We start from the raw sequence: 70,051 nt of genomic DNA, 5'->3' as shown, positions 1-70,051 counted from the left end.
TTGTTGTTGTTGTTTTGTTTTTGTGGGTTTTTTTTATTTCTGGCCACCTTCTCTACACTCTTCAGTGCAGCTGAATCCTTTCTCTATTGTAGTGAGTTTATAAGTTTGGAGATTTTTTCTTCCAGAGTGTAGAGGGCCAAAAAGATTTCTGCTGTGGAAAAAAAAGGATATTCACTATGCTTCAAGTGGCTGAGACTCCTGCTCATGGTTGTGAACAACTGTAAGAGCTGACATAAAAGAGGTATGGGGCATCCTGGATGGTCCTATGAGTCAGACCAAGGAAATTTGGGGGCAGGACTTTGCCTTTATTCTCCAGGAGCATTCATAGTTCCACAGTCCCTACTTGGCCTGGTGGTGTCCTCAGCTGCTGGTGACAGCCTGGAGCCCTCCAGCTCTGATCAGTCCTGCAGCTCCTTCCATGCACAGCTGGAAACCCTCTTAGAAAACTTGTTAATTTAAGTGAAAGCCAGGCTACCCTGGAGCAAAGAGAGCTCCCTCAGAAACAACATTTGATTTGCAACCCCTCCCTCCCCTGAGCGCCTCTCAAAGCAGCCCTGTGTTATATAGGTAAGGATGTGGCTGAGCAGCTATTGAAAAAATGTAAAGCTGCAGAAAATAAATGGGCTGGACCTGCAATAACTCTCAGTGCTGCCTCTGGCCTCTTGAAACAGCCATTTCATCACCATCCGCTGCTGGGTGTCTGCTCGCACTCACAGACGGAACGCGTCTCCTCGTGGCACGCGGGGAGAGGCTGGGGTGGAAAAGGAGCCCTGGCCGGGCAGGATGTGAGATGCAGACGGCCTGGGGTGAAAGTCAAGGGTGTGAAATGGGAGGAAAAATTGTTTCCCAAGCAAACCTTGCCTTGCAGGCACGGGCAGGGTGCTCAAGCTGGTTATGGTAGCAGGGACAGAGTGTCCCATGCCCACCACAGCTCTGTCCCCTCCTGTGTAGGGATCCTTTTGGTGCTGGTGACTTGTCTCTACCTGGCTTCACAATACCACCTCCTTACACCTCTTGCTTTCCCCACGAGGAGTTAGGAAGTTCAGGTTTTTCCTTCCAGCTTCCCTCCTCCCCTCCCTTTTGCACTCTGCAGCATTTCCATACATCTCCGGGTTCTGAGCTGCTCAGCTTGGCCCACAGGCAGAAGAGTTTCCCATCATGTGAGCTGCAGACTTGCATGGTGACTCTCAAACAATGATGTGTGGAGGAAACAATCCTCCAGCCTCTGTCCTCCCTGCTCAGGGGGATCTGGAGGGGGCAGAGGCTGAACAAGCAACAGGCTGCTGGCCAACCTACTCTTGACCCTGAAAAGCAAGGCAAATACCATGATGGATCAAGATTCTGGCTTTGTGAAGGCACCAGTGTTTGCAGAATGATGCTGTCTCCTGCTGGATAGTGGAAAATAATCTTGTTTGGCAGAACATGTCCCCTAGGTCCACCCCATTGTGGCCTGTGGTGGTTTTGTTCCTACTGAGCAAGGAAAGTCGGGGCAGGTTACAGAGCAGAAGAGTCATTGCCTGGAAAACAGGGAAAAGTCCACATGGCAGGACCTGGGTAGGGAACTGTGGAATAGCCATTGGCCTCCACTCTTCCACAGACACCCTGGAAATGTCCTAAACTCCTTGGGGATGTGTATGAGGAGTCTCTGTCTCACTCAGGACACAAGGTCCAGCTCTGGTAGCTCCTCAATGGCCTTTCCTTGCAGGAGGAACACACTTACCCAAGGCCACACAAAGCTGCTTCAGGACCTCAGAGGGATTTCTGGCACCTCCTGAAATGGCAATACAAAGCTCATCACCTGTCCCTGCTGCTGTGCTGTCATGTACATCACAGTCTCTGTTCAGTCCCCCAGCACAGGAGCTCTCTCCTCCCAGTGACACCACCAGCCTTGCCTGCACACATCTGCATCAATCCAAATGCTCATATCGTGTCAGTCATGCCTGAATCCGCTGAGATCTCTCCCTGCCTTTCTTGAACATCACAAATGTGCAAATTGTAAAACCACCTCCAGCTTCCTGTGCCTCTTCCTTGCAGAAAATCCCTGCACAGGCAACAAGGCAAACCTGGGTGGCAGAAGTCTTTCCCAGCTCAATGGTGATTTTCTGCAGCACAGGAAAAACTCCATCAGCAGCTGAAGAAGTAGAAATTATGGATCACAGTGGGTGCAGAAAGGTTCTCTTACCTGGGGGAGGGGGGTCAGGTCCCTCCTGCAGGTGCAGCAGCTGTACTGTGCTGGGTGGAAAGCATACTGAGCTGTAAAAAAGCACACTTTGATTTACCTTCAACCATCGCCAGCAGCACATGCCCGGGGAAAAGCAGCAGGACAAAACTTGCATGTAGTGATAGCTCTCTGATAGACTCCTCCACTGTGCTGCAATGCTGAGAGTTCACAGGTCAAAGTGGGTATCTTTGTAAAAGACCCAGAGGGTTTTTTTTTTTTCCATATAAATGTGGCTCAAAATTGCTTAAGCAAAGGAAACTTCCAGCTGTTGCTGTGCCCCAGAGTGGGGAACCACATTTAAGCAAAGTGTGATGAAGCAACTCTTGGGGGTTTTTTTGTTTGTATTTTTTTTTTAAATTTGTGGCCATTTGTTGCTGCTGTTTTTATCTGCCAGTGATAATTTCATGGGCTGACCCTCAGTTTTGAAATATGTGTGGTGCTGAGGGTACCTCCTCATTCATTTCCTTTGGGTCATTTATCATCTTTGGTTTCTCCCATTTTTTCCTTTTCTGGGGTAACTCAATCTCCTGCTGCTCTGTACCCTTGGAACTGGGGCACCCTCCTCTGTGCCATATCTGCTTCATCTTGCTGAGATGGTGAAAGGCAAAGAAACTCATTCAAGGTGGAGACCAATCATAGCCAAGGATTTCTGGCTAATTCTCCATTCCTGATTGAACATTTCACAGTTGCCCTTGTCAAAGGTTACCAACCTGCATGCTGATGTTTCACAGACCCATAGAATCAGAGAAAGGTTTGGATTGGAAGGGACCTTTTTCCACCCCCTGCCACGGGCAGGGACACCTTCCCCTATCCCAGATTGCTCCAAACCCCATCCAGCCTGGCTTTGGGCACTGCCAGGGATGGGGCAGCCACAGCTTCTGTGGGAAAAGTGTCACTGGGAAGTCCCTGGAGCATTGCATTAAGTGCCTGAAAAGTCAACTGAGTGCATTGTCCAAAGGCTTTGCTGAAAATTGGTTGAAGATGTAGACAAATGGACAATACCATAGCTAATAGGAGGTTGTGTTGGCTCCTGTAGAACTAACTGAAAATGTTGCCAGCTGGATAGAAGAAAGGAAAAGTAATACTGAATAATTTATTTTTAAATAAAACACACATATGTTGCAAAGTGGCTGGATTAAAGCTTCTGGGACTTGGGGAATTTTGTGGAATGCGTGTGAAATTCAAAATGTGTACTGTGCTGAGTTGAAGATTAGGCTGTTTCCAACTTTGATATTTCCTAGCTTTCCCTCACCTGCCTTCCAATGGCCCTGGGCAGTTTAAGCTGTGTTATCAGATGTGTGCTGGACATGTCTGATGAATGCCAAGATCTCACAGTTTGAGCAGACAGCTTCTGCTCTGATCTGAATTGCTGCAGACTTTGAACAGGCTGTGTTTAAGCTGAAAGTGGGTGGTCTGAGTTGTCTGCAGACAGTCTAACTTGAGAGGGATCTTATTCCTGGAGCATATCTAACGCCATATATCAAAAGTTACTTTGATTCTTATCAATATTCTGGAGGCAAAACTTCAAAATATGCCATTAAAACAAAGAGGCATGACTGATCTTTTTAAGAACTCTCGTGAATTTATTGTTCTCCTAAAGTCAAATAACCTAGGAACAGAAAATATATTTTCTGAGTAGATATGTAGGTTAAAGCAACTTCCTCTGTGAAAAAAAAAAAAAAAGGAAAAAAAAAACCCAAACCTTTGGAAAAGTATTTTTTCAGACCTTCCTGACATTGCTCTGGTTGCACTAAAGAGTCTCCTTAAATCTGTTCTCACAGCACAGCTGAAAATGACCTCCAGCAAGAGACAATTTCTTCAGCAAACGCCCTATTAAAGAAAGTATCCTCATTCCTGACATGACACACAACCTAAATAATGGGCTTGTGCCGTCCCTGTGTCTTGATGATGTACATTCTGAGCCCAAGGGGATTTTCCAGAAGAGGGGAGGGCATGGATGGTCAGAGGGTAGATATGCAGCTATGTAAATACACAAAGATTGCTGCTATTTTATGCTCATTTATATTTTCTGCTCATTTATATTAGCTGAAGATCATCTAACTTCCTGTCCCACCTACATCAGAGACACAGGCTGTGTTTGTACTGCTCTGTAACTTGAAAATCTCTGTGACTAAGAGTAGTTTTATTATGCAAGAAAGGGCAAAGAAAAGGAAAACTATGCTGGGAGTTCTGCACTCTCCTTAACTTTTACTTCTTTTGCTTGGGTCAAATGACTATATTATTTAAACTTGGAAATGTCTTGATGGAAATTCAAGAGTCATTAGGTTAAAGACACTATTATCTAAACTTTTTGTTTGTTTGATCTTTTTTTGGAAGGAGCAGTATAATTGATGATGGTAGGGACAACCCCTACAACATCTTCCAGAACTCTCCACTAGTGTTTCAAAAACCCAGGGCACAGACCAGACATCCACATTCCCTTTCTGAATCAGTCTTAAAATATTGGTGGGCCAAAGTCTCTACAACTGCTTTGGAAAGCAACCAACAGCTTCCTGGTTTCAGCTGTATCATTTGGTACTTCCATGTGCATGGCAGAGGGCAAAATATGATTTAATTCACTTTTCAACCCTGTGTATGCTTCTAAGACACAATGCTCAAATTATTTTAAGCAGTCTTTTGTTGGAGACAGGCATCTTATTAAAAAAACCAACCTCTCATTGTGTAATTACTCATAACAAAGCACAATGTAATTTTGCAAACAGCAAGAGCTTTGTTTTTTTCCAATTTCACATTAATTTTATTGGCCCCAAACCCAGGGCTGTGTTTTTGTGTTTGGGCTTTAACCAGGAGTATTTCCTGTAAAAGTGCTGTTAACTCTCTGGCACTGTGTTTCCTCCTCCATATCTTTGCTGTGAAGGAGCTGGTAGATTTTATATAAGCTGAACACACTTTACTAGTGCCACTTTTTTTTTTTTTGTCTGCTCCTAGATCATGTTTCCTAGAGGGTGCAGGCTTGTCTTTTTGGTTTACACTGTTTTCTACCAGTGGGGAAAGCATATACATCTGTGTCAGTCAACTTATACAAAGAACAGCTGTTTTAGCCCCTGTGGAGATATTTTCCCCTTCAAGAGGATTGTTTGGTCTTGTCTTTACTGCTAAATTTTTTAAATCTCTTTTTCTTTTTTTTTCCCAACCCCAGGGGAACAAGTGCTCATCCAATATCCTGAGGTAAAAACACAAACAAGGCAGTAAAACTGAAGCACCCTGTGTGATAAATTTGCAGAGGTTAACTTCAAGTGAGATCACAGCATTGACCTTGGTGAGCTTACCCAGAGTAAAACCCAAATCCTCTATCTTGGCTGTGTTGTTTACCTGAAGAGAGCTGCTGGCCATTAGTTACCTTCCAGTGAAAAGAAATAGAACTGTTTTTCACTGGTGAAGACAAGTCTTTGGAGAGCTGACAGAAAGTTTGGTTGTTTTGTCAGAATTTAAAATAAAGTGGAGATCCTGTTGCCTTTAACTCCTGAAGCAGCTCCAGCAGGAAGGCACTTGGGAAAACCTGTGCTGAGCAAGCCCTCCCTGGCCAAATTTGCTGTTTCCCTGCTCACCTTCACCACACTGCCTCGGGCAAATTCACAGGTGGACCTGGATCTGGATCTCACAGAATCACAGAACATCCTGAGTTGGAAAGGACCCACAAAGATCATTGAGTCCAGCTCCTGGGCCTGCACCTGGCAGCACCAAGACTATCACCATGTGCCTGAGAGTGTTATCCAAATTCTTCTTGAACTCAGGCGGGCTGGAGGTTGTGACCACGAAACTTGGGGGTTTTTAAGTCCACTGACCCACTTTTGAATTTTCCTGCATCCAGAAACATATATCTGATAATCACAGCATCACAGAATGGCTGAGGTTGAAGGTACCTTAAAGCCCATCCAGCTCCAATGCCCAGACAGGGGCAGGGACACCTCCCACTAGACCAGCTTGCCCCATCCAAGCCAGCCTGGAACACTTCCAGGGATAATCCTACCAAAATGGCTCAGCCTGGAGGGTGCTGTCTTGGTAGCAGGAGGTTATAGAGGAGCTAGAATATGACATTTGGAAACCCAGAAGTGATGGTTCTTTGGGCTTTGGAAAAGAGCTGCAAGACTTGGCCAGGCCTCACTTGTGTCACACTGACACAGCTTCCTCCACAAACAAGGTGGAGAACAGACACATCCATTCTTTTTCCTGGCCTTGGAGCTGGTAAAAGTGGCACTGCCAGTGGTTTGCTTCATTCTAAGTGGTGCCATTTTAAATCACATGTGTGTGGCATTGCACTGCTGTGCTTTGAACCCAGTGGGGTGAGACAGGGTGGGACGGGGCAGGGGGACCATCACTGAGATGCTGAGGGGCTGTTGACACATCTGCAAGTGCTGGATTTGCTGCTTGGGGAGAGGATGGAAAGCAAGTGCCAAAGGACAGCACTTTAAACTAAAAAGCAGACTGGGGACAGGCCAGGAACCACACTGCAAAGGCCCTTAGGGACTGGTAATATTTCCTCTCACTGGCCACAGAGGGCTTCCTGCTGGTCTGTGCAAACAACCCCATGGCATTAATGGGCTCCTCAGGCACCTGGGGACAGGTGAGGTCCAGAAAGGAGACCTGTCCTCTGAAAATGGGGTTAAACAAGCCTCAGCTGCATTTTCACATATCCTCAGTGGGACTGCAGCTCTCAGCACCACACCCAGGAACTGGAAACTGGGCTGAACCCCAAAATATCTGCCTCTGACAAAAGGAAGACAAGCTCTCAGCCACAGAAGAGCTCTCTTCTTCCTGGCTCATCACCCTGGCAGTATAAAAATCAAGAAGTGCTTAGCTGTTGTGGTTTGTAAGGCTAATATTTCAAGCCTGAGGAAATGCTTGTTCCTGGGAAAAAAAACCCAAAACATTTTCAAAAATTAACTTTTGAAATAACAAGCTTTTTCAAATTATATCATTTGCTTCCTATAAACCTGGCCTGGAAAGATTAAGTGTTCCCCAAGGGATCAGAGTATTTGAGATGGTCCTGACCTCTCTCCATATGTAATGTGCATCGTCAGAAGGGCTTTCACCAGGTGTTGTTTGTTTAAACAGATTTCTGGTGACGGCATGGCTACATATGACCTTTAGGGACTGGGTTGATAAGGAAGGAGTAATTAAAACAAACCCCTGAAAGGAGATATAGAGACCCATCAGGAAGTCAGGGATGCAGATGAAAGTGCATTGGCCCCACAGCTCTGAAGAAAGAAAAAATAAAAAACCCAGGGAAGAATCCTGTGGGTTTTAGGATGGCTGGAAGAGGATAATATTTCTGGGCAAAGAGATTTTGAGTCATTCCTGGGGTTACAGCAGCATGTTTTCAATAAAAGTACAACTGTATCAATTTTAACAGAAACAAACCCAAAGACCTCAAATATGATGGGATCAGAAAGGGTTGTAGTGATTTATTGATGATTTTGAGGTGGGGAGGTTCAACAGGTGGGAAATTGGCAGAGGGGAGGCAACATGCACAAAGCCACTCAGGAAATCTGTCAGAGAGCTGCTCTTGGGCATCTTAAACTCCAAGTGAACATCTTAATTTCCAGAACATCCTTTTGCTCTGCAAGAGGTCTCAAGTCCCTGTTCCTTCTGTACTAGGGCTTCTGCAAGAGCCAAAAGTTCCTCATCCCATTTTATTTATTTGTTTCACATGCTTTGCTATTTCAGTATGGAGTGAATCATCCTAGAGGTCTCTCTAAGTGCTTGATTCAGAACTTTCCCCTCCCAGGCACCATTCCTCACCTAGTCACAAGCTTAGGGTACTAACCCCCTCACCTTATCCCTGCTGTGAATTTAGTATGTTTGGAGCCTGTGAAAAGATTTTGCATTAAAGCCTAGGGCATCAACTGATGAAAAATGAGTCAGAAACCACTTTAGGTCATAATTCTTTTCTCCCTCTGTGTCCTGTCTGGGTGGGAGATTAGGGCAAGGTGCTAATGGGAACAGATAGAGACATTCCTCCTCTTTCAGGGGTGCTTGGTTGGGTTTCCCTCCTTTTTGTGCAGGTGATGAGTTTCTCTTTGTCTCTTGACTGAGAAACAAATCAGTGGGAGCGTTATCCGGAAGGCATCTATCCCACTTTTGACTGTGGTTAAAACTGGTGAGCTGGTTCAAAAGTTTGAGGGTGGAGAGGAACCAACAGGCTTTATCCTCACATAAACCTTGTTTCCTGAGGTAAAAATGGCTCCTATTCCTTCTGCACAAACTTCACCTTCTCTTGCTGTGTACCAGGAGCTAATTGCTTGCGGTTAGTAACAACCTCATCTGTTCACAGCTCGCCCTGACTAAGTCAAAGGGAATCCTCCTTCGCTCTCCAACTCTTTCTGCCACCACCCACCACCCAAACCTGCTCTGCCTTCCAGGATCTTGGAGGTTTGAGATCTACTTTGATCCCAAGCTGAGCTCTGTGAAGAGTAACTCTCTCCACCTGGGATGTGTCCAGCCCTTGTTATCTCCGTGCCTTTGAAGCTGCCTAGCTGCAGAGCGCTTCCCTGCACCGCTGTTTTTACTTCTCCGAGTCCTTTCAACAGCCCCTTCACAGCTGCCTTTGCCTCCACTGCAAGCATTTGGCAAAACCAAACAGGGAAGTGGAATCACCCGTAGTGTTAATTAAATATTCCCCCTCCATCCTGTGGGCTGGAGGCCCTGGCTGTGGGACGAGAACTCGCTGGCTGTGATGAAGGATGCTTTCCTTTGCTCAGCATCCCACTGGCTCTTTCCCACAAGGAGAGCTGCAGGAGTCTGCCACATCTCCAGGTCTGAGAGCAGCACAGTGGGACAAAACCAGTACAGCTATCATGCTGGTTGGAAATGAGCCCAGGGGAGAATCCCTGCTTCAAACAGCTCTGAGCTTTGGAAGGAAGTTTTAGCCCAGGACCAAGAACTGATTGGTGAGTGGGTGTTTTTTTTCCTGAATGTGTTTATCCTCTGCTCATAGCCAGGATCCCTGGGCCTCTGGCAGTGGTAAAACAAGCCAGATGTTGAGATATTAAAAAACTAATAAGGATCCCATTCTGATCAGCTTTTGCTCCATCCAGCCTGCCCTTGAACCCCTCTAGGGATGGGGCATTCATAGCTTATGTGGACAACCTGTGCCAGTGTCTTGCCACCCTCACAGTCAAGAATCTCTTCCTAATATTGAATCTAAATCCATTCTTTCTGCAGAAGAACAATCATTATAGAGGATTACAGTGCATTTTGAGTGTTAGGTGAAATCTCAAAGTGTGTGCTGGTTAACTGGGAAGAAATAAATGAATTTTTCATTCAATTTGCCCTTTGCTCAGGACAAGTGGTTGAGTCTCCTCTCCCTGATCTCACTTATCTTTGAAGCTGTGGGGAGTTCATTAGAGTTGTCTGCCTCTGAGCAGCTAAAGATTAAGGTGTGCATACATCAGCCCAAGGAAAACACATCAGGCCAAGGAGACAAAATAACCCAGGCTCAGCCCTACAGCTGAATACAGTTGTGTGCTGCCACACACCACTGCACATGGCCCTGGATCTCTCAAGTCTGATTCTGCACAGGAATAATTCAGGAATGAATATGGGATCTATTTGTAGGTCAGCCTGTCAAACTCTGAGCGTCACTCCCGGCAGAGGTTACTTGGAACAGAGCCCACGAAGTCCCACTGAGATTCCCATTGAGATACATATAGACCATTGTGTATTGCACATTAATGCAGGGTAATTATGTCGTACTGGAAACCTTTCAAGTCAGCATTCATCATTCAGAAGTCGTCTTAAACCAGTTTGTGCTGCTCTTGTGCTTGAAAGTGAATTGTGCAAAGCTGGCAGCCATAACCACCACTGCAGCAGAGTGTATAAAAGCCCTTTCATTGTGGAGTTGGTGGTTTTACTGTAGCTTCCCTGTCTCATCAAGGAGCACCATAATTCACTGCAAAAATCTGAAACTCCTGCAGCATCCAGAGCCTCTGGCTTGCTGAGCATGAGTGACTCCAGCCTGAGCTGTGGTGGGATCATTGCTCCACGTCCCCAAGTGTGCCATCAGGAGAGAGACTTGAGTGGAGACTCCCATGGACACTGGTCCAGATTGCTCTTCCCCGGTGGCTGGGCTGTGCTGGCTGGATGGGAGTAGGGCAGCAGGAGGAAATTCATCCCCAACAGCCGTTCTCAAGTTGAGCTAATAAAGAGGCAAGCAGGCATTTGCAAATACCATGCTGGGCAAATTCTCCAGGGCCTCTGTCGCAGCTGCAACTTGAAAGAGATGATAATGAATATCTCGTCTGTTCCGTGGCCTTTCAGGCTCTTCCTGAGTTTGCTGCAGGAGTGCTGTATGCAAAGAGCAAGCCTCCAGCCTCGTGCACCAAATTAGGTGGTAAAAATAATTGTGAAGCAATTTGCGGCTCAGTTTCATTATGTTGTTTTTTTCTTTCCTTTAGGAGCTGCAGACATATAGGAATAGCCTCAAGACTCCTTTGGTGAAGATCTTCCAGCTCAGTTATGTTTTCTGCATCATTTCAGTGTCCAGCATGTGAATGAAGAATGATCCATCCAGGCTGCGGGTGGTGGGAAGGAGTGAAACTGAGTTTAAAACCGCTTTGAAGAGTACATACAAACATTGTTCCCACTAAAGTCAATGCTAAAACTTCCATGGATCTCATTACAGACAGATTTTCACCGGGCTCCAATTTAAGTGGAGCTGCTCACATCCTTACAACAAGCATCTTAATAAGCTTTTGCAAACTTGAAGCCTTAACTCATGGCCCCAGCTGCTGGATGTGGGAAAGATATATTAGTCCCACTTTTTGCCATGTGAAAGACTGCTCTCTACATGACATTAATTGCTCTCTGCCTCACTTAATAGGAGTCTGCTTTCAGCAGCCGAATATAACCATGTAATCAGAAGAATTTCTGTTTATTGTTAAAATGTTTTCATGCCTTGAAAATGAAGATTTCTGGAATGTGTCTGATGGCAACACGACATGGGCGTCGGGAGCGAGCGCGAGCGTCTGGAGCGCTGAGCTGCGATTTGCTCCTCAGCCTCCCCATGCCCCTCTCAGCCGTGAGCCACAGCCCAGCTAGAATTTAATTTCAGATTAAGGAGCCTCAGGCAGAAAGGGCATTTCATGAGAAGAGAGGGAATAATGTGCCAGTTTATGCTGCCCGTGTGCTTTGGGGGTGTGAGCACACCGGCCTCACGAGCGATCCACCGCGATCCGAAGGGATGAGCAGCTGGAACGTGTCCTGAGCACATGCACCATTCCTGGAGTGAGGGTGAAGTGCAGACGTGTTACAGCTTTGCCACAGCAGGGGTGGCATGGAGACATGACTGGTAATGCCCTTCTTCCCAGGATAATCCCACACCAGCTGTCCACAGCACACCCCCACAGATACCGCCACAGGATGCCGTGGGAGGAAGGAGAGGGCAGCCTGTCCTTTGGGGTGCCAGCTTGCACGTTAGGATGCTGTCACCTTAGGCCATGTCCCTGGCAACCAGCATCCCCTCTGGTTCTCCCCATCCCAGGAGGTTCTGCCATGTGTTTTCAATGGAGGGAGAGGCCATAGAGTGGATGCCACTCTAGAGAGGGACTTGCTCCAGGAAACTTTTCCCAGGTGCTTTCATTTCTTGCAGGAGCTGTGCTGGAGAAAATGTGGATCAACAGAAGACATCCTCCCTCCAAAACAAAATCTCATACTATTGCTCATGATTTTCAATTGGGCAACACCCTCCCAGCTAAATTAACTGGTGCTCATCTGGTTCCTCCTGCTGCACACTCCCCCACCCAAATCCCAGACTAGCTTCCACCTGGATCTAATTAGAGCTGGAAGAAAATGAAGATTTTGAGAAGCTGTGTCTGGAACAGGCATTTTTTAGAGGTTCTTTTGCCCATGGGTGTACATTGAAGGGAGTCACTATGCAGGAAGAGCAGGATACATGTCAGGGGACAGATTCCCAGCGTGTCCCCTCTCTAAGCATCACAGAGAGGGGTTCCTACAGCGCTCAGCTGCTGTGGCTGCAGGGATACATGTGCCCCAGGCATCCCCTGCCCTGACTGGCCTTGGCTTTACCTATTTTTTTCTTAGTAAGTGCATCTGAGCCAGGAAAATCACGGTTTTGGCTGTTTCTCCCTTCACCCGTGAGTGATTTTTTCATCTCCAGGCAGCCACCTGTGTGCTGGGCACAAGGGACTCAGTAAGGACTGAAAAGCACAGATTTTTTTTTACTTTTTTTCCATTGCATCCTGCACGTTTCCAAGGGGAGCCTTTTCCCCTCTGCCAAGGTTCAATGCAGCTCTTATGCACTGGATCCACAAAAAAAAAAAAAAAAAGCAGTAAATACAGCACAGAAGCATGCTTTGTGTGCTCTCCTGCCCGAGAAAAGTGGTGCAGAGCAACTAGGGTTTCAAAGCTTCCTTCGATAGGACGTTTCATTCCCTGTGGGATTTTGGGCACCATGAAGCCGAGCTAACTCAGCAAATGTGTTTACTTTTGTGAGCTGGAGAGCCACAAGGCAGGAATTCACAGCAACCCCAACTTCTTAGCACAGAACCAATAACATTATGAGCACCTCAGGGCAGCTAGGAACAAGGGCTTCTTTTATAGGCAGGAAAGTGCAATACAAAGTGATTCTCGGCCACAGGAAAAGGGAAAATCGCCCAGGTAAATGTGCAGTGGGAACTGCAAACTGGATTCTTTCTGAAAAGTTTAATAATTCTGTGTTATTCCATGAAAGCTTTCCGGTATTATGAGCAATAACCCCCTCCTCCATCCCTACATGTTAAAGCAATTAGATTGCAAAATGCAATGGCTACATAATGTATCTATGGCTTTTGTTATTTAGCAGGGATTTTTGGGTTTATTTCTCTACCCCCACGAAGAGTTTAATGGAAGTCCAAAACAAATCAGAGGCTGAAATAAATGGTGACAAGCTGGGTGCTCCCTCTGGCTCTGCAGCCTCACTGACACACACATTTCTTCAAAAAGTTCTAGGAAATGTAAAGCCAGATTAGAAGAGTCTCAGTATGCCAAGATGCTGCGAAAGATGTTTGGCTGTTCCTCAGGAACTGGTTCTCTGGATCAGTTCTTTAAGTGTGAGGATTTTCCCATCCAGACAGCCTAGCACACTGGTGTTGCTAAATGAAATTACACAGGGATCACCAGGGCAAGAAAAAGAAAAATAAAATGTGCCATTCCTCAAATAAAGGGCTGCAGTGTAACACCTTGTCAGGCTGGAAGGAAACTCCAGCTTATGAGGGAAACAGCAGTGTTGGCTCTTTTCTGAAGATTAAGCAGCACTAGTGCTGCCTGGAATTTAATTAAAGATACACGTATTTGCTTTATATTCTTGCCTGCTGTTTGACCAGAGAGCAGCTGGGATGTAAAGTCAGGTGCTTCTTAGAGAGCTGAGGGACACCAGAAAAAGTCCTGGCTCTGCTTCCATCCCTCAGAGAGGGTAAAAGCCGAGGTGACATCCCAAAGGGATGGTGCTGGCCTGTCAGGAGAGGGAGCTCCGACCACACCACCGAGCTGGGAGCCCTCTGCTCGCTCCCAGATCCCTGCCCACATCTTCAGCTCCAGCTGCTCTGGCTTCAGCATCAGCATCCAACCTCATCTCCCTCTGCTCTGTGTGGCTGCAGCAGAGAGCTCACAGTGCTCCGGCCAGGAAAAGGAGAACCTCCCCAGGATGTTTGGTGTTCCCCAGGAGGGTGGGTTTGGTGCCTGGCAGGGGCTCCTCTCCTGGTCACAGCACTGACCATCATCCCCATCATCTCTCCGTGTTTATGGCCTGCTGGGGAAGCTTTCCCTAAGCAGTGGCTCTTGTTGGGGGCTTTTAACACTCACAGCTGCAACGCCAAGCAAGATCTGTCATGCAGAATCCTTTCAACTAAAATGAAATCCAGTTATTTAAATTTATGCAAAAAGGCTGCAATAAATGGAAGAGTATTTTTTTAAAATGCATGTCACACAAAGATTCTACAGAAAATGCAGACAACTGAGGAATAGTTATCAGCTGCTGGGATCCAGCTGATCAATATGTATCAATTCAGAGGACAACAGAAAATTATGAATAGGGATTTCTATCATCATATTAATTCCTGTAGTACCTGATGGCTTCCCAGACCCCTAATTAATTTAGCCTCATAACCTCTGGATGTACTGGGTGCTCTGAAGTGGAAAAAGCCACAGACCAGCATACAACTTCAGTTTTAGACCTCAGCTGTTGGCTTGGATCATGGAATCACAGAATGGTTTGGGTTGGAAGTGAGGGTGCCAGGAGAGGATGGATCCTGCCCATCCCAGTCCCACTGGAGACCACCATGCCCAGATGTCCCTCATTTCTTCTGCAAGCTGGCATGAGATGGATTCATCTCATAAACCCCCTGAGCTTTGAAATGAAGCCCAGCAGGTTATGTGGTAAGCCAACAGAGGTGGTTGTGAAAAGGCACAAAAATGTGTTGCCTGTCCTTGCTCTAAAATACCCTTTCAGCTGTAAAGTGTTTCGTTTCCTTGATCCCCTTCTGACCACAACCTGGCTAGTGTTTCCCTGTGCTGGGATTTACCTTTCCAAGTGATTTGGTCATTGTTTCCACTCCAGAAGCTTCTCAGATGGGGAGAGCTTTCCCTTTCTGAAGCATTTTTGCTCTCTGCGGATGAAGCGCAGCCTCAGCCCCTTGTAAATCAGAGCTCTCACCTTGAACAACGAACAATCCTGACCACAATTTAATAAAAACCAAAGGAGGTCACAGTGGGAGCCAAAGCAGCTGGGACCAGGAGGCTTCCTTGCATCTCTAAATGCTGTCCTAATGCTGAGGAGTGTTGCAAAATACTAATGGTTTGTTCTGGAAATCTACACCAGCATTTCTCTGCTTCTGGCTGCTGCCAAGAATGTCCCCCTCAGCACAGGATGAGGCCAGTCCCAGCCCTTTTTTGCTGCTGGAAGTGCTGGGCTTGGTGTAACAGCCTGTGACCAGTGCTGGGGCTTACCTGGCCATCCAGTAGCAGTTTGCAGGGTTGCAACTTCTCCCTGGAAGATTTTAAAAATCCACTGTAAAATATCATGAAAATACAAAGAGGCTTGTTTGGCACACAGCATCGATTTCTGTCCCCACAGATGGCTTCACGTGATAGTCTGAAATATTACTTGTAATATTATGAGATCCAGAGTGATCTTCAAACTGATGGTGTCCCTTTAAAATGACTTTCAAAAAATCCTTTTAAAGTAGATGACAGATTTTTAATACCACCCGCAGAGTTCAGCATGTATCAGTGTCACTGTTCTTGCACAGCTGTAGCAAAACCCTCTCCATCTGGACTTTAAAAGATTTGACTTTAAAAAGGAAAAACAGCAAACCCCCGATCATTAACCAGGACCCATTTGCCAGAGATCGATGAAATTAAAGAGTGCTCATGTTAAATTACTTCCATCCAGCGTGTATGACACATTGAATTTGTTACACTCGGGAAATCGTGATAGTCCTTCTGCTATTACGAGGCAGAAATACAAAAATTTCTAATAAAAGAACACACACACACACACATGAAAAATCAGCTTCTTATGGCATTTCTCTTTGAAGCTGCTGTGGCTCAGTGCCAGTGAGAAGTCACAGACTCATCTGCAGCTGCCTTGCTGGACTCTTTGTGCTGACAGAGACACTGGACTTGCTGCCAAAATTTGAATCAGTGCCCTCCTTTCTCTCAGACTACTATGACCAGCATGGTGTTTTGCAGGCCCAAAATTGATCCTCCTTTTATTTTTTATTGAGTTCTGTTTCTTGATTTTCAGAAAATGCAAACTGTTGCTGTCTTAAGTGCGACAGGTGAGCGCATGGAGAGATCTGCACTTGAGCACCGAGGGACATTGTCTGTGGGGGGAAGTCACCTTCAGACATCTTCTACAGCATCTCCTCAGAGTCTGCCCTCTTTAGCTGATAGTTTGTCCTGGTTTTGATGGCCATCTGTCTCTTATCTTGTGCAGGTTATCCAAGGATACGGAGCTGGGGGACTCATCCAAAGTTCTGGTGGCATCCAGGACGAGTGGGTTATCTGAGGCGTGAGTTGTGAGCATCGGAAATGAACCATTTAAATCCAACTTGCAGAACTGCTGAGAAACAGGACAAGCCCCTGTGAAGCCTTGCCTCCTCCTCATCCTCCCACATCCCAGCAGACCCTGCTTCCCTTGGGAAATGTACAAATAGCCAGGAGTCCAGCTGGTGTGAGAGAGGGGAGAGGGTGAGGCTGCAAGAACATGAAGAAGAAAATGAGGAGGAGGAGGAGGAGGAGTTTATTTTTCTTTACATCTTCCACAGGCTGGCCTTTGTCATTGTCTTCTATGGACAATGGATCTTACCAGCTCCTTGCAAATTCCTTGTGAGATGTACCCAAAGAGGATGCCCAAGACTCTGATGGATGGAGGGATGGACATGGATAGATGCAAGGACACAAGCAGAAACACAACTTCTCCTCTCCTCTCCTCTCCTGCTCCTCCACTTTTCCTACACAAATATACATGTCCCATCACTTATCACTTCCTTCAGTCCTGACAATTGATGAGAAAATGTTTAGGACTCAAGGTCTTTATTTAGTTTTCTAATCAAATAATTTAAATGTATGAGTTGACACAATAGGCAAAGAGCCATAAGTCCCACTGCTTGCTATTATGTGTGATTCTTCTTTGAGCAAATATATAATCACAGCCCTAAGTTATAATAATTATGTAATATTTCTTGATAGAAGCAATTGGAATCCATTGTGTAGGGAAGTAATTACAGCTTACTTTGGTTCCTTTGTTTCTGAGTGGGTGGCATTTATGGGCAAAAAAAATTATGCATGCTCAAAAATCTTTATAAAATGTTGGGTTCTCAGAAAATCTTGGATCTCCTCAGATGTATGGGATTTTTTAAGGGATAATAAAATCTTTTTATTTTCTGCAGAGCAAAGATGTGTATTAAGTTAACCAGGAAACATTTAGTTCTAAGGATGATAGAACATCAAGGCAAATGTTTTCCTTACAAAAAAAAAAAAAAAAAGAGGAGAGTTTATAAATTTACACATTTAAATAAGCTTGATGGGTGTGTGCACATGTTCCTTCTCATACACACACACACAGAGTAGGTATGAGCTGCTTTTAAGATGACACCTTAAATATGGATTTTTATCCTCTAGCAGTTTCATGTTGGAGGGTTCTTATTTGTAATTAAATTTCTGAGAAAACCTTCACAGTAGTGACAGAGCAAAAATTGGCTTAAAGGAATAAATTAACAGTAATAGCACAAAAGAAGAAATGTCAGGCAGACTGCTACAACACTGTCTAATTTGCTTTTCTGATCACATCAGTGAAGGTCTGGAAATAACCAGATGCATTAACATTTATCTAGGAATGATAAAAGTTGCCATCCTGCCAGATATTCAGTTGGTTTATTAATTACCAGCAGAAACCTGAGATGAGATGTGTGTTGGTTCAACTTCTTAACTGCTCACTGGAGAATGTTTTTAAAGGGATTTCCTGTAGAGAAATAAGAGATGTTCGGGAAATATTTTTGAAGCTTGAAAACAAAAATGTTAAGTTTCAGTTCCTGCCATGATCTTGGTAAGTCTTTCATCAAGTGTATGGGGAACTGGTAAAGGATGCAGGAAGTGGGCTGAAGAGGAGAAAAGATCATAGGAACACAAATATTTATCCTGGAGGTATGGGGTGGCCTTTTCTACATAGCAAGTGAAGGGGTTCTTCTAATAACACGGTGTTCTCAATCAATCCTGAACCCATTACTGTCATGCTGGCTGCCAAAATTGGTGTAGAAGAAGCTGAAACTTGAGTTTTCCATGTCAGGCTTGAGTCCTCTTCAGTCCTGCCAGTGCCTTTTCTCACTAAAAGTCATTGCTGACTCTGGAGAGTAGATGAGACATCCCCCAGCCAGGGGCATGCCTGGTGCACTAAGCATTTCTCCACTTAGATCTGCCTATTTTATCTGCCTGCTTCCCATGGAAAGCTTTGCAAGTGGCCTCCCAAGATGAAAAGAAAATGTGCTATTTTCCTCAGTGCACATAGGGCCAGATATTTTTGTTCCTTTTGACTGCTTCCTGATCAATAGGCCAATTTTAGCTAGTGACCCTTTTCAGAATGTGCTCCTGGCCACTAGAGATTCTCTAATTTGCTCAAAAATTGCCCTGGTGAGAGCAGAAATGGGCAGCATGGCCCCAGCCCTGTGCAGCACATAGGCATGGGCTATATATATAATTCCCTGTTTTTTATGGGTACAGACCTACATGCAGACCCCATTGGAAGCCTTTTCTCTGTGGCTGAGTAGCACTTAGGATGAATTTTTTTTAATGTGTATTTTTAAGATACACTTTTTCATGCATCAATTTTATTCTGGATGCCTGCTGCCCAAAAAAGCGATGGCACAATAGCAAAGCCCACCCTCTACCACATATTCTGACTAATTGCCCCAAAACATCCTGTGTTGGATTCAGGCTGTGTTCTACACCTGCATCACCACCATATTTTTATGGATTTTTTTTTTTCCCACTGGCTCTCTGAATCAAGGCTGCAAAAGCTGCCCAAATCCTCTGAGATAAATAAGAGGTCAGAGTTGGCTGCTCCTGAGTGGAGTGGGCGAGGATGAAGGCACAGCTGTTCCCTATCCTACAGGGCAGCTCCTGTGTGGCTGTGAAAAACTTCATTTGCCAAGAGGAGAAGGGAACTTCATCCTGAATTTGCTGGGAAACATCACTGATGGGTTTGGACAGGGTTTGAGGAGGGGGATGGCTGTTGGCTGCTCCTTGCTCATCCCTGGCTGTGGAGCCTGGTTTTCCTCCACACCTGAGTGTCCCTGAAGGGAGATTTTGAGGAGATCACACTTCAGGGATGTGCCAACCCCATAGCTGCTGCTCACCTTATTGCTGCTGGGTATTGAGATTCAAATGCTTCTTTTGAAAGATTGCAATTTACGCATCAGTGTTATTGTAGCAGCGGAGATTTATTAATGACTTCCTGTCAAGTACAAAATGCAAGCTAATTTCTGATCCTAAAGAAGTGACAAAGACATTTTTAATGACAGTGTTTGGTACAACCAAGCCACTCTGCTTCTCCAGGTCAGTATGTGCAGCTCATCCTCCTGTGACTCCCTGCCCTGATGTCCTTCATCCCCTGAAAGTATCACAGCTCAATTGGGAAAAGTCAAGCCAAATTAAAAATTCATTTGTTTTCACATTAATCTTATTTTCTATATATTAATTTTATTAATGTATTAATTTTTATTAATTTATTAATTATTATTAATGATTTCCTATTGGTTTCAAAACATGAAAATGTGATTCCACCCCAGGTAAAAGCTTTTTTTGGAATGTGCCTGATAACTCCATAGTATGACTTCCTTCAGCACCCAGCATTAATAAATAGCACCTCTTATTAATAAAATATAACAAGGGGAAAAAGACACCCCAGAAGCCAAAGATCTCTTACAATCCACAAAAGAGTTAACAGGCAATCCTGCACCTCACAGGGAGACCTTTGCTACACATTTTTAATGGCCTGGGCTCTTAGGTAGGTGAAAGGAAAGTTCCAAGCAATAATTCAGGTTTAAAATATTGTCTCAGTGCCAAGTAATCAAACTAGTTTTAAGTGAAGCAATTAGCAAGCATTAGAAAGGCAGCTATTTCCTGCTTGAAGGTGGTAAACTCTGTGTCTCTTATTATGATTTCTCTGGGGATGTGAGTAATGGGCTACAGAGATTTTTTTTTGGGGGGGTGGGTAATGGAGTGGTATTTTTTGCATATGTGGAAATACTGGCAGTGTCCTAAATCCTTGCCAATTTACAAGATAGCAATGACGATGAGGGTGGAACAAAGTCCTTACTCTTTTCTGGTGGCTTGAGCAATGTGTGTGCCAAAATCATTAAGGTGGTTTTCTCATTAGTTCCTTAAAAACAGGTTTTTCCTTCCCGGTTCTGCCTCACCAGATCCTCATTTCTGGGACCAGGCTGGTGCTGGAATGAGCAGATGAAGCAAAAACTGGTCATTCTGCTGCTTTTGCTAGATTTTGTTGAGGGGGTTGATGAAACACAGGTGGGGACCACATCTCCCTGAAGGAGAGTTTTCTCCTTGAAACCACTTGATTTTTTGCCAAGGGGAGCTCTCAGAGCTGCATTTCCAAGGAAAGGTGGCTCCTGATGGGTGCAGCTGCATCAACAGTCTGTTTTAACTTAAATGGGTGCTTTTGGAGCCAATCTGTCACTTGTCCTAATTTCCTACACTTTACTTTGTGAGCAGAATTTACCTAAACTTAACCCTGGAGTGCCAGATCTCTCCCCCACCACAGCTTTATAAACTGGCATCCACACCTAAGGCTCCTTGGATTATTGAGAAATCTCTCTGTTGGCTCTGCTGGGCTTTGAAAAAGGCTGTAGGGGTTCAAAGTGAATGGACATGCAGCCAAATAAAGGTGAGAAGCAAGGCTGACACCCTGCCAAAATTCAAAATTCAGGACACATCCCTGAAGTCTCAGCATCACACAAGGTAAAACCCTGCCCTAAAGAGGAATTTCCACATAAGATCCAGAAACAGAAATTTCAGGAGTTTTTAATTGTAATTTATTCTTTTTGTTTTGAACATTGGGGAAAAAAACCCCACAATTTTCTAAATGAGTAGGGTGAATTTTAGGGAATATTAAAACTAATTTGCTTTCTGTCATTTTTATTCCTTCCCCAGCAAATCCAGAAATAGGTTGGAAAGCATGAAAACCAAATTCTTCAACAGCATTTCAGATTTTGGCCAGCACATGCCCTTATCTAGTAGTGAGCCTGATGAAACCAGTTTTATTTTAAAAAACCTGGATCATAAATGTGATCAGGTGGAATTTTATGTAAGCACCAGCTGAAACCTGTGCTGGTACAGTTATTGCTGTGCATAAGCAAAAAAGGAAAGCACACAAAAAAGCCATGGAATCTTACCTCAGGTTAAAGAAACAATGGGAGGCTTGGCAGAAAATGGGGAATTACATACTTTTATTAAAAGACTTGAATTTGTGTAACCACAGGAAGCAGAGGGAGAAGGTCGCCCAATCCCTTGGATTTTCAATCCATTTGTTCTTAACTTTTCCTCTGAATGTGTAGGACAACTTGGGTTTTTCTGACAGGGTGTCTAGGTATTGAAGATAACCACAATTGTGCTAAAACTATTAGTTTTAGGTGTAAAACTATCAGATTTTGTGTCTGTGCTGGAAAAAAGAGCAGAGAAGAGGAAGAAGCAGCATCCCCAACACGATGGACTTCAACCCAGATAGGTATTGGCAAAAGAACCTCCTGCTTTGGAAAAAAGGCAATGCCTGTTTCCCAGCTGATGAGTCTGCCAGCTCACTGAAAAGCCTCTTGCCTGCTCTTTATTTCTTATTATCGTGGCATCTGTGCAAAATTTGGTGGTTTTCACAGCTTTGATTTTCACACCCAGGTTTTTCCAGTGGAGGCATGAATGCCTTTACAGCAATCTAAGCACCTTCCTGGTGGGCTTGAATTCACAGAGAAACAAGCCACAAGTTGGAAACTATTCAACCACAGCTGAGAGATGTGATATTTTCCATCAGAAGATGCAGTGTTTGTTTTATAAGAGCTTTGCCAGCCCAGCCTGCTTCAGATGGGAATTTTGCTGTGTGTCTCTGGTCAGACTCCTCAGAGATGGGCACTAATTACTTGCTGCTGGTGGCTTTGGTCCCCAGCTTGTGACCCCCTTCTGCCAGACACCAGGGTGAAGCTCTCACGATTTCAAACACAGTCAAAGGCCACCTGTATTGTGACCAAGGAAAGTGCTGTGGAAAAAAAGCACTCTGAAAAATCCAGCCTTGTGCTTTCTCAAATTAGCAGATGCTTTTAATGCTGTTGACCTTCCTGTCTCTGCAACTCCGCTCCCCATCTCCAAAAATGGGGATAATGGTATCATTTTGTGGCACAGGGCTCTGCTGAAGACACATCCATTAGTGCTGGTGAGGTTTTCAGTCTCAAAGAGAGAGCACTTCATAGGAATGCCGAGCCCAAGGTTAGAAAGACGTGCAAAGGGAACAAGGATAAGAGGCTGTGTGATGAAAGGGGACAGAAATACCCAGCAAGCACCCTGTGTGGGGATCTGGATCATTATGGATGGAGCAAAGCAGGGTCTGATGGAGGGCAGACAAATTGGTCAGTGGTCACATCTTTCAAGACTGTGCTATAACATTTGCAGAGGAGACTAAACCAAAGTGGATGGCACTCTGTGTGTGTGTGTGTGTGTGTGCATATATAGGCACAGGATCTAATTTTAAATTAACAGCTAGGGTGAAGCAGTCATTTTGAATGGTGAGATTCACAGGCATGAGTGTGTGAAGTTGAGGGTGGCTGTGAAATGCATATTTATCAAAATAAAATAAAATTTTCAAAAAATAAAACAATAAAAGGCAACAAAACCAGATTTCCAATCCTGCTATGGAAAGATCTTCTGCTGACATCAAAATCAACAGAACAGTAAAAAAGTAACCTGTGGTGGAAAAAATCTCAGGGCATCACCTTTTGGCAGAGGGCAGACTCCCAGGAATTTCAGGGTGACAATAACCAGGGTTGCTAAGGCTGACCTCAAAGGCTCAGGACTTTACCAGAAACCAGGATCCTCCCAGGGTGCCCACCCACCAGTGAGACCCTCCTGCACTGCTGTGTGCCTGTGTCTGGGGTCTCCACTGATTCCTGCCTGATCCAGCTCCTCCTGCCTGCCCTTAGCTGAGACCTGCTCAGGGTTAAGGTGATTTTTGTTGTGCCTGCAGCCCCATTTCTTGAGGGCTGGGATTGGAAAGGCTGAGAAATGGCTGTGCTGCATATCTGGTGGGGTGGTGACCTCTGGTCAGCTGGGGCTGCCCAAGGGTTATAAACCTCTGCTCCAGAGGGATGGTCCCTGCAGGAGCTGGGATGTGTAATGTGACCACTCCTGAAATATTTAATTGTTTCTGCATCAGCATTTGGAAGCAGAACAGCAAGATTTGCATCTTACAGCTTACACATGCTAGCAATGTTCTCCAAATTCTCCTCGCTACCTCTCCCCCACCCCAAATGTAAATGTCTCTTTTTATGTATTTTATTTCCAATCTGAGTGTCTAAACTTCGTTTATTGAGCAGCTCAAGTCTGAAGATTGAATCCTCTGTACCCTCTATTAACTTCATTTTCTTTCAGGCAGGCCTGATCACTGCTTGAAATATTCCCATTCCATCCAGCTGATGGAGATTTTTCACAGTGAAGCACAGAGCATCTCCACCTGAGTGCAGCAGTGCTGCATTATTAGCTTGGGAAGCTATGACCTCGAAGGCTTTATATTTAATTTATTTCAGCATTCCAGCCATAGAGATGTTTGCTCTGATTAGACCCAGTAAATTACCCTCCACAGATGAATTATCAGGGGATTTTCTTCTATTTTTTTCCTGCCCATTCTCAAACAACTCAAAATGAGCCTGAATTTTTAGGTCTGTGTGGCTGGAAATCTTAAATTACTTCTTTTGCACAGTTTCCATGCAGTTTCCAGTGAGTTTTCCTGAACAACTGCCCATCATGTATGTGCCATTTATGCTGTCACCCACTGGCTAATCTGATTATCAAAGAGATCACAAATTCTGTGCAGTTTTGACCAGTGATTAGCATAGAGGTGGATCCATGGGGATATCCATATCTGCACCCCTAATAAGGCTCCATCCCTGGAAGTGTTCAAGGCCAGCTTGGATGGGGCTCTAAGTAACCTGAACTTGTGGAAGGTGTCCCTGCCCATGGCAGGAGGTTGGAATGAGAAGATCTTTAAGGTCCCTTCAAACCAAAACCAATGATTCTATGACTCCATGATAAGTTATTCTCTTGGCATTCTGGGAAGGAGGTGGTATTTCTTAACAATTCAGGATAGGAGACAGAAACAATGGAAAAAAAACCAACAGAAGGTCTTAATAAAAGACAGCAAATTGTCATTTCCTAGAGTTAAGTACCTTGATTCATATAATCTGCTATGGCAGTGATCATGCCTTCTCTAGATGAATAACATTGCTTGCAGAAATATTTGTTATTCTGGTAATAGAAAAGTGGGAATTTCTTCTTGGTATGTAAACTTCAGACACACTGAACAGAGAGGAGAGGAGCTGAACCAAATCTTTAACATTTTCTCGTTCCATCTGAGGAAGAGGTATGCTTTTTCTGCAACATTTTTTTCCACCACAAATACAGCAAGTACTTGCAAGCAGTTGAGTAATAGCAGCTTAATTCTTTATCACTTTTGCCCCAGCAAGAAGCCTCTGTTTGACTCTGAGCCAAATGCAAATGTAAAGAAAAGCACATTAGCTCCAGTCACCCTGCAGGGACATTTTGTTTTGCATTTGCAGGAGCTCTAAAACCTCACATGGGTAGTCCCTGTGGCTTACTTTGTTAACAGGAACTTTTTCTGAGCTTCCCTAATTCAGTCACCTGCAGCTACATGAATATTTCCCTAGGGAAGAGAGGGTTATGTCAGCATTTAAAGAAGGGCTTTTCCCAGAATGACTCAATGAGTGAAAATAAGGATAGATTCACACTTCTGGTGGTGTTTATCTCCTTGGGGGACATCTTTTCTCCGAGCAGGAGCTGTGGAGGCCAGGTTGAAGCCAGTGTGCTGGTGGTTCCCAGCAGAGCACTCAAAAAGCCTGTCAGGACAAGAGTTCACTCTGTAAGACCCAGGGCTGTGCTACCTCTCCTCTCACCTGCTGAGCTTCCTGCAGGCTCCTCAGCTTCACCTCACTTGTGGAGCTGTGATGAATTTTGCCTGCTCTCCAGCACCTCTGTCCTGGCATTCTCCCAGCCCTGGGCTTGGGGACTCCATTAGGAATTTATTGCATTTGCAGAAAAAGCTATCATTCCAAAAAGCATTATTTGCTAATACCTTTGTAGTTACATGAGAAAGTTTCTCCCCACAAACTCATCTTCTAGCTTAGATGAGGATGGAAATGATGGAAGGTGGTGGCTCCAGGTACCCTGACATTTATTTTCAAGCAGTGATTTGGATAATGCTTCCCAACTCTGGGGGAAAGAAGGCTGGATTTGTTTGTTTGTTTGTTTGCTTGCTTGTTTGTTTGTTCTTATACCAAAGGCTGGAAATTGTGATTTAATCCTTAAACTGTGCAAATTTAATCCTAAATGCAGAATGACTGGAAAAGGCACAGGATTTACTTCAGACAAAAAATAGCCCCATCAAATGTTTTTTTGGATCAAAACCGCTCAAAGTGTATTTTGCAATTTTCATACCCGAAGAAAAAGTGTTGCAATAAATGAGGACACAGTGATTTGAGGTCTAGCATAAAATCCTGACATAAAATTCTCTTGCACATTATCTCTGTTTCCTTGGGGTCTGTATAGCTACAGGCAAGCCAGAGCTTTGGCAGGTCAGGGGAACATGTTTAAGCCTGGGCTCCAGTGACCTCACTATCCAAACAGATGAAGCTAAAAATAAATGCAAGATGTTGTAGACATACAGGAGCCCCTGTTCCCTCAACTGTTTGCAAAAGGAAGAGACTGATTCTCCTGCCTTCAGTTTGTTGTTGGAGATAAGAGCTCACATCAGACAGTTTTGGTGGGGGGGGGTCCTTTGGTCTCATTTTCCCAGACAGCAAATACTGCATAGAGATCCTCCAGAAATCCCTCCTGCTCTCTGCATTCCTATTCCCTAAATACTTCAGGCCCTTACATTTTTATGGCTAGATAATGAGGCCAGACCAAATCTGTCATCTGATCTCTCTGCTAATGTAGCAGACACAGCTTTCCAATCCCAGCTTAAGCCGATTTTACTTAACTGTGACCTCTGTAGCTGAAACAAAACTCCTTCAGTTCAGGTCCTGGGGTTTGGACAATGTGTGATTAAAGCTCTCTACAAGTCCATTTGAAAATCCATAAAACTACCTAGTCAGCTTGCTGAGTTTAGAGTAACTATAAATTATCTTAAGCAAATAATTTGCCTTGATCACAGAAGTGCAATTTCATATTCACAAACAATTTGAGAATCAAAGGGGACTGGCACGGAAAGGTTACAATAGGTAACAGACCATTTTCAGTTTTCCCATGCAACATGGACTCAAAATGATTTCAACAAAGGCTGGATGTGCTGGGCTAAGGGACGTGAAGATGGACCTCCATGGATCTTGAGGAATCCATTTTTCAGAGGCTACAAAAGCAGAATTGAGTGATGGTAGCTGGTCATGAAGGTGAGAAACCTTTGTGTTGATATGGCTTTGATTGCCAGAGTAGACTCCATGTGTCTTCACCCCAAGATGAGACTGGAAAACACATTTCTGTAGGTTAGTGCAGCACTGGGAGACTTCACACTGGTACAGGCAGGCAGACCCAGGCCAGTGACAGCACCAGAGGTGCAACTGGGACAACCAGACTGAATTTCCCCTGAGAAAGTCTCACATCCAACAGCCACACTGTGACAGCTGATGCTGGCAGGGTCTCCACAGACATGGCAATCTCTGCACCATGCCTTGTGGAGAGAATAGGATGTTCCCATTGTTCCTTCCCCTCTAAATTAGCCATGGTCTTTTAATAACAAAGCTTCCAGGTGCAAAAGGAATGTGGGTCCCATGGGCTGGACAGGGAGATTTGCCATCCCCACCACAGCACCACTCCCCACATTGAGGTGATTTCTTCCTTTTTGTATTTGGAAGGGAGTACAGGGGAAGAGGGTTCTTTAGGTGATATTTTAAAATATTTTTCCTGCTGGCAGAAAGAGAAAAGTCTTGCAGAACAAGACCTGACCTTTTGTGTGCTGCAGCCCTGATTCCCAGAGAGGCCCATTGAATTCCTCCCTAATGAGAAAGGACTTTGCTTTTGCACCACAGCCGAGTTTACTGAGAATAGCCCCATTTTCCTGCTGCTCAGCTTCCTCTCTTGGGGCTGGGCTGACAGCTCATCCTGTCCCCCTCTGCATGGGGAGGACACCACACACCCCCCAGTGGAACCTTCTGCCCAGGAGCTACATGGTCTTCAGCACTTCTTCCCCAGGTGATCTCAAGGTGCTCCACAGATGTTCTCCAGTTTGGGGAGGTCCAGGAGCTCTGACTAAACCCCAAAGGTCCTGGATAAACTTGATCTGCCTCTGATCTTAAAAGAGCCTTGCAGTCCCTGCTAGTCCCAATGGGGGGAGAATTTGGGATGTGCAGACAAGTCCTTTCCTCCAGGAAAGGCAGAGATGTCCCCTCTGATGCATGTTTCTTCCCTGTGCCCCAATCTCTCCTTTATCCCTTTGCTCTCCACTGTAACAAACCTCATCTCATCCCTTCATCCCACCATCCCTTCTTCCTTGCCCTGGAGCATGCTGCAGTGGAAGGGATAAACACAGCTTCCCTTCCTTGCTCCAGGCTATAATGCAACTTTCCTTATTTTCCCTCTCTGGTCTCCTAGGATCATCTCTAATGGATTTCACAGGTTAACCCAGTGTCAGCTCAGCTCTGTGCAAATTTGTAATACAGGTATGTAAAGAAAACCCCAGAACATGTCCTCTTTTTTTCTTTTTTTCTTTTTTTTGGTGAGAATAAAGAAGGAATGTGATAGGAATGTGTTGGCTGCAACAGCTGCAGCAGAGAAAGGGGCAGCAGTTGGATCTGGGGTGAGGGTTGAGAAGAGTTTCCACCAGGAGTACCCTGGGATACAGGAGGTGAAAAGGGAGAGAAAAAGACTGAAAATACTTGACAAAAGGGAGATGAAAGAGGGGGTTCAGTCTTCCATTCCTCCCTGCTGGTGGGGCACAGCAAGGACGTGCTTGTTTGAGATTCACACTTTGCTTCCTTGGCCTTGAGTCCCTTTTCTGCTTTTGGCCAAATCACTGGGCCTGGCTGCATCTCATCTGCAAGGTATGCTCTGTGAAGATTATACACAAACTGCTGCATTCAGATCCCTGGAGAGCTTGAGCAGAACAGCACTGGTGACTTTGTGCACAGCCAAGATCCACCACACACCCTTTCCCTTGTGAATAACAAGGGTTGAAGCGTGTTTGCTGCGTCACAGCACCTCAGAAGGGGCTGACACGTTCCACCAAGCAGGTACAAATAATTGCTTTACACTGCACAAAGGCAGTGCAGGGCCAGGGACTGGCTGTTAAAATGTTTGCAGTGACACTGTGCCGGGCTCTATGACAGGAATTCACCTTCGTGTAATTAATTCTGAGGCTCTGTCACTGAATCTAGTTCTCTTCAGATAAAGTCGGTGTTAAATAGGCTCAAAAACTTGCCCTGTCAGTCCACTTTGTACTTGAGAGAAGACATGTACCTCGGGGTATGGGGAAGGGAGGGAAGGCAAATATGCTGATGACTGAGAGACACTGAGATATGCTGGTAATGGGGCCAGCCAAGAGGCAGAGGGAGAATAAATAAACATAATTTGGAAGTGACAGTCTGTCTGGCATTGTACTGCGGTCTGCTAAGATTTCTGTTTTTAAAGGATGCAGTAATTTAGTGAAAGCAATATGGTGAAAGGGCTCTGGTATTATCGATTAGCTCTGATCCATAAATTTCTGCTGAGCTCCTTGAAAATGCATGAGACAAGGATGCAGGATAGATGGAGGCCAGATCCAGACCGATGTGCAGGCACACACAAAATGTGACCTTAAGGACAACTAGAGTGGGAATGAAGGGGCTTTTACTAGTCACTCTTTACTAGTGGCAGGTCTTGATTGGGTGTAAAACTAGTGAAATCATAATATTCATAGAAAGTACTGAATAGTTTGTGTTGGAAGGAACCTTACAGATCACCCAGTTCCATCCCCTCCCAGTTCCATGGGCAGGGACACCTTCCAAGACACCGGGCTGCTTCAAGCCCCATCCAACTCTTCCAGGGATGGGGCAACCACAGCTTTTTCTGGGCAACCAGTGAAACTGATCTTATTCAAGACTTTTAGGTGCTCCTATACTTCAGGGAGACTGTGCTGGGCTGCAGTGACAGGGAGGACTGTGTGAAGGTGTCTCAGGATATGGGTGGATCCCTGTGGAGATGGCTTGCTGAGCTGGCAGATGGAGGGGAAGCAGAAACAACACAGTCCAGTGGCTGGCAGAGCTCACAGGTCACTCATGAACCATCACAAATGCTGAGCTATTCCAGTATCCCAATGCACCCTTCCTGTCACACATTTGCTCTTGGTTTTTGGTGAGTGGGTTGCAGCCCCTTGTGAGACAAACCCTTATTCCTTGTGGTGCTCTCTCTACTTGAGGTTTCTTTGCAAGCTTAAGTTGGGCAATGTTATCAGAAATGCTTATTCCCACTGACAAATTTGAGCATCTGAGCCCTGTTTGGAGGAAATTTGACAGGTCAGGTTTCCAGAGCCTGGAACTGGCAAACGCATTTCAAGTTGCCAGCAAGTCTTTGCTGATTTTTCTTGGTGGCCCTCCAGACAAGCACATTCTCAGATTCTGGTGATTCAACATTTTATTGCATCAGGGACCAGCTGTGGTCAGATTTGGGAAAGCCAGTGGCATCTTTCCAGCTGTCAGGTCTGTGCTCAAGGCTGGAGTTTCTTCAGAGAAGCTGTGTGAGGAACAACTATCCCTTTTTCAGTGTTCAGAGGCAGCGGGGAAGCAGCTTATTTCATGTGCCTGATCTTGCAATGATCTCCAGAGTGCTCCAAGGACAGCCAGGGAAATTTTTGGTTTTGTTGGTTTTTCTCTGGACCATCACTACTTCCTCATGGGTTTTTACACTTGCTAAGCTCTCTCCCACAGCGTCAGCTCCTTTTGCAGATGATGCCAGAGCTCTCTTGACTCATCCTCCCACGGAAGTCTGTACCCACCTGGCTCCAACTCAGTGACATGTTTCCCATCCAAACATTGACTGTTTTTTCGGGATTAGGCCCTGCATGCTGGTCTTCAGTGGCTTGGATCCAAACCCTAGAAATGTCCATGAAGAAATTCCTGTTTGTTTCAGCTTTGGACCTGGTGCCAAGTTCTCAGCACTGTGCTGAGCATGAGCCAGGATCCTGCTGAAGGCAATATCTGATGCAGTACTATGTCACCCCTTTGGATTCCCTGTCTTCAGCTTTTAAACCCCAGAAAACGTGTTTTACTCAGCTTCCTAATGGTTATTCAAGAACACAGGACTGGAAGATGATTCCTTGAATCAAGGCTAACCCCCTGGTCCCTCTGGCAACCATGCCACTCAGATCTTCCCATAAATCTCAGGTTTGACTGTAATTAATCTGTTTGACCCTTTAAACCATGGCTAGCCTCTCACGGATGTTGCATCCTTTTTCTGCCCAACACGCAAGTGTGTTGTAGAGTCTTTTCTAGCAGAACTTGGCTGCTGTCATTATCAGCTCACACCTTCTACTCCCACCCCATCTGTGCCTGGCACTATTTTCATGCATAATACATCGATCATCTGCAGCCTGGTAGGGGGAAAATCATCACTTCAAGTCACTTGTCTGAATTCAAGCCACATCTGAGCTGTATCCTTTACTGAATTCCATATCCGTGGTTTGATAAAAGGGAGGGAAACCAGCGAGAAGACTTCAGGCTCCTCCTCTCTGCAAGGACTCCAAATCAAATATTTTGTTGATGAGCCTTTGAGAGCCTTATGGGCCACAGTCAAAGCTGGTGGAAATCCATGCAAGTCTGATGCACTCTTGCAGCAATGCCAGCTGATACCAGGCAAATGATAAGGGCTCTGTTGTGTTTGGTTATCTTGGTTTTCTGCAGTGCAAAGCCTCTCCTCTTTTGCAGGTTGGATGGGCCCTTGTGAATATTTGACTGATTTTTCAACCATGCTGCTCTTCATTTACACCAGCATGGCTGGGAAGAGCACCGGTGTTTCACTCTGGAAGACAGATCTTCAAAGAGTAACGTGCACGAAACAAACTTGGTTTTGAAGTCTCTCAGGAAGGCTTTGAAAACAAAGGCTCAAATTCCAGAGTAAGTAGAAAGACCTTGGTTCCTAGTGGTGAAAGCTTCCTACCAGAATTATTCCCAGAGGCAGTACAGACTTTACATTTTGCCTCATCTAAATGCATTAGGAGGAGTATTAAATTTCACATGTGCTGCATATTGATGTAATTCTCCTGACATGTCTGTTTGCACCATTATGAAATAAGGGATTTCCTTTCCCTTTCTTTCCACATTTGCCTTGCTCCCTAGGGATCTTGAGGATATGATCCATTGGCATACAAGGATTATGCCTTTTACATAGAGGACTTAAAAAAAGCTTCGTCATTGCGCTAACAGAGGTCTCGGACAGCATCCTGCATTAGCAGTGCTTGACTTAACTTACAACCTATGGCTGGGAGAGATCCATTAATCTTCCGTGGCAGGATCCCTCCAGGCCCCGCTCAAACTTTGTGAGGATGAACCCTGAGGCTCTTTTCATGTAAAAACACCACCTCTGTACCCTACAAGCGTTCCCCAACCCAATCAGGCATTTCCTTCGGTAACATGTTTTTTAAGTGGTGTTCAGAGAGGGAGGATGTGTTTAAACAGTCCCTGAATATCCCCCCCAGTTATCTACAGGTACAAGGTTAGGTTGGAGGGTGTTTTTCCCTCTGCAGCCCTGGAAGGGTGAGCAGCAGTGTCCCTTGGGTCCCACACCTCTGCTGCCTCAATGCTTGGCTCTGCTTGTGACTTTATTCTGCATCACAGCTCCACGCAGTGACAGGGATGATGAAAATGCCAGCTTTGAGCACAGCTGAGGGCCTTTTCCTTCCCCATAAATGCTGAATGCACTTAAGCTTGTGGGCAGTAAGGAGAGGGCAGAGTTCAAGGGAAGAAGAGACAGAGTTGGGATTTTTTAAGTTTTTTTTTTTTTTTTCTTAACAGGCAAATTTAAGTTTTGCTGAAAGAGAGCCATAAAATGAACTTAACAAGCTAAGGGAAAGAGAGGAGACAAGCAATTCCTTGAAAAGTCAACACTAACCTTACTACACAGACTTGAGGGCATTCTGTCTTCCCTGGGAACACCTGTGCCTATGCTCTCAGATCCTTTATACAGGGCTGATCGCTCCATTTCTCAGCTCATCAGCTGGGTGGGACACAGGAATGTGTACTGAAGAGATGAATATGTATACGGCTACAAAAGGTGCTGGGAAACAGCCTTGCTTTTACCTTCAGGTGAAGTTGTTGGCAAAGAACCTGTGATTCTTCAGACCAAAAGTTATGAAGTTTATATATAACTTTATATAAATATACATATATACATACATACATACATATATGTGTGATTTTCTATATTAATATATGTAAAAGTAATGAGCACCTACACACAGAGAAGCACCCATGTGGTCCACATCAGCATAATGTGCAATACAAGATGCTTGCACGCACAGCTATAAACCACATTCGTTGATTTTGTCTCTGATTCAAGCACTTTGTCCAGGTGGACTGGAAACGCTGAGTCTGTCTGTGCCAGGCAGGGGAGCAGGGACTAAAGGCAAAGTCTATGAGTGGGGTTTTTCTGCATGTTTTGTGCTGTGCCTCTTTCTTGCTTGGGTTGATGGTGACATCTGGAGGCTCTGTCGCGTGTGTGCACAGTGACTTTACAGAATCCTAGAAACACTGAATGATTTGGATTGGAAAGGACCTTAAAGATCCATCTTGTTCCAAATCCCTGCCATGGGCAGGGACACCCACTAGACCAGGTTGCTCCACGCCCTGTCCATACAGCTTGGCCTGGAAAAGGGCTGGGATGGGGCACTCACAGCTCCCTTGGGCAGCAGTGCCAGGACCTCAACACCCTTTTAGGGAAGAATTTCTTTCTAATGTCTAACCTAACCCTGCCCTCTGTCAGTTTGAAGCCAAATTCCCCTTGCCCTGTCCCTCCATGTCTTTGTAAAAAGTCCCTCTACAGCCACAATGCACTTTTTGTCTCAGCTGATGGACACCTGTGCATAAAGGGGTTTTACCCATTGAGCAGGCTGATCCCAAAAATCAGCCACTATCCATAATTCCACAGGGGAGAGTGCTCTGCCTGCCTTTCTTTGTGCCACCTCCCCTCACCCTGCTGTCACCACGTATGACAGATGGCCTTGGTGGGGGAGTGACAACATTTCTCATTTCTGTAACTCACTGCTCCACTTTTTGGCATGTGTGAAGTAAGTGTGGGCTTTATGGGTTTTAGTATGAGTTTGCCATTCTCCGGTTTTGTCCTTGAACCATATTCACTGAGAAAACCATGTGCCAAAGCAGGAGTCTACATGGAAATTTCCTGTCATGTTTTAACTTCCCAGAAGAGTGGCTGGAGGGCACCCTGGCTGCCACACCAAAGCCCTTCCCACTCCAGTATGGTTGGGTACTGCTCACTACTACAAATGCAGCATATGCAAATTTCATGTACCAAAAAATTGTGCTTCTGCCTTGACAACCCATTCCACCTTCACTGGTTGGTTTGCCAAGGCAGGCTAAGCCCCTACAAAGACCCATGAGATGATGAGTGGGAAACCAAACCAACCCCAGCCCTAAAAATGACCCATGTTTGAGTGAAAAGTGTGGGCAGCTTATGTTCAGGCTTTTGCTCAGAGAGCTGATGCAAGCAAGGAACAGACTTTTACAATCACTGCTAGAAATTCATCTTTTTTGTTTCCCCCTGGCAATTTTTGCCTATTTGGCATCCCAAAATTGTGCTACCACTGCTGTCATTACACTCAGCCTTTAAGCACTTTGTAGGAATTGTTGCTGGGCCATGTTCTCCAGGAGTTGTCCATGCATTTCTGGGACTGTAGTGAGCTCTGCTGCATTCATTCTTCATCCCATCACCAACTTGAAGGCTGTAAGGGAAAAAGAAAATAGGAAGGAAAGGAAGAAAGGAGAAAAAATATATTAAAATAATTTATGTGTTTGACTTCTATACTGGTAGTTGGGAAACTGGCTGAAGTCCTGCAGAGATTGGCATTGACCTCTAACTGATTTACATCTTCTTTGGGGAAATATGCAGGCCCAGCCCCAGCACTGATTTGTGCCAGACTTGCACAACAGAGATGCTGAATAGCTCCTGCATGCTTTGTGAAGAGGCAGACTGCTTGGATAGGGAGAATTGGTGTCCAGGAACTGGAAGGTGCCCATACTGGGTTTCTTGCATCTTTGTAATTCTCAGGCAGTGCGTATTTTATTTTGAGATTAATGCCTGGACTTTTGAAGCTGAGACTAGACAGAGGAAACCTCCTTAGGTTTCATTCTTGTTTTCCAGTAAATCTCCAAAGCCATTTTCAATTTAAGACCTTAACCTTGCTTTTCAAACATTCAATGAGTCATTTGAATGAACAGAACTGTGAACTCTATGGGATTTTCAGTACAAATTCTGGCTCATGCTCTTTTCTGGTCTTGATGCATGGTTTTCTCCATGCCAGAAGATGAACAGTCATCTTTTACTTTTAAGAAGCTGGATTCACCTCAAACCACATTTGTTCTTTGAGAACATCAGCATCTTTCTGGCTAATTCTTCTCAAGAAAGCCATCAACTTAAATTGTAGATTGTACCTCCATTTTTCAATGACTCATGATTGTTATTATTATTGTTCTGCTTATCAGGGTATCTCTCTTTCTGGGGATGTATTATTTCATGCTTCAGCATCTCACCACAAAGTACATATGCAGTTTCCAACCACAAATGGAAGAGTAATTGAAAGTGAAATTTGGAAAGTGTTTACTCAGGAGACATGTCTCCTAAATCATGTCAAACCGGTAATCAAATGGATTCAATAACTGCCCTAATTTTAACTCAGCATAATGAGCCCTTCCAAACCCATGGTTGAGAATTATCCTAATTGAGTCCAGAACCACTTGTGATAGTAAATGCTGAATTTTCTAAGCAGATTTTAGTTCCTGTTCTGGGCTGGAGGTGAGACTGGCTGTAGGGATGCAAGAGCATGGACAAGGCTCTCCGGAGGCAGCATTTTTGCTTCCCCCCACTTTTTAGCCTCAGAATGGCTAAATATTGACTTTACTAGTAATGTAATAAAGTCACTGTTGCCCCAGGCTGGTCCTCAGACATTCATGTGAAGGATCCCAAAGGATCCCCTTTCCTCACAGCGTGAGATCTGGTTTATAATCTATATTCAACACCACTTTGAATCCTCTAGAATGGTACAAGGGATTTGGCTGGCACCAGAAGCTGGGGCTTGTGTTTCTTTGGGTGTGATCATGAGGGATGGATTACAAACAAGCCTTTGTAGAGTGATTAGTTATGTTTGTTAAACCAGTTCTGAGCTGGATCCAGCCTTCTGGTCACGAGTCAGGCAAGAAAGCACAAGTCCAAGTGTGACGGAGTGGAAAACAGCATGTGTGTGGCCCATGCTTAGCAATTGCTGTAAAGAAAAATATGCCACTGGCTGTGTGATGTTGCATTAGCCAAGGTGTTCTGCTGCTTTGAGTAGTGCCTATGCTTCCAGAAAAACAATAATCTCTCCAAATGAGCCGGCTATTAATTGAGGGAGGCCTCAGAGGATCCCTAACAGCCCATATACTAATTAAAGACAGATCAAAGTGTAGTTTCTCCTGTTCTCTCTGGAGGCAAATGCATTTCTGAGGGGAAAAATAATTCCTCATGGCCTTTCCTTGGTTTCAAGTGCAGAAGTGCACACTGTTTCCTAGCTGGCAGCAAAGATGTGGGTGATGTATGAGGAGCAGCACAGACTGGATGCAGGAACATGCTGCTGCCATTTAATCCCAGATAGTATATTTCACAATCCTACTCCTGGAGTTTTTCAGCAGCTGGTTTAATGTATTGCAAAGTATTTGGCTTGCCTTGGAAATGTTTCCCATTTGAAAACAAGCTGCAGTGGGGGAGCTGGCAGTTGCACAGGAGGCTGCACTGTGAAAATTGGATTCCCCTGTGTGGCACAGTGGGAAAGGGTCACAGGGAGGGCTTTGAGCAACTCCCAGAAAAAGCTGCAGGCTGTACAGATCTGCCAGTGTAGAACCTTTCTGCTTGGTCTCCAGAGGATTTCTGTCACTCTGTCACTTGGCAGAACAGGGATTTTGGAATGAATTTATTCCTGGTTTCTGTCCCTTGGGCAAGAAGAACGTGCAGAAGAAGAGCAAAGCCTGGCTTGTACTCATGAATTAAAAATCTTGGGATTATTTTAAATCTCCAGATGTGGAGTAGAATCTCTGCTCTAATTCAGCTCTCAATTCAAGCCTATTTTTTTTTAACTTCAACAATTACAGAACCATTGTCTGGTTTTAGTTTATCAGTAAGCAATACCAGGACACCTGGTCCTGGCTGAGAGAGCCAGAGGTCTGATGCATGAGTTTGGGATACACTGAATTTTCTCTGAGGCCCTATTACCTGCACAGGAATCAACAATTCCCCCTTCCAGGGGTGAAGTGAGGACAATTTCTGTTGCTGTTGTGCGATGCTCTGAGGATGATAATGCTGGAAAAGGCTGCCTGCTCCAGCCCTGGAGAGATTTGTTGCTGTGCCTAAACCCTCGGGAGACAGATTTATCGTTCAGCTTAAGAACGAGGAACAATATCACATCCAAAAAAGTTCTTCTTCCATCCTGGCTTGCAGCTTTCCCAGGCTTGCCTTCCCCAGCAGAGAGGACCACACACCCCTTAGTGCTGGCTCTTCCTTCCACATATCTGCAGCTCCTATCTCCACCCCTAGTGCTGCATGAGGCACTGCCTGCCCTCCAGGCCCCAGATCCTGCACCCAAACTTGCCTTTTTGCATATTTTTTCCCAGACCAATCCCTTTCCCTGTGGGACAGGGGGTGGGAATGTGTGTTTCGACCCTGAAATGGATTTTGTGCAGGGGAAGCTTTGCATGGGGCACCTGATGGGAGTGCTCCCCACCATCGAGGGATGGTGCCACCAGTGAGGCTCCATCCCGAGATGTTTTGCTGACAGAAAGCCATCACATCCTCAGCTGGCCTCCACAGAGCTGTCTCAGCGTGGGCAGAAGGCAGGGACCTTGTCTGGACCAGTCTGGGGTGTTCATCCCCATCACTTGCTGGAGAATGAGGCATTTTTTAGCCTTTCACAAGCTCGTGTGAACTGGATAAAAATCCAGGGCGGTGTCCTCTGGTTCCCACACACAAAACAGAGCTGCTCGGTGGGAGGGGGAGAACAGCTACCCAAACCTGGCAGGGATGTGAAGGGAAAGGGTCTGCAGCACACAGCCACTGGAGGGCACAAGGAGCAAAGCTATGACCCTTCTCCAAAAGGCCTCTGCAGGAGTAAGGATTTATGAATGGGCAGCCTTCTCTCTCAGAACAGCTGAGTGGCCCCTGAGAGGTTTTATTTTTGTATTTTTTTAATCCTTGCGGGTGTGGTTTCTGTGTTCCCAGGCTGGCATCTGCAGTTGAAGGGACACCTCAGTTCTTGGTGCCTGAGGATGGACAGCCCCACAATGGCCATTCCTGGCCAATCTTTCCCAGATCCTCTGCCTTTGGGTGGCTTTTTCAGTCCCTCTGTGCCACATGCTTACCCTGGAGCACGGCAGGAGGAATGAGTTAAAATGCCTGCACCCTATGGCAATAACTACACAGGACAGATGGACTCCTGGAAATGGGAAGTGGTTGGGTTTCAAGGCTCATTGTTAAACTCCCACCAGGGCAAAGGAATGAGAATTTGTCCTATTTTGCTCCAAGAGCCACTGCCCAGCTCTGTGCTTGCTGTTTACAGAGTCCATGGGATGTCCCTCTTGCCCTTCCTGGAATGTCTAAAATTAGCAACTTTGGTTACTCTGTGTTACAATGGGACATCAGCAGCTAGTTCCAGGGCTGAGCTGTGTTACTTATCACAACAGGGAGTAGTGGGAAGAAGTTGAAGAAACCCTACATTAGGAGTGGGGTTAATAACCCTTCTAGGAAGGGCTGGGAAAAAGAAAAAAAAAAAGATAATAGGATGATGCCTGGAAAACAATAATGTGAGTTAATGCTCAGTGAGAGTGGAAAACAGAGAGGTGAAGAGATCCCTGCCTGGGAGTATCCAGCTGCTTTCTCTGCCTGGCTCTGGTGTTGTCTTGTGACAGCAATAGGACTCTGGCTTGTACAAGGACCTCTGTGTCCTATGATACCCCTGCTACCCTTCCTTGATTTCAGTCAGGTCCTGTTCCTGCTGTCTCAGAAAGATTTACTGACAGTGAGACATATGAGGTGAGAAGTCAGTCTTGAGAGTAACACTGGAAAATAATTTGTGGAGGGAAAGAAAGTACATATTTGGACAGGTCTACATGCCAGGTCTTGAACCAGCAGAATGTCTTTGGCAAGAAGCATGGTTCTGTTTGACTGAGATAGTTATGAATCCAACTTTAAGGCTGACTGCATCTTTATGACCTGAAATTGCTTTATAGCTGTAATTTATTCTCCCTTTCATACAGGAATAACTCTGGCATGGGCTGGTCATGCTGTAAATAACACACAGAGGGTGAGAAAAGAATAATTATTCAGTCTGACAAAACAGGAGCTTGAAGGGCTCACAATAAGCTGTCAAATGACAGGTTCAGCTCTGTCAGAGTGAGTGACTCGGTGTACTAAAGCTGTGGACTGCCTTGGGGGGTCCTGTGGGTGCTGTTGTGAGTTCAGCCTTTGGGCAAGTTCAGGGACTTTGATGTACAGAGACCCCACATCCTGCATGGGCTGCTGCCAGAGGGGCTGGCCCCCTGTGCTGGGGTGTGGCAGAGCTGCCTGATCTGCGCTGCTGGGGACACATCAGGCATGGTCAGAGATGGTGTTGGGCTGGACTGACTTTCAGTGTGACCATAAACACGCACAGGATGTTTCACCTCTATGACTGTGTCTACCCCAGCTGCTCTGCCAGCTCTTCAGGGCTGGGTTTTCATGCATTTTTGGCACACAGAAGGCCTGTGACACATAGATCAACCCTGGTAAGTTCAGAGTCTTCACCCACAGGTGGTCTGCAGGCCAGACAGCATGTCTGAAAAACCATGGCAAGATCTGAGATCCATTTCCTTTACCTGGTTGAAGGTTTAGACACCACTCACCTTGGAAAGCAACAGCACAATAGAATCATTGCTAAATGGCTTCATAGTTCCTAAGGTATCAAAACACAGCAGCAAGGACTCCTCCCTTCAAATTGTTCTCTGTTCTTATGAAAAACTTAGAGAATAAAGTGATTGTAAAAACTGAATTAAAGACATGGGTTTATGTGTTTTTTACAAACACCATCAGAAAGGTTTTTCAGAGCCACAGAGATAAAAGCTGGAATTGCCTTTATTCATCTTAGTATAAAACAGGAAGAGGTAGAATCAATCTCTTCTAACATGCTAACCTTTTCATAACCCTTTCCATTAGATGCTTCTAGTGTCTCTGAACTGAGCTCAGTTCTTGTCATTTAAACATGTCTTTGAGATCATAACACCTTATCCAATATGATGGCTCAAGTCAGGCATCTATTAAGTTATATACCCTCATTTTTTTTTCCAGAAGTGCTATGCAATGCCCCAGAAAAGCTTGTGCATGTCAGTTCCTGGAAGAGACTTGATTTCTTGCAAGCTGCAAAATCCGAACAGAACCAGCAAGCTCTTCCATGCCCCTCCTCTGCATTTTTTGTGAAAGCACCTTAAGAACACCTTGCAAAGCAAGTGCATTTCTCAGGTTGTTAGCACAACCCAGCTGCAAACTGAGAAACAAAGTTCTTACCATTAATATTCAGGCTTTGTGTAACTGTAAGTCTTAAGTTCTAAAAGATCTTATCTCAGCAAAAGGTAGGAGAAATTTTATTTCTATGGGAATTTCTTTAGAATAATTAACTAGCAATTCTTCAATGAAGAATTCAATTCTCAACACGTTAAGGCAATAGTATTGCTATTAGAAAACACTTTTTTTTCATTTTTTGTGTGTTCAGAATCTGCTGTTAATGACTCCATTTTCTGTGCATCCCCTCCAGCACGTGGTGGTAGCAGTTCTTCTTCTGGAATAAATTGAACAGGCCAGCATCTTCTTTGCTGGCTTCCCACACTGTCCTTACTCACCTTTCCAATTTGCTGGAGATCCTTGACAATTATTTTTTCAGTATCTTCTAATACTGTTGTCAATAAATTAAACAGCAGAGCAATCCAGGCAAGGCCAAAAATAATCCAAATGGCCACAAGCACTCGATAGTAGGAAAAGTATTTCCTGTCAGACTGTTTGCCTGAAGATAAAGGGGGAGCAAGAAGGAGAAAATTAACAAGTTAAAATTGCCTTGCCAGTGTAAAGTGGAACAGCCTAATGAATTCATCAACGTGCTTTATATTGAGTACTTTAAGGTGACTTTTTCACTGTAGTGGAGACTCTCAGCTCCATAGCATTAGGTTAAGGCTGGGCAATTCTCTTATTGTTGCAATAAGCTGATATATGCAATAAACATGATACAAATATGCTGGTCTGTCAAATGACACACTGGAATGGAAGTGAATCATTCTGTGATTCTATGGTTCTGTGATTGAGGTGAATTACCATCAGAGCAGGTTATTTTTTCACCCTTACTGCATATCAATCCCAGTTCAACTGCTGCACATACAGGTAAATGAAATAATGTGGGAAGTAGTGTTAGATTGTATTGTATTATCTTGGAATTATACCCAAACTCCCAAAGCACAAAAAGCAGAGCACAGTGGGCCACTATAACCACACAACCATTATTATCTGGGTAACTGTAATTCCCTGTATTTCTATAGAGTGTGATTATAACCTAATAAATATTTCCTTTAAATTACAGGTACCTGCAATCATACAAAGAGAGTAGCTGCAATTCCTGCCTCACTTTTGAATGGTTTCAGAAGCTTCCTCCATTTATAAAACTATGTTGACTGATGAGAATTTACTGACACATGCCAAGAAACAGAACTTTCTATGCTGGAAACCAGTGGACCAAAGCTTATCTCACACAGTCTGATCCTCTTAGCATCAGCCAGGACCTCACGCCCGCTGCTCTGAATGGGTCATTTCGTTTGATCCTTCAGATGTCAGCAAGCCACCCCCAACGTGCAGAGAGCCCCACACGATATTGTCATCCTGCTACAGGTGATGTGGCCCTGGCATCTGCAGGAGCACTAGGTGATAATCCTTATGGAGGGCTCCAAGTCACTGCCAAAGGTGACCTCACACAGATGATAACACAGCAATGTGCACAGACAGGGAGATCACCACAAACCTCACGGTGAACATGCCCAGAAGGACCCTGGGTGCTGGCAACCCTTTTCAAGTCCTGCAGTGCTCTGTACTGCGTGGATTAAAGTGCAAGGGTTTTGTTCTTTGTTATCCAAGAGCTCTGGAAATGGGGCAGCAGTGGGAAGGTTTGTCTTCATGGATAGGTACCCAACAGCTGCTTCTTTTTCTGCTGCTGGCATTGAGCTGGCAAAGGGATCCTCAGCCTTGGTACAAAGCATCTCTTTGTTGTGCTCCTATCTGGAGTTAGTGATGTGAGGATAGCAAAGCCATGAGTAGTATCTTCGTAACTTTAACCCAAAACTGGACTTGAGCAGGGAATATTCAGTTAACAACCCCAGAGGTATCACCTATAGGTACTTGTATGCCCAACAATTAAACCGAGGCTGAGCCATCTTCCTGGCATGTCTCCCTACCCCAAACAGCCTCAGCTACAAACCAGTTCTGAATTGCTAAAATGCAAATCAGCTCAAACCTGTTCAGTTCCATTTGACCAGCAAAAAACCCATTTGTCATCTGTAAGCAATCCTCAGTACATAATTCTCAGAGCAGTCATTGATTCTGCTTCATTGCGAAGATGTGAAGCATTAATCTTACCAACATTTTATTACTGTTGTTAAGGCAAATTAAGATAAATAGTGGCACGGAAAAATATTTCAGCTGCAGTTAAGTCATCCTAATGAAGATGAAATCATAGAGCCACGAGGCCTATCTAATTGTTATTTTTAAATAACAATTAAAAAGTTAAAATAGAATTAATTGTATTTGTAAAGCAATATGGCTGCAGAGAAGGAAAGTGCTACGGAAGTCCTGGTTTTCAGTCTGTGACTTGCTGTCATTATTGTAAAACACACCTGTGATTTGGATAAGGAAAGACAATGCCACATTTTGATGTTCAGTTTTTCTCCTGATGCTCAGTGGAACCAGCCACTCCCCACCATTCTGTACAGCAGACTATTTTAAGGAATAGATTTAGAGAAATTACAGTCAGCAGTGACACATCAGTGCCTGGAAAAGTCTGGGGGCTCCCTCTGCCAAAGTCATCAGCCTTATGTAAGAAATCCTTCCAACTCACAGAGAGGTTCCAAGGCCTGTCCAGCCCTTTTGCAAGGCTTGAGAGCCCAGGGTTTGTTGTGTGCTGGATGTCTGTCCCTCAGTAAGGCGTGTGAGGCTTCCAGATCCTCTGTGGAGACAGCACCGGTGCAAGTATTAGCTACAGCTTTCTTTGTACATCCCTCTGAGGAGAAGTTCAGGCTGGCAAGATGATGGCAGGACAGGTTGTTGCATAGAAATCTTGGATTATCCATGGAGTCCAGTTGTTTTCCGGCTTCTCCTGTGGACACTGATTTGGCTCCTGGTAATTCTTTTGCAGTTCCTTTGGAATTATTTCATGGAGAATATATTTTGTCCAGAAGATTCATGGAAATGTTTTGAGAAGCATTCCAGCATGCTTGAGTGCAGCTTAAACAGTGTTTCTTCAGTGGAAATCCTAAACTCTGGCTTGTGAGGATAGAAAACCTCCAGAGATACTCAGGAGACTAAAGAAGGCCACTTTTGCAGTGATGTATATATTTAAGACCCACTTCTAATAGTGTGAGTAGATTTCCCCAATTTCCCATGACTGGGGTTTCCATCTCTTAATCTGTTGTGTGAAGTCAAATATTCTGAAACATGATCACTTATTTCATCACTCTACACTGTGAAACATAAGTCAGAGATGTCTAAAGCAGTGGTACAAACCTTGTTTTGTATGACTGTCATAAACTGTTCCCTCTTGGTAATAAAAATTCCACTTTCCCTTCCTTTACCCTTCCCTCACCAAGATACTTGTCTTCTTAGCACCCCAAAGCACATAATTTTCCTTTTATTTTGATGACTTTGTGCTTTTATCAGCACATACAATCCCAGAGAAGTATTTCCGCCAGAATTGTACAAGGCAAAGACTCTTGACAGATTTGTCTCTACAGTACATTCAGTTAGCCTACAGGAATTACAGTCATTATCCTGGTGTTTTGACATGTTTCCTCTGTGGAACCAACCTTACCTACTACATAATCTCCAAAGCCAATGGTGCTGAGGGTGATAAATGCAAAGTAAATCCCTTCGCTGTAGGACCAGCCCTCTGTTATCTGGAAGAAGACTGAAGGCAAGCACAGGAAAACCAGGATCCCCGTGGCCAGGAAGAACAAAAGGGTCAGAAATTTGATCTTCTTCTGAAAAATAAACCAGTTCAATTATAATCATGATTTAAAACACAAATAATGCTGGCTATTCAAAGTGGGTGGCTATCTGGGATCAGGAGGGTCTGAAGGAATTCTACTGAGTGCTTTTCCTCTGGAAATAACTTAGTCTTGCTTACAATCAGGGGGAAGCCAAGTGTTGTGGATGTTGAATGTCCAAAGTGACCCTGGAAGATGAAGTTTTTTACCTGATTGTATCAATAACTGTGACTATTGGAGGAATTCCTATCTAATGACATTTACCAGAGTCAAACCACTTCCATGTATCACCATACAACTTCATTTTTAATTTTTAAGTATTTAGGGTTGGCACTTAAATTCAGATTTGCCTGGGAAAACAGTAATTTTTTATAAAAAAATAACTGCACCATTTTTGACAGTACTATCTTCAAGAGCCTTGATTATTGACTTTATTTCTCAATGCCACAACTTGGCTCCTACCCAGTGGATATCTTACTGCAAAAAAAAAAAAAACAAAAAAAACCCTAATGAGCTCTTGATAAAGAAAAGCCTGGACAGTGACTTTTGAACCATTCTACTTCCCAGCAGTAATGAAGAAGCTCTGACTAGAGAAAAAGACTTGTTATATGTAGAGATTTATCAGCCAGACACACATAATTTCTATGTACAGAATTTTCCAAATCCAGATTGCCTCGAAATTAATGGTAACTGCTGGATAACTTTTCATGCCTTCACGTATTGTGTACATGCTTGAGACTGTATCTGATTGAGCCTTATCTTCTGTTTAAGTTTGCCAGATATGACAAGAAATTCAGCAATCTGAACAGGATTATCTGCAGCAATCATACCTTGTCCTGAAAGAGAATTACAGTAGGAGACACAGAAAAGCTATTCTCAGTCCCTCAGCAGTGCTGAGAGAAGAGGAGGAGCTGAAAATAAATTGGGGCATAAACCAGACAAAAGAAATCCTGTCTGTGACATGTTACAGGTGTCTCCTCATCTTTCAGCAACTGGACTCAAATGGACAACTTCAGCCTGATGCTTCCTTTCTATCAAAGTTAAGGGTGGAGGGGGTCTGAAGGGCTGGGGAATCAGTTAGGAGGGGTAACACACCATGCATTGAGTCAAAATCCACTGAAACCTCTACACCTCACCTGATTTTTATAGCTCTGCGCAGCTCACCTGCTTTTTGCTGCCTCAAAATGAGATGCTTAATCACCCTTACTGGCTTTTAAAGGGATGCATGCACTTCCCTAGGGTGTTGGCTCCTGAGATAAGTGTCTCAAGAAGCAGGGTGAGATGCCCACTCTCTCCACAGATTGATGAAGGGAGATGGATTTCTGCCATGTAGATGGGAAGACAAAATGCATCCCTTTGTCTGAATAGCTCCTCTATGGCCAACATGCCTGCTGCTCTGCAAGTAAAGAATGTCTCTTTTCCTGCCCTAGAACAACATCTAACCCAGCAAAAGAGCAAATATAATTAAGGATAAGGCAGCATAAAACTTGAGAAAAACACTAGAAATGAAAATATAATTGTGCCTGAGTAAGTAAAACCAATTACCTTTCTCATTCCTTTCTCGTACAGGAATTTCCCCAGCTTTTTACAGAGCAGTGAGAGCATCTTACCAACACGGTGCAGAAAAACAATGTTCAGAGGGATTCCAAAAAGAGCAAAAAACACACAGAAGATCTGTCCCCCAACAGTTTTAGGATGTAATGTGCCATAGCCTATAAAAAAAGATGAGTCAGAGGAGATATTCCAAAGAACTGGAGCCAGTTCCCAGTCACATTCACTCTGACTCCAATCCAGCCTGCCTTTGACCCTAAAAGATGTGGCTAGTGCTTCTCAGCCCAAATGCACTCTTTTTACCTCTGAAAAAGGCAGTTAGCAGATGAAGTGGTTCACCCTGCATGTTTGGGGGAATGAAGAGAGCACTGTGTGTTCCCAACACAGCCTTAGTGGGAACAAAAACACAATCAAGAAGAGATTATGGGAAACATGCTCTGTCCTGTGACAAATACATGGGAAGTCAGAAAATAGAAGTCTGAGGATCTGGAAGACATCAGGGCTGGAGTCCCAGGCTGTTAGAACCACATGCAGCCATCTCCAGCTTCTTGTTGATGTGTCTGTGTGTTAGTGACCTCCCTGGCTACATCCCAGTAAGTTGCTATGTGCAGATATGTGACTCCAGTCCCAAGGCAGAGCAGTGTGCATCACAATAGGTGGTGCTAATTAGTCCAGACCTTGCTGGTGGCCGATTTATTCATTCCAGAGAGATGTTTGTCTTAAAGTTCTACTAAGAGAGGATTTATCTAAGTAGTGGAACGACCCCAAACATGTCCTTTAGTCTCAAGACTCTTGGACCCCATGAGGTACAGCCCCGAGTACAAGAGTACTGAACTTTGTGTGGGTCCTTATGCTATCAATGACCCTGGGAAAATGCATTTTCCAAGCACAGTTCATCTCAAGGCATCCATTACTTGGAAAATGCAATGTTTTCTTTGGAGGAAAAGACAAAACAACTGAGTGATTTTTGGGCTACTAGATTCCCAAATGCATGAGCTCTCTTGTGCTCACTGTTGCAGAAATATTTCAATTTCAATGGTGGGTCAGAACCCTCCCCTTCTACAGCAGGAGATCTCCCTGTGGGCTCAGGCAGCATTTACACAGCTCCCATGATGCAGGACACTACTGGGGCCCTTGGGACATTTCACACTCACAGATCAGTGAGGCAGATGTGCTTAGGGTCTGGCAACAGGGAGGCCACAGCACCACTCTGTAAAAACAGATTTGACTTCCACTGCACTCGCTGTGAAGCAGGTGCCAACAGTATGGATTTTATCCTTTAGTTTGGCAGGCATGCACTTTTTGGGATGTACATTTGAAAGAAAGAATGAAGCAGGTAGGGGAAGGCAGGCTCTGTAAAGGTCAGAACAGCTTGAAGCAGCAATGTGAAATTCTCAGCATTTGCCTTTATCCCTTCCCATTTTTTTTTTCCTCCTGGCATGTTACTGATTGAATATGTAAATTAACAGCTCAAAACAGGTTATGGAGACAGTGCTCAGGCCCCAACAGGATTCACTTCTTTCTTTACATTTTTTATGCTTTACAGCACTCTCATACTTAAAGCCTGTAATAAACATCACGAGAGTGAAGTTTATCTCCCAGCTACAAACATCAGCAGAGTGAACATTAAAACAGATGACTTTAAAAGAAGAAACAAGTGGAAAATAATAGGAAAGGCCACTGATGACAAGCCAAAATAATGCATGAAGAGCTGTGCAGTGGGAAGGTCTTAGTCCTAAGTCCATGCCTGCTTGCCACCTGTGACAACAAAGGGCTGGAGATTTTATCCTGGAAAGTGTTATCCATTCATGTCCTAATAACCAGACATAATAAGCATCACTCACACACAAGCAAACATACATGTAAAGCATTAGACCTACCTATTGTGGAGACAACTGTGCCTGCAAAGAAGAAGGAGTTGCTGAAATCCCAGTTGCTCTCTTCAAACTGTGACTCATTTCCAACAGGGTATACTCCATTTTGAATGGCTTCAATCAGGTTCTGGAAGAGAAAGCAAAGTTTGGTATCGTCATGACTGCTTTTCTAAAGTGTTTGCTGCAAAAGTATTACAGGTTTAGCCAACTACTGCTCCTCTCCTGTGAGTACCACACACCTCACCTCAGAGATTGTCTGACACTATTCATCACCAAGGTTGGGGAGTCATTATCCAGTGGTTTTGGGTGTTCAACTTCTGCCCTGTTTGTGCTGACTGCTTTAGTGGGTGTTTGGAGAGAACTTGTCTCTTTTAGTATGACCAAGGACCTTGTTTCTTTCCAAGTAGTTTGGAAAATCATGATCCTGTGGGTGACTAGGATGTGGCAGAGCCCTGGTTTAAGAGATTGGGGGTGGTTGGTTGTTGGATTTGGACCTGCACTTGAGATAGCAGTGGTCCAAGATCTGATCACCCACCTGTATGAGCAGTGGCTCTGAGCCCTCCCAGGGGTGAATCAGTGAGTTGTGGCAGGTACACATGAGATACACTGAGAATTTCAAGTCTGTATTTAGATTAGTGTTACAGAATTAAATTCAGAGAAAGTCCATTGATTTGCAAAGCCTGACATTACACACTCTTCTCCAAACTGTATTCATGAATACACATAGATAGATTTATACATTTACACACATGTTTGCAAAGTTGCCTTTGAGAGGAGGTGAGAGGAACATCTGACAGAGATGGTTTGGGTTGAGACTGCCCTGCCACACAAAGCTTGACTAAATATTTCTTCCACACCTCTCCAGTGCTATCATTTATCACTTTATGCATTTTCAGACTCTTCCTTGGTTTTAATTCTAAGTGCTGGGGGTATTTTTGAGGTTTTTTAAGTTAAAAAGAAATTTAAAAAACAAACAGCATCCAGTTCTCCCTGTCTTTAGCAAACAGAGAACATTGGACAGGACATCTGGAAGGCAGGCTGGTTTGTACAGAAACAGCTGAGATAAAATCCAGGACAGAGCCCTGCCAGAAGCAGGACACATGCTGGAACAAACTGCAGCAGCAAAATCTTCCTCCCTGCTTCTTCCCTCACTATGTTTTTTGCTGGTGTCTCAGAAAATTTAAGTTAATAAAAATAATTTCTATAGCCCTTGAACAAAGATTTCTTTGGCTTAAAAGTTTATCTTTTTTTTTTTTTCTTCCTGAAAAGCTTTTTTTTTTTTTTTTTTTTTAACCATCTTCCCTACCCATAAAAAACAAGGTGACAAGGATGCATGCATGGGCAAAACAGAGGCTGAATTGTTGGTTGTCCTATTACAAACACCAGTTCTTCCCCACATTTCCTTATTCTGTGAACTGGTTCATTAAGAGCTATGTTAGTTTTCCATGTGGAAGAGCTTCCAGCAAGGCTTGCACTCCTCATTTTCTCCTACATTGTAGCAGATAGAACTGGGAAATACCCAAGTTGAGGAGACAGCCACATCCATCTTCATCTTCCTGTGACAGGAATATTTTGCCCTCACCAGACTATCTATTTCACTTCTGCAGCATCCTCAAAAACTAAACTCTGATCATGTTACCCTCCTTGTAGTTACTTGGAATTATAATTTTTTTTCCCAATCCAGACCTTTCCTCACTGTCCCTTTGTGTTATCTGTGACGATGTGGCAGCCACACCTATTCATTTCAGACAGCCTCATTTTTCTTGCCATGCCACCCATTGTGTATGAGCACAGCCCTACTAAAAGCATAATCACAGGAGGCAAGGCCCCAGAAAACCAAGATATTGTGGGATGAGAATTTTTAATAGCTAACACACACAAGGTTTTGTCCAGCTACACAAGCTGTACTCACCATCAGAGTGAGCTGCCTGCTCACACCACAGAGTGATTTGCTGGAAGCATCCAAGTGACCACAATCAGAAGGAAAGCAGTGAGAGTTACCTGTGCAGCAAGGGTGAGTAGGAAACAACATCTGATGGGGAAACATGAGGGAGAAAGGACTTTCCACAGGGCATCACTCACCTTCATGAACTGCTCCATCTCTGCCACCGTGAGCTGCGTGAAGTTCTGCAGAAAAGCCTCCTTCATCTGGGCAGCTGCCATTTTCTCCTGCTTCTCTGCGGTCCTCTCCAGGGCCTGGAACACGGCAGCACCCACCAGCAGATACACAAAGTAGCTGGCCACCAGCAAAGCCGTCTGCAGCTTGCCACTGCACATGGCCCTCAGTGCGACACCGCCGGGGACAACGGCGAGAGGTGGCGAATGTAAATCCCTCACCCTCCTGGGAAGCCTGTCCCAGCCAGGAAGAGCCCTCCCAGCTCTGGTTTCCGCCAGGATCCTGCACTGGCAGGGACAGAGAGTTGCCAGATGCATTCATTGGGAAGTTGGAGGGGGGGGGGGGGGAAAATCACAACAAACCCAACCTCCCCCAAGAAAAAACTTTCCACTCTCTGGGCTGCATGTTGTTTAGGGATTTCCTCTTGTCTGTGAAACTCTCCCTTGCTGAGTTCTCAGGAAAAGTGGGTCAGGATTTGAGGAGCTGGCAGGTGGCCATTTCCTTTTCAGAAGGCTCTGGGGACAGGTGAGGATAGTCTGTAAAGGGTCCACAGGGGAGTTTTCTTGGAAAACCATTGTTTGCACTCCTGTGTCTCCTTCTGAGTCCAAGAACTGGACTCCAGGGCAAGCCTCTGATCCCAGGAGCTCCTTCTTGCCCTGTGTTCTGAGGCAGCCTCAGGGAAATGCAGCTGGACGGTTCCTTCGGGCTTCACTTGTCTGTCTGCAGCACAGGGCAGGGTCATGCAGCCCTGCAGAGCCCAAACAGCTCAGAGCAAAACCTTGGACACACAGGCAAATAGCTGTGGGTTGCATATGTGCCAAACCTAAACAGGTTCTTCTGCCAGCAATTCCTCTGCTGTGTATCCAAGGGAATGCTTTACACCGGGACTGGGTGCACAGTTAGACGGATAAAAAAGTGGCTATGCCATCAGATCTCTGGAGTCATAAAATCATAGGATTGTTTATGTTGAAAAGGCTTCTAAGACCATCAGCATGGTGCTTAGGGACACAGGTTACTGGTGGGCTTGGCAGTGCTGGGTTAATGGTTGGACTCAGTGATCTCAAGGGTCTTTTCCAGCATGTGACTGTGATTCTCTGTTACCTACAGCAATGTAGCCTCTGCTGATTTCAGAAGGATGGTTCTTGTACATTGAGAGTTAATTTATAGAACAGTCAGAGCTTCCTTCCATCAGCTTCAAGAAGAATTTGGGTGCCACTGAGAAGAATTTGTAGAGTTAGAGAGGGAAGTCCTTGAATGAAGATGCTGATTTTGGTACAGACAGGTCTGAGCTTGACTGCACCATGGATGTCGTTAACACTCATTAATTTTGTTGACTTTATATTTCCCAGCATTTTCATTTGCTTTGTGCACAATTTCTTTTTCTATTTCAGCAAATGCCCTGCTTTAGTAATGAGAACACACTGAAGCAAAGCACCATTTGAAAAAACATTTAAAATGTGCCACCTACTCTGCTCCTCAAGTCTTTGTGTTTTTATTGAGTTTGAAAATACCAAGAAAAGGCAGAGACTCTGGGATTAGCTTTGCAGAACTGGTGTAAACAAGAAGTGGCACATGTCTTCACTCTGTCAAGTGCAGGTTGTCCTTTCACATATAAATCTGTTCAACCTTAGAGGAAAACAGGAAGACTGTGAATGAAGGTAAGCAGTTTCCGAAACCCTTACATGTTTGAAGACTTTCCTTAGGGTTACTGGAAAAGGGTTTGTAGAAACAGGATGTGTCGTGTTTCCTTTAACTTCTTTTGAAGTTACACGTCAAAGGTGTGCTTCTTCCTCAGATTTAAATGATTGCTCTGAAATAAGGACAACCATGGCTTCATCCTTCTGTGTCTCTCAGTCTCCCAGCCCTGTGAGACAAGATAAAGCCCTTTACATGTACAAATGCAACGTATCTTCATCATTCTCAACAGACATGATGATAATAAAAGTGGATTATTTCCTCAGTTCATCTGGGGAGAAAATGGATGGAAAAAACATGAAACTTGTGGAAGATCGTGATAATTTAGATATGGATGGCAGCTGCAGTGGTTTGATTGGGTGGATAAGATGCCAAGAAATCTCATCTTTCTTATGCTGTCTCCTCCAGTCTGTGTGTATATATATATATATATATACACTAGATTGGGTTTCCCTCTAAGCCCCTCTCCAAGGGGCTATTTGTGCCTGCACCTCCAGAAACCTTTGACTGCAAGGAAGTTTGGTGACCTTGGTTTTTCTCTAGCTCTGGAACAGGGAATACACATCAACTTTTCTCAGTCTGTTTCTTCATATGAAGAATCTTTAATACCTGCCTGTGTATCTTTAATAATCACTACAGATTGTTTGGATGTGAGAGGAGTGTCCCATCACACAGCATCTTGTTCATACTTGAGTTGACACTTCCACAGGGAACAAGGGAGGAAAAGCCCAGTTCACGACTGGGATGTTTACAGACAAGTTGCTTTGAGGGAGAAAGGAAGGGGGAATTCACTCAGAGGAATGCTGTACTTGAAGCCACTCCTCATAAAGGTAAGAGTATTTTACATTACCAGTGACTGTTCTCCTCTTTTTATTTTGTCTAGATTAAAAACTGAAAAACATGCTCTTGCTGGAGGCTGCTAGAGCTGTACTGCTTGTTGTAGCTGCTGAGTGTCAGGGGCTTAGACAAAGAACCATTATTGACTCAGTTTCCCCACAGGGGTCTGGATGCTGGTTTAGCTTGACACCATTCATGCCAGTTATGAAAACTGAGCACTTCCCAAGTGCTGGGAGCTGCTGTGGGTACAACATCCACATCCAAAGGCTGATGCTGGCATCTCACACCTGCTTCAGAACCACTCTGATAACCTGTCTAGATAGCTGGGAAGGTAAATGGGGACACTGTACCTGGTGAACCAGCCTCCATTGCCTTTGTACATTGGGAAATATGAATACATCTCACCTAGGTGCAAGTTATCATAGAAATCGAAGAAGCCATAGAATGGTTTGGGTTGGAAAAACCTTAAAAATAATCTACTTCCAACCCCTTTGCCATGGGCAAGGAATTCACCCACTATGTTAGGAAGGGTCATGCTCAGGGCCTCATCCAACCTGGCCTTGAACACTGCAAGGCAAATTAATGGAAAGTTAATCAATACAAATTTCTGCTGGCAGCATCTCTTCTCTTGTGTTCCCTGACACCTTGGGCCATATGGTCTGACAGACCTATTCAATGGCATTTGTTTCTCAAGAAGGAGCTGAAGAAATGGAAGTGAGGCCTCATCACTGCAGCTTTCAGTTGTGGGAAAACCAACAGATCCAGCTACCAAGAACTTCTCCACAACCCATAAATTGACAGGAATTCTGCTGGTCCAGTTCCCTCAGGACTGTCCTACTGCCACCCAACCTGTGGTTTGTACTTACAGCAACAAGATCCACTGGGCTGCCTGACACTGTGGTGAGTTGGGGTGGAGTTTTCTGGTGGCAGAACATGGCTATCATGGCACAGCAAACCCCGCTCCCAGGTTCAGTGGGGGCTGGCAGTTCCCTCAGGGCTTGGGAGCTGGGTCTGTCTGTCCCACTGCCCCCATCCAGGGAGCAGAGCAGACCTGGGGAGTCTCAGCAGGTTCAGCCAGCCCTGCTAGGTATTCATGGAGCATGTTCATGGTGATGAGACAGGATGAGCTCAAGACAGGCGGTCATCCTGCAACTCAGCCAGGCCGGGCTGTGGGGATCAGGCCTGGCAGAGTCTACTGGTGGGCTTGGCTTTTTGGGACCCATGGCTGGGCTGGGCAAGCTGGAATGGGAAATCTGCAGTGCCAGTGGAACAAGGACTGACAGCCCTGGTTTGGGCTGGAGGTGGATCCTGGGCCACAGAGGATAGAAGCTCGGGTGGGCTGCTGATAGCCTTGGCAGACATGGAGGTAGTATGTCTGGTAAGGCAGTTAATTAATCCTTTTTGTTCCTGGGCTAGGAGAGATCCATGATGCAGTTAAGAGACCAGGGAAGGAGGAGCCATGCTGACTTTTTCCACCTTCATTATTTACCCAGTCCATTGTAGGGAAATCCAGGCAGTGAGATCCAGTGGTAACTGAGGGCAGGGAGCATTTCTTGTCCTGTAACATGATGTGCTGGAACAGGATTTTATTACAATGAGTCTTGCTTTTCCTCCTCCACACTTCAGTCATAGTTTAGCAATTTTATTTTTCTACATATGGCACCTTGCTGCAGCATTATGCATTCTGTGTCCTTAGGCAGATTCTAGCCTGAAATAAATTTCAGTTTAATGGCAAATATTATCAGTTTCCATGGGAATTACTTACCATGTGATTGTGGTTGTACTTCCTGTTGTGCTTAGGGCTAAAACCATTAAATGATCCGAATTTTTTACACTTTCTTACAGTTCTCCTATAAATATCTATTCCTCATAACTGGTCAGAACATTCAGTCTTCAAATGTGGGTAATTTCGGTTTTTATGCTGTGATCTTAAGCCAGATTATTAAACACTTAGGCTAAAGCTGGATTCCACAGAGATCCTCATACTTCCTAGTTTGTTATTTCAGGTCTGCAAAGCCAAATTCCTACGGATAGCTATCAGCTGTCAAGGAAATGGGCTGATATTCATGAGTGAAGAAAATCCAGGAGCTGGTCACTTGCCCAGAGGCTAAGACCTCTGGTGTTCAGGAGGTAAGGGCTCCCGTGTCAGGCAACCCTGCATGGAGAACCACCCGAGTGCTTTGTGAGTCCTGGCCCACAGCATTGCCAACAGTGATCAGTTGAGCCCAGGAAGAAAGGAGAGGTGTGGTAAAGATATTTTAAAGTTTGGTTTTATTTTTTATTATCCCAATCTGATTTGATTGGTAGCAAATTATAAATGTTTTCCCCCAGATGAGCCTGAGCAATCTCTCTGTTCTTGTCTCAGCCCACAAGTCTTTACTCCTTATTTTCTCTCTCTGTCCAGCCAAGGTCAACCAACCACAAGCAGTGAGTACTGGTGCCTGCATTCCCCGTCAAAGTGAGGCACAGACATTCAACACAGCATTTGCTCAAGATGCCAGTTATTAGCATCTTTGCACAGCGTGAAACTTCCAGAGGGATTGGACTCTCTCAAAAAGGGAGGGTATTCAATGTCCATATGGTAACAGGAGTCTCTAGTTCCAGGTTCCTTGCCATGGCCTCTTCATCTTCAGATCAGACTCCCAGAGTTAACTTTTGCTGTTGGAGAAAGGTGCTGCAACAATTTCCAGTGCTGTCAAAGCCGTGTCTTCTCCATGTCCTGTGTGCTCAGGAATGCGGCACCGCCTCCCCAGGGAGTCAAGGATGGGTGGATACTCCTATGAAACAACAGAGAAGATACAGAGGCTCTTTAGTGGTACCACACATTCAGACCCACCGCAGTCAGATCTTCTGGTGCACTATGAATTCTATCAGCACAAGAGCTGCTCAAGCTGTACCTATAACCCTCGTAGAAGGTTCTCACAGGACCCACATCTGTAGTCCTTACAATACTTAACCTGCAGTTCAGTGTGCACTTTGCGGATAGCCAGATTTTGATTGCTTCAGGCTACACAAGAGGCTGAGTGGGGGTGGGGACAAAGGGTGGGGCTGGCTGGGCTGTGATGTGCTGTGACACCCGTGACATCACAGGGGACATGTCACAATGGGGGCAGCTCCAAAAGGCCCCAGCAGGTAACGCTGGCCTTCACTGCTTGGGCAAGCGGTGAGTGCACACGTGCTGGGGAGGCTGGGCTGGGGACAAGGGCCAGGGTGGAAACGCTGCACCCGGGGCTGGCTTCTCCCCCTGAGTGTGGGGACATCCCCTCGTGGGAGAGCCTCGGGCAGGCCACGCTGCTGCAGCTGCTGCTGCTGCTGCTGGGTCAGCAGGACAGGCCTTGCTGCCTGCCAGCTGTCTGGGGCCCTGTCCTTCCTGCCCTCAGATCCCTGAGCAGATCCCTGCTGCCCTCCCTCCCGCAACCAGTAGTTCCCTCCTTCGCAGCATGACTCAAGGCCTTCTCTCCATCCTCCTGCAGACCATGAATTCCGTCGTGTTCCTTTTCATGCTCTTGAAGAGCCTCACCCTTTACCCACAGCCTGTAAGGGGGATTGGGATGAGGAAGCTCGTCGGCGCATGGAACTGCGTGCCCAGCAGCTGGAACGCGAGAGGCTCCTGCTGGAGCAGGAAGTGGAGCGGCTCATCCGGAAGAGTGAAGCCCAACAGTACTTGCAGCTCGTGACTGTTGCTGTGCTCCTGGTCCTCGTCTTGCTCCTATGGTTTATGGGATGGGAAAGGAGCCTGAGGAGAGAGAGGAACGAAGAAGAAAATGATGGCGCAAATGAAGAGGGAGTCAGAAACGGGGATGCAAACGGAGAAGAAGCTGTTGGAAATGAAGAAGGCAATGCGAATCGGGAGGAAGACAACAATGATGACGGCAACGTACAGCAAGCGGGCAATGCTGCTGCAAATGAGGCAGATCGTGGTGGAAACGGAGCTGTCAATGAGGATGCAGCTGCAGAAAACAACCGTGAAGATTTACTCCGAGAAATAGAGGAGGTTTTTGGGGAAATCATCGGTGTAGTTTTGACGGACCGCATCCAGTGGCCTGTCCAGGACCTGCAGAGAGGCTGTGAGTGGATAACTGACCTGATGGACAACTATGCCACTTTCTTTGGTCGTGTCTTGTCAAACAGTTTCTACCCAGTCCTGCAACGAGCCATCGGGGTGGGCAGCGCCTTTGAAGGTTGGAGTCCCCGCGAGCAGGACGTTGTGTACCGCGTGCTCGTACCCATGACCCCTCCCCGAGGCCACAGCTTCCACCTGGAGCTGGACACTGCAGGGCACACGCAGCTGAGGAACTTCCGTGTGCGCGTGCAGCTGGAGTGCACCTGCACGAGGGAGCAGCAGGGCGACAACATGCTGTGCTTCCTGCACCACCCCGAGGAGGAGCTGAGGAGGAATCAGGATCCCAGCCTCCTGGACACCCTGTGCACCGGCTCCTACCTCGACGTGCAGAAAACGGCCCGCTGGTTCTGCCAACTGGTGAGAGCAATCTGGCCAGCTTTGCCTCAGTCACACGGTTGGCATTTAACGCTGCTGCCCTCCAGACGCTCCTGCCAATTCAAGGTGACCAACGGAGAAGAGAGCTTCAGGATTGAGATGTTGTTTGGGGTAAGGAGAGGCGACTCAGACATCTTTGTCAGCAGCCAGCCTAGAGAGGCCCATACCCCAAACACAACCTGGCCTGAGACTTATGCTGTGGCAGAGATGAAGTTCTTCAAGCACATTGCCAGGCAGGCCCCCCCCGACAGTTTGCACCTCCGATGCCTGCAGTTCTTCACCCGTCTCCAGCTGGGTTTCTGCTTTTCCACCTACGCCATCAAGACCCTCATCATGCACCTGCTCGCTGCCACACCCGTGGCATTGTGGTGCAGGAGACATTTCCTGGAGCGACTGCTGCAGATCAGAGATGGCCTGTTTTTATGTGTCAGAGCAAAACGCCTCAACCACTTCATTGTGGGCAACGAGAGGCTTCCTCGTGACATCAGGGTACCCCCAGATGTTCCAACGGCTACGACACACAATCTCTTCCATCGCCTGGCGCAGGACTCGGACGCGTACAGCCAGGCCATGCTGGAGTACTGGCTTCTGCGAAAGTGGCTCGATGAAACAATCGCAATGAACTTTGAATGAATGAAGGAGAGGAGTCACGGCTATGAGCACAGAGCCTGTGCTTGGCCTTGTGCTGCTGGCAGCTGGCAGCAAAGAGCCACCTCATCCTACAAATTTGGTCCTTTAAGGAGAAGAGGATGCATGCACAGGCTCTGGCTAAAGTCCCACAGCCTCTCCTGCTGCCTCAGCAGGTGGAGGGCCACAGCAGGGCTTCTTCTACCTCCTTGAATCCTTTGATTTTTCCAAAAAAACACACCCAGATCTGCATAAAGCCCGGCTTGCGCTTCCCCATTCCTAAGGGCGCATCTGAAGAGAGAACATGCCTCACGTGCAGCACCAAAGTCACCAAATCCCACTTGCAACATGCACTTGTTGCCAGCCTTTGAGAAGGGCCAAAAATCGGAATGTGAAAGAAGCGGGAATGCGGGTGAGGAAAAGAAGAAAGAAATGGAGCAAGAAGGACCAAGAGGAGAAGTCAGCGCTGCTTGCCCGGGATGAGTCCATGGACGGCGTCTCTCCTTGACTCCAGAAGGGACACCTTTGGGTCAGCTCTGGACCAGCTGTGTTGGAGCTGACCTGAAATTTTATCTATAGAAGAACCTAGATTTTTACTTCATAGCTAGATAGATATAGATAGATATATATATATATAGTGTTCATATATTTTATACTTTAATGTTTATAAACATGTAATCATATATAATAGTCATATAATGATTAATGTATCACATATAATATTAAAATACAACACAAGAAAACAACAGACTAATATAAATAGTATCAAAATTATGAAATAGGTAATTCTCGTGTCATGAAGCAATATTATTCTAAAGAGTTGAATATGTAATTATATTTAAATAATAACAATAGAGGACACATGAAGTGTCACTATCTATTGTGATGCATATTCATGCTTTTAGTGCATTTTTGTCTGGAGTCAGTTTCATCAAATAGGTATATTGATAGCATATAGAACAGATAGATAGAACACGTAGGATAATATTTTGATTTACAAGCAAATCCGTATCTAGTGTGGCTCTCAGCTGCGAGCCATATTAATGCTGTGTAGTTAGCATGTTTAGGATTGGCAAGCTGGAAACGGCTTTGCTCTTGTTTCAATAAAATGCAACATTGCAGAATCTGCATTGTGCGAGACTTTATTGATATCAGCCAGACCTAGAGCACGGGTAAACGTCACACGCCGTCAATGTGGGCTCATCAACTGTCTCCTTGAACTCCAGCAGACTCAGAGTGCTGAAGTGGTTCCAATGAGAAATGAGGCCCAGCCGTCCCCAGCCCCTCTGATCACAGAATCACAGAATGGCTTGGCTGGGAAGGCTCCTTAGAAATTGCCTCCTTCCAGCCCCGCTGCCATGGGCAGGGACACCTTCCGCTAGGCCAGGGTGCTCCAAGCCCCAGCCAAGCTGGCCTGGAACACCGCCAGCTGCTGCGGGCAGCGTGGGCCGGGCCCTCGCCAGCCTCAGAGGCCAGAATTTCTTGCCCATCTCCAGCCTAAGGCCGCCCTGTGTCACGGGGAAGCCACCGGCCCTGCTGCTGTCCCTGCAGGCCCTTGGACACAGCCCCCGTGCAGGGCTCTGCTGGGCCTCGGGCAGGGACTGAAAGGCCGCAGCAAGGTGGCCCTGCAGAAGCCCTCGGAGAGCCCTGGGGCCACGAGTGGCACCATGAGAGCAGCGAGCGGGGCCTGGCGCCTCCGAGCGGGCGGGCGGGAGGGCAGCGGGCGGGCGCTGAGGCCCTGCCGGCTGCAGCGGGCAGCTCCGCAGTGCGGCCGGCACAGAGCCCCGGGCTCCCGCAGCTCTGCAGCCCTCACGGCCGAGGCAGCTGCCCGGCCACAGCCGGCTGCAGACACGCGGCCACCCCGGGGCCTCCCGCAAGCGGGACCCTGCTCTGGGGCCGGGCCAGGCCGCAGCAGGGAGCACCCCATGGGCTGTGCCCGCACAGGGAACTGCTCTGCCCGGGCTCAGGGCCCTGCCAGCAGGGCAGCAGGGCCAGCAGGGCCGGGCACAGCCAGAGGGGGACACGTGGCTGCAGTCCCGCTCAGCATCAGAGAGGAACCTTCTCGCTCTCTGCAACTCCCAGACACGAGGCTGGGGCTCGGGCAGGTCAGGCTCTGCTCCCAGGAAACGAGGGACAGGACAAGAGGAAATGGCCTCAAGTCAGCACTCCGCCAGGGGAGGCGGAGATGGGGTTTAGGGAAAAATTTCTCCTCTCCAAGGGTTGTCAAGCACTGGCACAGGCTGCCCGTGGAGTCCGTGCAATTCTCATTGCTCGATGCACTTGACAAATGTCAAGTGGATGTGGCACCTGGGGACGTGGTTTCCAGGGGGACTTTTGTGCCCTCCGACTGCGTGGCAGGACGAATGTGGGGCAGGACACAGTGCAGGTGCTGGCAGCTGTGAGCTGACTCAAGCCATAGAGATGAGCCTTCCCCGTTGGCTAGCACCGGTGCTGGCAGCTGAGCCACTGGCTACGTGCCACCTTCCCCTACTGCAGAAACCTTCTAGGGTCAAGCTGGGGCAGGAGAGGATGTCAGCAGCTCCCCCAGCTCCTGAGCACAAGGGGAGAAAAGGGAAACGCTGATGTTACCCGTCAACCTCTGGAACTGACACATCGTAAGCGAAGAAAGAGAGGGGCAAAGGCACACTGGTGAGTTCCATCTAGGCAGCTCCCAGTCAGAGAGCGGAGCACTGCAATCCAGCTGTGCAATATGGCAAATGCAACAGGTTTTCCTTTGAGGGACAAAGCTCCAAATAAAACACAACACAAAGGCCAAAGCCAACCAGTAATGTTTGAATTTTCTGTGATTTATGGCGGAGAGAAGCTGCTGCGCAGTGCTGATGGTCCCTTCTCCGCACACTGCTCGTCTTTGCTTGTCTCAGGGGTTTACAAAGCCAGGTGAGGGTTTGTTTCTTCCTGCTCTTGCCTGCGCTGAGACCAAAGAGCCTTGGGGTGCCCAGTGCTGTTAGCAGGAGCGCTGGTGAAAGTCACCGCAAGCCACGCAGCCTTCCCCTCCAAGGCTCCAGAGGTACAAGGGCAGAAAGCTGCAGCCTAAGCTGGACTCCACTAGCACGCTGCTGAGCCTGCCTCTCTGTCCTCTGGCGTCCTTCATGCTGGGCACGGCCAATCTGAGCTGCTTTCCCAGGGCATTGAGGCTTGGCCCACCCCGGGGCCTTGCTGAAGGCAAAGGCCAAGCAAGGGCTCTCACTTGTGCTGCCGTGCCATGGAAGGCCCCCGAGCAAGAGGGCGTTTCTTGGGATCCCCTCCTCACAGTCCGGCCTTGCAGGGTTGCAAAATCCACACGGGCATCCGGGGACATTCCAGCACTGACTTTCATTCCAAACCTTTCCATTTTCTACCAGGAAAATTCTGATTTTTCCTTCGGCTTGGAAGGGGGTGGATTCCCTTGGTTGATGTGTTTGGGACTAAGGTTCTCCTCACACGGAAATGCTTCCGGGCAACCTGAAACTCTTCTCCCCACCCACAGCCGCTTTTGTCCCACTGGGTGATGGGAAGTGCAGTGCAAAAGCACCAGCTTTCTCTCCTCTGCCAGGAGCTGCCTTCACCTCAGCCCAAGCACCTGACACCATGCCCCTGGTTCCTGAAAGGAGGTTGGAGCTCAGTGGGGCTCATGCTAGTAGCCCAGGGAACAACCAACAGGAAGAAACCAGAGGAAAATGACCTCAAGTTGCACCCCGGGAGGTTTAGATTGGACCTCTAGGAAATCTTCCTTCAACAAAAAGGCTGTCTAGCTTGGGAACAGGCTGCTGCCTAGGGAAATGGCTGAGCCAGCACCTTCAGAAAGGTTTAAAAGTCATGGGGATGTGGCATTTGAGGACCTGGCTGATTGGCGCAATAGGCAGCGTTAAGGTTGCAGTTGGACTGTGTGATCTTCAGGGACCTTTTCAACCTCGCTGACTCAGAGATTGACGTGTAGCTCAAGCAGTGAGGAGTCAAAAGTTAGACTCAATGATCCTCAAGCGTGCCTTCCAACATGGAGATGTGGGAGATTGTCAGTGGAGGGCAGATGAAAACAAATCCAAAAGAAAGAACAGTGGGAGTTCTTGGAAGAAGATTCCCTCCAAGGCAGCCTTAAACAGCACACCAGGACCACTGTGAGTGGCTGAGTGGGGGTGGGGACAAAGGGTGGGGCTGGCTGGGCTGTGATGTGCTGTGACACCCGTGACATCACAGGGGACATGTCACAATGGGGGCAGCTCCAAAAGGCCCCAGCAGGTAACGCTGGCCTTCACTGCTTGGGCAAGCGGTGAGTGCACACGTGCTGGGGAGGCTGGGCTGGGGACAAGGGCCAGGGTGGAAACGCTGCACCCGGGGCTGGCTTCTCCCCCTGAGTGTGGGGACATCCCCTCGTGGGAGAGCCTCGGGCAGGCCACGCTGCTGCAGCTGCTGCTGCTGCTGCTGGGTCAGCAGGACAGGCCTTGCTGCCTGCCAGCTGTCTGGGGCCCTGTCCTTCCTGCCCTCAGATCCCTGAGCAGATCCCTGCTGCCCTCCCTCCCGCAACCAGTAGTTCCCTCCTTCGCAGCATGACTCAAGGCCTTCTCTCCATCCTCCTGCAGACCATGAATTCCGTCGTGTTCCTTTTCATGCTCTTGAAGAGCCTCACCCTTTACCCACAGCCTGTGGGGGATTGGGATGAGGAAGCTCGTCGGCGCATGGAACTGCGTGCCCAGCAGCTGGAACGCGAGAGGCTCCTGCTGGAGCAGGAAGTGGAGCGGCTCATCCGGAAGAGTGAAGCCCAACAGTACTTGCAGCTCGTGACTGTTGCTGTGCTCCTGGTCCTCGTCTTGCTCCTATGGTTTATGGGATGGGAAAGGAGCCTGAGGAGAGAGAGGAACGAAGAAGAAAATGATGGCGCAAATGAAGAGGGAGTCAGAAACGGGGATGCAAACGGAGAAGAAGCTGTTGGAAATGAAGAAGGCAATGCGAATCGGGAGGAAGACAACAATGATGACGGCAACGTACAGCAAGCGGGCAATGCTGCTGCAAATGAGGCAGATCGTGGTGGAAACGGAGCTGTCAATGAGGATGCAGCTGCAGAAAACAACCGTGAAGATTTACTCCGAGAAATAGAGGAGGTTTTTGGGGAAATCATCGGTGTAGTTTTGACGGACCGCATCCAGTGGCCTGTCCAGGACCTGCAGAGAGGCTGTGAGTGGATAACTGACCTGATGGACAACTATGCCACTTTCTTTGGTCGTGTCTTGTCAAACAGTTTCTACCCAGTCCTGCAACGAGCCATCGGGGTGGGCAGCGCCTTTGAAGGTTGGAGTCCCCGCGAGCAGGACGTTGTGTACCGCGTGCTCGTACCCATGACCCCTCCCCGAGGCCACAGCTTCCACCTGGAGCTGGACACTGCAGGGCACACGCAGCTGAGGAACTTCCGTGTGCGCGTGCAGCTGGAGTGCACCTGCACGAGGGAGCAGCAGGGCGACAACATGCTGTGCTTCCTGCACCACCCCGAGGAGGAGCTGAGGAGGAATCAGGATCCCAGCCTCCTGGACACCCTGTGCACCGGCTCCTACCTCGACGTGCAGAAAACGGCCCGCTGGTTCTACCAACTGGTGAGAGCAATCTGGCCAGCTTTGCCTCAGTCACACAGTTGGCATTTAATGCTGCTGCCCTCCAGACGCTCCTGCCAATTCAAGGTGACCAACGGAGAAGAGAGCTTCAGGATTGAGATGTTGTTTGGGGTAAGGAGAGGCGACTCAGACATCTTTGTCAGCAGCCAGCCTAGAGAGGCCCATACCCCAAACACAACCTGGCCTGAGACTTATGCTGTGGCAGAGATGAAGTTCTTCAAGCACATTGCCAGGCAGGCCCCCCCCGACAGTTTGCACCTCCGATGCCTGCAGTTCTTCACCCGTCTCCAGCTGGGTTTCTGCTTTTCCACCTACGCCATCAAGACCCTCATCATGCACCTGCTCGCTGCCACACCCGTGGCATTGTGGTGCAGGAGACATTTCCTGGAGCGACTGCTGCAGATCAGAGATGGCCTGTTTTTATGTGTCAGAGCAAAACGCCTCAACCACTTCATTGTGGGCAACGAGAGGCTTCCTCGTGACATCAGGGTACCCCCAGATGTTCCAACGGCTACGACACACAATCTCTTCCATCGCCTGGCGCAGGACTCGGACGCGTACAGCCAGGCCATGCTGGAGTACTGGCTTCTGCGAAAGTGGCTCGATGAAACAATCGCAATGAACTTTGAATGAATGAAGGAGAGGAGTCACGGCTATGAGCACAGAGCCTGTGCTTGGCCTTGTGCTGCTGGCAGCTGGCAGCAAAGAGCCACCTCATCCTACAAATTTGGTCCTTTAAGGAGAAGAGGATGCATGCACAGGCTCTGGCTAAAGTCCCACAGCCTCTCCTGCTGCCTCAGCAGGTGGAGGGCCACAGCAGGGCTTCTTCTACCTCCTTGAATCCTTTGATTTTTCCAAAAAAACACACCCAGATCTGCATAAAGCCCGGCTTGCGCTTCCCCATTCCTAAGGGCGCATCTGAAGAGAGAACATGCCTCACGTGCAGCACCAAAGTCACCAAATCCCACTTGCAACATGCACTTGTTGCCAGCCTTTGAGAAGGGCCAAAAATCGGAATGTGAAAGAAGCGGGAATGCGGGTGAGGAAAAGAAGAAAGAAATGGAGCAAGAAGGACCAAGAGGAGAAGTCAGCGCTGCTTGCCCGGGATGAGTCCATGGACGGCGTCTCTCCTTGACTCCAGAAGGGACACCTTTGGGTCAGCTCTGGACCAGCTGTGTTGGAGCTGACCTGAAATTTTATCTATAGAAGAACCTAGATTTTTACTTCATAGCTAGATAGATATAGATAGATATATATATATATATATAGTGTTCATATATTTTATACTTTAATGTTTATAAACATGTAATCATATATAATAGTCATATAATGATTAATGTATCACATATAATATTAAAATACAACACAAGAAAACAACAGACTAATATAAATAGTATCAAAATTATGAAATAGGTAATTCTCGTGTCATGAAGCAATATTATTCTAAAGAGTTGAATATGTAATTATATTTAAATAATAACAGTAGAGGACATATGTAGTGTCACTATATTGTGATGCATATTCATGCTTTTAGTGCATTTTTGTCTGGAGTCAGTTTCATCAAATAGGTATATTGATAGCATATAGAACAGATAGCTAGAACACGTAGGATAATATTTTGATTTACAAGCAAATCCGTATCTAGTGTGGCTCTCAGCTGCGAGCCATATTAATGCTGTGTAGTTAGCATGTTTAGGATTGGCAAGCTGGAAACGGCTTTGCTCTTGTTTCAATAAAATGCAACATTGCAGAATCTGCATTGTGCGAGACTTTATTGATATCAGCCAGACCTAGAGCACGGGTAAACGTCACACGCCGTCAATGTGGGCTCATCAACTGTCTCCTTGAACTCCAGCAGACTCAGAGTGCTGAAGTGGTTCCAATGAGAAATGAGGCCCAGCCGTCCCCAGCCCCTCTGATCACAGAATCACAGAATGGCTTGGCTGGGAAGGCTCCTTAGAAATTGCCTCCTTCCAGCCCCGCTGCCATGGGCAGGGACACCTTCCGCTAGGCCAGGGTGCTCCAAGCCCCAGCCAAGCTGGCCTGGAACACCGCCAGCTGCTGCGGGCAGCGTGGGCCGGGCCCTCGCCAGCCTCAGAGGCCAGAATTTCTTGCCCATCTCCAGCCTAAGGCCGCCCTGTGTCACGGGGAAGCCACCGGCCCTGCTGCTGTCCCTGCAGGCCCTTGGACACAGCCCCCGTGCAGGGCTCTGCTGGGCCTCGGGCAGGGACTGAAAGGCCGCAGCAAGGTGGCCCTGCAGAAGCCCTCGGAGAGCCCTGGGGCCACGAGTGGCACCATGAGAGCAGCGAGCGGGGCCTGGCGCCTCCGAGCGGGCGGGCGGGAGGGCAGCGGGCGGGCGCTGAGGCCCTGCCGGCTGCAGCGGGCAGCTCCGCAGTGCGGCCGGCACAGAGCCCCGGGCTCCCGCAGCTCTGCAGCCCTCACGGCCGAGGCAGCTGCCCGGCCACAGCCGGCTGCAGACACGCGGCCACCCCGGGGCCTCCCGCAAGCGGGACCCTGCTCTGGGGCCGGGCCAGGCCGCAGCAGGGAGCACCCCATGGGCTGTGCCCGCACAGGGAACTGCTCTGCCCGGGCTCAGGGCCCTGCCAGCAGGGCAGCAGGGCCAGCAGGGCCGGGCACAGCCAGAGGGGGACACGTGGCTGCAGTCCCGCTCAGCATCAGAGAGGAACCTTCTCGCTCTCTGCAACTCCCAGACACGAGGCTGGGGCTCGGGCAGGTCAGGCTCTGCTCCCAGGAAACGAGGGACAGGACAAGAGGAAATGGCCTCAAGTCAGCACTCCGCCAGGGGAGGCGGAGATGGGGTTTAGGGAAAAATTTCTCCTCTCCAAGGGTTGTCAAGCACTGGCACAGGCTGCCCGTGGAGTCCGTGCAATTCTCATTGCTCGATGCACTTGACAAATGTCAAGTGGATGTGGCACCTGGGGACGTGGTTTCCAGGGGGACTTTTGTGCCCTCCGACTGCGTGGCAGGACGAATGTGGGGCAGGACACAGTGCAGGTGCTGGCAGCTGTGAGCTGACTCAAGCCATAGAGATGAGCCTTCCCCGTTGGCTAGCACCGGTGCTGGCAGCTGAGCCACTGGCTACGTGCCACCTTCCCCTACTGCAGAAACCTTCTAGGGTCAAGCTGGGGCAGGAGAGGATGTCAGCAGCTCCCCCAGCTCCTGAGCACAAGGGGAGAAAAGGGAAACGCTGATGTTACCCGTCAACCTCTGGAACTGACACATCGTAAGCGAAGAAAGAGAGGGGCAAAGGCACACTGGTGAGTTCCATCTAGGCAGCTCCCAGTCAGAGAGCGGAGCACTGCAATCCAGCTGTGCAATATGGCAAATGCAACAGGTTTTCCTTTGAGGGACAAAGCTCCAAATAAAACACAACACAAAGGCCAAAGCCAACCAGTAATGTTTGAATTTTCTGTGATTTATGGCGGAGAGAAGCTGCTGCGCAGTGCTGATGGTCCCTTCTCCGCACACTGCTCGTCTTTGCTTGTCTCAGGGGTTTACAAAGCCAGGTGAGGGTTTGTTTCTTCCTGCTCTTGCCTGCGCTGAGACCAAAGAGCCTTGGGGTGCCCAGTGCTGTTAGCAGGAGCGCTGGTGAAAGTCACCGCAAGCCACGCAGCCTTCCCCTCCAAGGCTCCAGAGGTACAAGGGCAGAAAGCTGCAGCCTAAGCTGGACTCCACTAGCACGCTGCTGAGCCTGCCTCTCTGTCCTCTGGCGTCCTTCATGCTGGGCACGGCCAATCTGAGCTGCTTTCCCAGGGCATTGAGGCTTGGCCCACCCCGGGGCCTTGCTGAAGGCAAAGGCCAAGCAAGGGCTCTCACTTGTGCTGCCGTGCCATGGAAGGCCCCCGAGCAAGAGGGCGTTTCTTGGGATCCCCTCCTCACAGTCCGGCCTTGCAGGGTTGCAAAATCCACACGGGCATCCGGGGACATTCCAGCACTGACTTTCATTCCAAACCTTTCCATTTTCTACCAGGAAAATTCTGATTTTTCCTTCGGCTTGGAAGGGGGTGGATTCCCTTGGTTGATGTGTTTGGGACTAAGGTTCTCCTCACACGGAAATGCTTCCGGGCAACCTGAAACTCTTCTCCCCACCCACAGCCGCTTTTGTCCCACTGGGTGATGGGAAGTGCAGTGCAAAAGCACCAGCTTTCTCTCCTCTGCCAGGAGCTGCCTTCACCTCAGCCCAAGCACCTGACACCATGCCCCTGGTTCCTGAAAGGAGGTTGGAGCTCAGTGGGGCTCATGCTAGTAGCCCAGGGAACAACCAACAGGAAGAAACCAGAGGAAAATGACCTCAAGTTGCACCCCGGGAGGTTTAGATTGGACCTCTAGGAAATCTTCCTTCAACAAAAAGGCTGTCTAGCTTGGGAACAGGCTGCTGCCTAGGGAAATGGCTGAGCCAGCACCTTCAGAAAGGTTTAAAAGTCATGGGGATGTGGCATTTGAGGACCTGGCTGATTGGCGCAATAGGCAGCGTTAAGGTTGCAGTTGGACTGTGTGATCTTCAGGGACCTTTTCAACCTCGCTGACTCAGAGATTGACGTGTAGCTCAAGCAGTGAGGAGTCAAAAGTTAGACTCAATGATCCTCAAGCGTGCCTTCCAACATGGAGATGTGGGAGATTGTCAGTGGAGGGCAGATGAAAACAAATCCAAAAGAAAGAACAGTGGGAGTTCTTGGAAGAAGATTCCCTCCAAGGCAGCCTTAAACAGCACACCAGGACCACTGTGAGTGGCTGAGTGGGGGTGGGGACAAAGGGTGGGGCTGGCTGGGCTGTGATGTGCTGTGACACCCGTGACATCACAGGGGACATGTCACAATGGGGGCAGCTCCAAAAGGCCCCAGCAGGTAACGCTGGCCTTCACTGCTTGGGCAAGCGGTGAGTGCACACGTGCTGGGGAGGCTGGGCTGGGGACAAGGGCCAGGGTGGAAACGCTGCACCCGGGGCTGGCTTCTCCCCCTGAGTGTGGGGACATCCCCTCGTGGGAGAGCCTCGGGCAGGCCACGCTGCTGCAGCTGCTGCTGCTGCTGCTGGGTCAGCAGGACAGGCCTTGCTGCCTGCCAGCTGTCTGGGGCCCTGTCCTTCCTGCCCTCAGATCCCTGAGCAGATCCCTGCTGCCCTCCCTCCCGCAACCAGTAGTTCCCTCCTTCGCAGCATGACTCAAGGCCTTCTCTCCATCCTCCTGCAGACCATGAATTCCGTCGTGTTCCTTTTCATGCTCTTGAAGAGCCTCACCCTTTACCCACAGCCTGTGGGGGATTGGGATGAGGAAGCTCGTCGGCGCATGGAACTGCGTGCCCAGCAGCTGGAACGCGAGAGGCTCCTGCTGGAGCAGGAAGTGGAGCGGCTCATCCGGAAGAGTGAAGCCCAACAGTACTTGCAGCTCGTGACTGTTGCTGTGCTCCTGGTCCTCGTCTTGCTCCTATGGTTTATGGGATGGGAAAGGAGCCTGAGGAGAGAGAGGAACGAAGAAGAAAATGATGGCGCAAATGAAGAGGGAGTCAGAAACGGGGATGCAAACGGAGAAGAAGCTGTTGGAAATGAAGAAGGCAATGCGAATCGGGAGGAAGACAACAATGATGACGGCAACGTACAGCAAGCGGGCAATGCTGCTGCAAATGAGGCAGATCGTGGTGGAAACGGAGCTGTCAATGAGGATGCAGCTGCAGAAAACAACCGTGAAGATTTACTCCGAGAAATAGAGGAGGTTTTTGGGGAAATCATCGGTGTAGTTTTGACGGACCGCATCCAGTGGCCTGTCCAGGACCTGCAGAGAGGCTGTGAGTGGATAACTGACCTGATGGACAACTATGCCACTTTCTTTGGTCGTGTCTTGTCAAACAGTTTCTACCCAGTCCTGCAACGAGCCATCGGGGTGGGCAGCGCCTTTGAAGGTTGGAGTCCCCGCGAGCAGGACGTTGTGTACCGCGTGCTCGTACCCATGACCCCTCCCCGAGGCCACAGCTTCCACCTGGAGCTGGACACTGCAGGGCACACGCAGCTGAGGAACTTCCGTGTGCGCGTGCAGCTGGAGTGCACCTGCACGAGGGAGCAGCAGGGCGACAACATGCTGTGCTTCCTGCACCACCCCGAGGAGGAGCTGAGGAGGAATCAGGATCCCAGCCTCCTGGACACCCTGTGCACCGGCTCCTACCTCGACGTGCAGAAAACGGCCCGCTGGTTCTACCAACTGGTGAGAGCAATCTGGCCAGCTTTGCCTCAGTCACACAGTTGGCATTTAATGCTGCTGCCCTCCAGACGCTCCTGCCAATTCAAGGTGACCAACGGAGAAGAGAGCTTCAGGATTGAGATGTTGTTTGGGGTAAGGAGAGGCGACTCAGACATCTTTGTCAGCAGCCAGCCTAGAGAGGCCCATACCCCAAACACAACCTGGCCTGAGACTTATGCTGTGGCAGAGATGAAGTTCTTCAAGCACATTGCCAGGCAGGCCCCCCCCGACAGTTTGCACCTCCGATGCCTGCAGTTCTTCACCCGTCTCCAGCTGGGTTTCTGCTTTTCCACCTACGCCATCAAGACCCTCATCATGCACCTGCTCGCTGCCACACCCGTGGCATTGTGGTGCAGGAGACATTTCCTGGAGCGACTGCTGCAGATCAGAGATGGCCTGTTTTTATGTGTCAGAGCAAAACGCCTCAACCACTTCATTGTGGGCAACGAGAGGCTTCCTCGTGACATCAGGGTACCCCCAGATGTTCCAACGGCTACGACACACAATCTCTTCCATCGCCTGGCGCAGGACTCGGACGCGTACAGCCAGGCCATGCTGGAGTACTGGCTTCTGCGAAAGTGGCTCGATGAAACAATCGCAATGAACTTTGAATGAATGAAGGAGAGGAGTCACGGCTATGAGCACAGAGCCTGTGCTTGGCCTTGTGCTGCTGGCAGCTGGCAGCAAAGAGCCACCTCATCCTACAAATTTGGTCCTTTAAGGAGAAGAGGATGCATGCACAGGCTCTGGCTAAAGTCCCACAGCCTCTCCTGCTGCCTCAGCAGGTGGAGGGCCACAGCAGGGCTTCTTCTACCTCCTTGAATCCTTTGATTTTTCCAAAAAAACACACCCAGATCTGCATAAAGCCCGGCTTGCGCTTCCCCATTCCTAAGGGCGCATCTGAAGAGAGAACATGCCTCACGTGCAGCACCAAAGTCACCAAATCCCACTTGCAACATGCACTTGTTGCCAGCCTTTGAGAAGGGCCAAAAATCGGAATGTGAAAGAAGCGGGAATGCGGGTGAGGAAAAGAAGAAAGAAATGGAGCAAGAAGGACCAAGAGGAGAAGTCAGCGCTGCTTGCCCGGGATGAGTCCATGGACGGCGTCTCTCCTTGACTCCAGAAGGGACACCTTTGGGTCAGCTCTGGACCAGCTGTGTTGGAGCTGACCTGAAATTTTATCTATAGAAGAACCTAGATTTTTACTTCATAGCTAGATAGATATAGATAGATATATATATATATATAGTGTTCATATATTTTATACTTTAATGTTTATAAACATGTAATCATATATAATAGTCATATAATGATTAATGTATCACATATAATATTAAAATACAACACAAGAAAACAACAGACTAATATAAATAGTATCAAAATTATGAAATAGGTAATTCTCGTGTCATGAAGCAATATTATTCTAAAGAGTTGAATATGTAATTATATTTAAATAATAACAGTAGAGGACATATGTAGTGTCACTATATTGTG

At 46.9% G+C, this 70,051-nt stretch overlaps 4 protein-coding genes across 6 annotated transcripts; 3 read left to right on the top strand and 1 right to left on the bottom strand.

Annotated features, from left to right (window-relative positions):
• Positions 1-33,146: 33,146 nt before the first annotated feature.
• On the bottom strand, positions 33,147-49,326 carry LOC102101616 (potassium channel subfamily K member 16-like). 3 transcript variants are annotated; one of them, XM_014257513.2, is made up of 6 exons: positions 49,020-49,326; positions 46,944-47,064; positions 45,058-45,224; positions 43,338-43,506; positions 40,117-40,277; positions 33,147-33,947 (listed from the first exon to the last, which is right to left on the bottom strand). In XM_014257513.2, exons 1-6 carry the CDS (start codon positions 49,212-49,214, stop codon positions 33,933-33,935), a joined length of 828 nt encoding a protein of 275 aa, XP_014112988.1. In that variant the 5' UTR covers positions 49,215-49,326; the 3' UTR covers positions 33,147-33,932. The 3 variants fall into 3 exon arrangements, with proteins under 3 accessions (XP_014112988.1, XP_014112986.1, XP_014112985.1); XM_014257511.2 differs by lacking the exon at positions 33,147-33,947 and adding an exon at positions 39,331-39,764; XM_014257510.2 differs by lacking the exon at positions 33,147-33,947 and having other exon boundaries at positions 39,331-40,277; positions 49,020-49,263.
• Positions 49,327-55,156: 5,830 nt separating this feature from the next.
• On the top strand, positions 55,157-56,716 carry LOC102101419 (inositol 1,4,5-trisphosphate receptor-interacting protein-like 1). The gene is made up of 2 exons (XM_088058077.1): positions 55,157-55,372; positions 55,469-56,716. The coding sequence occupies exons 1-2, from the start codon at positions 55,157-55,159 to the stop codon at positions 56,714-56,716; spliced, it is 1,464 nt and encodes a 487-aa protein (XP_087914203.1).
• Positions 56,717-61,290: 4,574 nt separating this feature from the next.
• LOC148184050 (inositol 1,4,5-trisphosphate receptor-interacting protein-like 1) lies at positions 61,291-62,943 on the top strand. Its single transcript, XM_088058076.1, has 2 exons — positions 61,291-61,599; positions 61,696-62,943. The coding sequence occupies exons 1-2, from the start codon at positions 61,291-61,293 to the stop codon at positions 62,941-62,943; spliced, it is 1,557 nt and encodes a 518-aa protein (XP_087914202.1).
• A 4,576-nt stretch (positions 62,944-67,519) lies between these two features.
• LOC148184049 (inositol 1,4,5-trisphosphate receptor-interacting protein-like 1) lies at positions 67,520-69,172 on the top strand. The gene is made up of 2 exons (XM_088058075.1): positions 67,520-67,828; positions 67,925-69,172. Exons 1-2 carry the CDS (start codon positions 67,520-67,522, stop codon positions 69,170-69,172), a joined length of 1,557 nt encoding a protein of 518 aa, XP_087914201.1.
• Positions 69,173-70,051: the final 879 nt, after the last annotated feature.

Source organism: Pseudopodoces humilis, chromosome 7 (genome assembly GCF_049639895.1).
Source record: "Pseudopodoces humilis isolate 2021_Gansu_Grassland_sample_001 chromosome 7, ASM4963989v1, whole genome shotgun sequence".
Lineage (NCBI taxonomy): Eukaryota > Metazoa > Chordata > Aves > Passeriformes > Paridae > Pseudopodoces > Pseudopodoces humilis.
Note: the sequence above shows the minus strand (reverse complement) of the source record. Positions and strands in the feature narration are given on the sequence as shown.

Bases quoted from the DNA above. Each gene is read 5' to 3' on its own strand.
- LOC102101616 (XM_014257510.2), bottom strand. From the start codon at position 49,214: ATGTGCAGTGGCAAGCTGCAGACGGCTTTGCTGGTGGCCAGCTACTTT. The intron at 47,065-49,019 runs GTGAGTGATGCC...TTTCTCTTCCAG, and splicing joins AGATGGAGCAGTTCATGAAG to AACCTGATTGAAGCCATTCA. The intron at 45,225-46,943 runs GTAGGTCTAATG...CTTTTTTTATAG, and splicing joins CACAGTTGTCTCCACAATAG to GCTATGGCACATTACATCCT.
- LOC102101419 (XM_088058077.1), top strand. From the start codon at position 55,157: ATGGAACTGCGTGCCCAGCAGCTGGAACGCGAGAGGCTCCTGCTGGAG. The intron at 55,373-55,468 runs GTCAGAAACGGG...GGCAACGTACAG, and splicing joins ATGGCGCAAATGAAGAGGGA to CAAGCGGGCAATGCTGCTGC.
- LOC148184050 (XM_088058076.1), top strand. From the start codon at position 61,291: ATGAATTCCGTCGTGTTCCTTTTCATGCTCTTGAAGAGCCTCACCCTT. The intron at 61,600-61,695 runs GTCAGAAACGGG...GGCAACGTACAG, and splicing joins ATGGCGCAAATGAAGAGGGA to CAAGCGGGCAATGCTGCTGC.
- LOC148184049 (XM_088058075.1), top strand. From the start codon at position 67,520: ATGAATTCCGTCGTGTTCCTTTTCATGCTCTTGAAGAGCCTCACCCTT. The intron at 67,829-67,924 runs GTCAGAAACGGG...GGCAACGTACAG, and splicing joins ATGGCGCAAATGAAGAGGGA to CAAGCGGGCAATGCTGCTGC.